General features: G+C 35.6%; 5 protein-coding genes across 5 annotated transcripts; 3 read left to right on the forward strand and 2 right to left on the reverse strand.

Moving 5' to 3' along the window:
* Positions 1-840: 840 nt before the first annotated feature.
* LOC144453136 (galactosylceramide sulfotransferase-like) lies at positions 841-3,410 on the reverse strand. Its single transcript, XM_078144415.1, has 2 exons — positions 3,298-3,410; positions 841-1,960 (listed from the first exon to the last, which is right to left on the reverse strand). Exons 1-2 carry the CDS (start codon positions 3,408-3,410, stop codon positions 841-843), a joined length of 1,233 nt encoding a protein of 410 aa, XP_078000541.1.
* A 10,797-nt stretch (positions 3,411-14,207) lies between these two features.
* On the forward strand, positions 14,208-16,358 carry LOC144453137 (galactosylceramide sulfotransferase-like). The gene is made up of 2 exons (XM_078144416.1): positions 14,208-14,320; positions 15,083-16,358. The coding sequence occupies exons 1-2, from the start codon at positions 14,208-14,210 to the stop codon at positions 16,356-16,358; spliced, it is 1,389 nt and encodes a 462-aa protein (XP_078000542.1).
* Positions 16,359-22,588: 6,230 nt separating this feature from the next.
* LOC144453139 (putative methyltransferase DDB_G0268948) lies at positions 22,589-28,410 on the forward strand. Its single transcript, XM_078144417.1, has 6 exons — positions 22,589-22,727; positions 23,175-23,322; positions 25,820-26,030; positions 26,313-26,413; positions 27,078-27,218; positions 28,296-28,410. The coding sequence occupies exons 1-6, from the start codon at positions 22,589-22,591 to the stop codon at positions 28,408-28,410; spliced, it is 855 nt and encodes a 284-aa protein (XP_078000543.1).
* A 3,689-nt stretch (positions 28,411-32,099) lies between these two features.
* On the reverse strand, positions 32,100-38,606 carry LOC144453140 (putative methyltransferase DDB_G0268948). Its single transcript, XM_078144418.1, has 6 exons — positions 38,468-38,606; positions 37,971-38,118; positions 35,400-35,610; positions 34,516-34,616; positions 33,161-33,292; positions 32,100-32,214 (listed from the first exon to the last, which is right to left on the reverse strand). The coding sequence occupies exons 1-6, from the start codon at positions 38,604-38,606 to the stop codon at positions 32,100-32,102; spliced, it is 846 nt and encodes a 281-aa protein (XP_078000544.1).
* A 1,996-nt stretch (positions 38,607-40,602) lies between these two features.
* Positions 40,603-52,111, forward strand: LOC144453070 (uncharacterized). Its single transcript, XM_078144343.1, has 3 exons — positions 40,603-40,643; positions 51,288-51,525; positions 51,759-52,111. Exons 2-3 carry the CDS (start codon positions 51,414-51,416, stop codon positions 52,100-52,102), a joined length of 456 nt encoding a protein of 151 aa, XP_078000469.1. The 5' UTR covers positions 40,603-40,643; positions 51,288-51,413; the 3' UTR covers positions 52,103-52,111.
* Positions 52,112-57,529: the final 5,418 nt, after the last annotated feature.

The following is a 57,529-nucleotide window of genomic DNA, read 5'->3' on the forward strand; positions in this document are numbered from 1 at the left end:
TAGTAAACTTTTTTTCCCATGAAGCTAGGAACTTAGTTACTAGCGCACAGGCTCATGCACACCATACTTTTTTTCTTCAAAACTAAAGAGGTGCTCTCTCCAATATATAATAATAAATTCCCATCTTGTAACTGCTACAATGTCACCAACCCGGAAATAAATATGATGAATATTGTGCTGAAGTATAGCTTTGTGTGTCTTATGAATTATATAAACAATATCATTACATTCACTCTGGACCAGCTTCGATACCTTCAAAATACACTGTCAAATGCTATGCTTAATGTCAGTACCAATATAAAGCGTCCCTGCTGAATTAACTCCAAGACTAAGCTAGACATGAACATATAATTTTGTGCCAATACATGCCTATATTTCAACTCGTAATTTCATTCAGATATTTTTCTTGTTCTGACATGCTTTTCAAACTATGGTTCAATCTTTCGTTCATTCATTCATTCATTTGTGCATTCGTTCATGTGTTCGTTTATTTATTTATTCATTCATTCATTCATTCATTCATTCATTCATTCATTCATTCATTCATTCATTCATTCATTCATTCATTCAATCTTGCATACATGGCCTTCAGAATTCATATACATGTTGCCAGGATATTGCTACATCCCGTAAATTACTATTTCCGTTCTATCCTTGATAGACAATTTCTAAAGTAACTGATGTTATGTGTACAACTATTCTCTACTCAGTCTGGTGTCCTGTGAAAACGAAGTAAACATCCAGGCAATTTTCATATACTTATGTCTTCGTTTTGTTGTGCTTAGTTTGCGTTTTTATAGGAAACCTTTCTTTAAATAATCAATTAACCTTGTCAATCTGTCAATGTACGGAGATATTCGTAGATGAGTCCACAAGAAACTTGGTTGGATACCGCTCTTGACCAGTGTAGATGTTCTGCAGCATGTTTCGAAAATCGTTAACTCTAAAGAAAGCGAGTTCACACTGTGCTGTCACGTTTTTTCTCATAACCAGAGCATCTTCACGATCTTTACGAAGTTCCGTTTTGGTTGAATCAACACAATCATTATAAAATGTATTTTGTAGTTCACGAAATTTCTTCAGATCTTTCTCAAAATTTGGACCATAATCTTCCACTTTTTCCCAAAACGTTTTATTAAAATGTTTATACAGTTGTACGTCAGCATTATTCCACTTGGAGATACGCTCAGCCAGAGACTTTGATACATTGTAGCGTCTGGTAGAATTTCGAAAACCTTTAGGAATATACAAAATATCTTCAAAATCCCAACACAATAATTTTTTCATCAGAAGTAGAGATTCATCGTAGTATTCGGTCAACATAACCAAATCCAATTCATCATCCAATGTCTGTATTGTTCTATCAATCATTCTCGTATCATTGTCATATTTGTGGTTGAATCCCAAATTGAACATCATGCCATTTCTTAGTTGGTTTCTCATCCCATGATTTCGATCGAGTGTCCCGATGTACGAGTCTGGATTCGTCATGAAGAGTTCAAGAGGATTCTGATTCTGATTCCTTCTGGGTTTGAGATTCAGTAATCCTGGAAGGTCATAGTATCCGAAAGTAGACTCGAACTTGCTTACTGGTTCTCGAATAATCGTTATGTATTTAGCATTAGGTACAATCTTTTCAAGTTCAGATCGTTTATATATTAAATGCATGGCTAAGATATTAAAGACGCTACCATTTTCCATTGGAGTTTTCTGGAATAACATGTCCCGTGTGAAGTATTTACCTTTTTTACTTTTAGTTTTATCGTGCAGGGCAAAGTTTAATTGGTGTCTTATTCCATATGCCTGTATCATAGTATTTGTAGTGGTACTTGCTGTCTTGTGGGTTTTAATAAATACAATTTGAGTAGAAGGCTTACAAGATGGTGAATCTGTAATTACTTTTGATTTTAGTGTTGGCGAAGTCTCCCTTTCTGTCATTTTTAGTTTTGAAATGGCATGTCTGAAATGAAAGCAATGATTTATAATCATTATTCATGTTATTCATGTGATTGAAAACAATGTACATACAGTGAGAAAATGAATAGACAAATAAACAGACGAAAAAGATAGACAACTGTGTAGTGGAATTTGTTAAATAACTACATTTCAGTCTGGAAATTCGAAAAGATCAGGTCGTTTGTCTGCTTTTTTCAGGTTCCAAGATGCATTGCACGAGAGTACGGCGCTTATGCTGTTAAATTTAGGCTTGCTATTTAAAAAAAAAATTTTTGTAGCTTTAATGCTTCTAATTTAAATTTGCCAGGGTACATCTGGGCTGTACCTACCCATCCGACTACCCACATCCCTGACTGCAACCTTTACACTATTTTATTATATTCATGTGTCAAGAAGCAACATTTTAGTAATTTGGAAATTACTGATATTTTAGACTCTCACATAACAGAATATTAAGTATATACCGATAAAAAATGTGAAAGGGCGCCCTCAAACAGCAGCCAACATAGCATTCTGATCAAGCCGATGAGGGCAGAAGTCGAAAGACAAACTCAAGTCTGGCACCAGCCCCCACCTCCCACGCAGATATTTTTTTTAAGTCTAACGTTTTCAGTTTAATATTTATTTTCTGCTTTGTAAAGGAAAACATTCATATTTTTATGATCCTTTAAAAAAGTACATCTCCCAAGTTACTACCGGTGTAGTTATCTCTCTCGTGTATTAACCTGAGTGTTCACAATAGCTCACGTCGGTCATTAATTCACACAAAATAGCACTCGTACCTAGGATATATTCAAATACAGAGTACAAACCCCCAGAAAATTCAAAAACTCTACAAAGAAGTAACATCTAACTTGTAGTAATAATACTATAATTTATATAGCGACTAAAGTCCACTGAATCAGTGATCAGAGCTGCTTATAAATATAAACCAAGCATAAAAAGTAGAAAAAATTAAAACTAAATTCCAGATCAAAGAAAACGCTAGATTAAAAAGATGCATTTTCAGCATACGTTTAAAAACATTGAAATTATCACAACGACGGATTTGGAGAGGGAGAGAATCCCATAAAACTGGGGAAGCAACACTGAAAGCCCTGTCACTATGTTTTTTGTCCTGGCTGTAATGGTACTAAGTTTAAAATGATCAGCGGAACGTAGACTATGCCCCGGGACATAGAGACTGACTAACTCACTATGATATGGAGGACCATGAAGACATTTAAAAGTGATGACTAAAATCTTATAAACAATTCCGAGTACTTATTGGATTGACCAAATACTTTTGTGACTTAGTAGTAACACTACCAAGAATTCTATACTTTGAATAACGATACTTGCCTTGCAACCAGAATCTTCATATCTAACTTTCCTGTTAGAAAGAACCCGTATAACATAATACAGAATATTGCCATAATCAGTATGATAGCCATCATCTTCTTGTTTAACGCCATCCCTACCAATGGTAATTGTCTTCAGATCTGTCATTTGCATAGAAAATAGCAAGATGAGTGCATCTATGGTTTTCTATCAAAGAAAGTACACACAGTTACGCTTAAGAATCGAGGGGGAGGTGAGATGGGGGATGGAGAATGTGAAAAGATATGCTCCTGACTCGACTGTGAATATGTGTGATCGTTAAGTGTTCATAGATAAAAAATCAATGTTGTATTGATATCACTTCGATCGAAGTACTGTACTTCGATTCTATAGAACTCGTTTACCGCAACATCCTTATGGTTTATGTAACTCTCAGTTGAAGAATTTCGCGATACATACCATCATGAAGTGAATTTCTATGGCTCTCAATTTCGTTTGCTTTCTCGAAATCTAAAAATCAGATCTGGGCAGAAACTTATCCATATATATTTCAATAAACGTGCCTTTTAATACAAGCAGCCCGAATACATTGAATGATCTAGAACGAAGCCAATCAATGTCGGATAATTGTGGAAAATTTGACACAATTAAACCACTTGTCCACTGCCTAACATTGCAATACAGTAACAACAAATATGATAATGCACTCTAACATATCACCTAGTCGAGAGTTGTAAATGTTTTTTTTTCTTTTGCTGGCACTACTGTCGGGTATTTCAACACTGTAACAAATTCTCAAATGTTTGAGTTAAATTTTAAAGTCAAATGCCTCCATCTTTATTTTAACAAAGAACAAGCAGCGGAGTTTGAGACAGTTTATTGGGGCAGTTACGTAATGTCCATCCATGGTTTATTTGTCAGCTCAGGATGCTACTTACTGGTATACACTGATTATGTCAATATAACAGTTGGGGTTCACTGAATGGATGAACAACTTTTTTATTGCTGATTGAGGGACTTTGACCAGACGTGGTTTATTTAGAAACTACATTGGCATCCAGACTAGTTGAAATACTCGCGTTGAATACTATACTATAGCGGTCACAATGGATCTATATCGGTCACAATGGCGATGGCATGTCACAATACATTGTCACTGAGCCACATAATTCAATGTACCACTTTGACGTGTACATTTTTACATCTGGCCGACAAAATGTCTCTGACCTTCTTTATGTGCACGTGCAACCCCTTATCACTGCTTTCTAAATTATGATCTTTCAAATGCCTGGAAATAACAGTGACTTCAGAGTGTAGACTGTCTGATTATGTCTGGTTATGTAGCAAATCATTTACAAAACAGTGCCGCCATACATCTAAAGCTAGTCTGGAATGCCAATGTGGTCTCTAAAGTGAGTGCAGGTGTAAATTGTAACGATACTGTATAGGAACTAGACTGTGAGTGGAGGTGTAAAAGGTAACGATACTGTATAGGAACTAGACTATGTGAGTGAAGGTGTAAATGGTAATGATACTGTATAGGAACTAGACTGTGAGTGGAGGTGTAAATGGTAACGATACTGTATTGGAACTAGACTGTGAGTGGAGGTGTAAATGGTAACGATACTGTATTGGAACTAGACTGTGAGTGGAGGTGTAAATGGTAATGATACTGTATAGGAACTAGACTGTGAGTGGAGGTGTAAATGGTAACGATACTGTATTGGAACTAGACTGTGAGTGGAGGTGTAAATGGTAACGATACTGTATAGGAACTAGACTGTGAGTGGAGGTGTAAATGGTAATGATACTGTATAGGAACTAGAGTAGTGAGTGGAGGTGTAAATGGTAACGATACTGTATTGGAACTAGACTGTGAGTGGAGGTGTAAATGGTAATGATACTGTATAGGAACTAGACTGTGAGTGGAGGTGTAAATGGTAATGATACTGTATAGGAACTAGAGTAGTGAGTGGAGGTGTAAATGGTAACGATACTGTATAGGAACTAGACTGTGAGTGGAGGTGTAAATGGTAATGATACTGTATAAGAAACAGACTACGAGGGATTGTGTATAAGGTGCATATATGGTACGTATGGAGCGTTTCTGGATATCATGGATATATTACACTAATGTGTAGTCTATCAGCTAGCCCTCGGATGTTCTTCCGATAAAATACGACACACAGCCGAACAACGCTATCGAGGATGGAACATCCGAGTGTTCGGGCAGGCCCTCACATGCGAACTTTTACGAGAGAGCAATTACGATACGTGTCCCTGTGAACCAAACTACAGCCTCAACACAAGTTTGAACTCAACCCATTACGATTAAAAAACACACATGAGTTAAAGCAACATGGTTTTAAAGTGATAAAAAGCTACTTACAAATGTACAGCTCACAGACACTGTAACACTTCTGTCCGCGGCCGCTGAACGAGTTACGTAAATGATACCTTTAGGGAGCCTTCAGTGTTTACAGGGGGAGGGCCGGAGGATATCACACATGGTCTGTTAAGAAAAACATGACCCTCCCCCATTCTCCATTCGTAAAAAGTTACCCTCCCCTTCGTCCCATTTTGTAAAACATGACCCTCCCCATGACATTTGCATATACTGAAGGTTAATCATTGAATATTCCCGTTATATGTATACATACAAATTAAATGACTTTGACTCTATATTTAATAGAAAGTAATATTTGTACATATACTATCATTACAGGAGTTATATAGAAACGCCTGTGATCAGAACGAATAAAGAGACTACTTCTTATCACGATCAAACTGACAAACATTGATACAAAAACAACACCGGGCCCCTCTGATGTAGGTTCATGCACATGTACTTGTCTGTGGTTCACGCGACTCTTTTATCAGTTTGTCTGTGTCTGTGAAAGTTTGTCATATTGTAACACTAATAAAACGACGTTCTGATCAAAGGCGTTTCTATATAACTCCTGCAATGGTTGTAAAGCGTAACAAACATTAAAAAATTGGCTAGTGACCTTTCTCTTACAATCATACACAATCTAGTTAGAATCTAAAACGTGCTTTCAATGTTGTGCATACTCTGGTCACTCGTAACAGTTCCCTGATAACACTGTCATCATCACCATCATCATCACCATCATCATCATTATTATCATCATCATCATCATCATCACTGTTACCATCACCATCACTGTTACCATCACCATCATATTTTAACAAAAACATTCACGGACAGTGTGGGTGATATGGTAAGATGGTACACTCAACAAAATGCATCATTTTATTAAACAATTTAATTTCTTACAATATGTGATGTGTACTTTTATTTTTGTATTTTGGTATGTAAAGTACACGTTGAGTGCTCATCTCGCGTTTACATCTCAAAACACACAAAACAAATTGACAATTGAATTTGGTCACAAAACTACGGATTGTAAAATGTGACCCTCCCCCAAATATTGTAATGCAAAATATGACCCTCCCCATAGAACAGGTTTGTGAAAAGTGACCCCCACCCCCGATTCCTCCACCCCCTGTAAATAATGAGGGCTCCCTTATGGTCGCTATATTGAATAACATAACGTAATTAACGACTTCTCTCTACTCGTTCAGCGGACTGAAGGCGTCGATCCACTGCAGGAAGGCTTGATTTCAACACAGATATTGACAGTAGAGGGCATAGACAGTAGTGTTACAGTGTCTGTGAGCTGTGTAAGTAGCTTTTTATCACTTTAAACCATGTTGCTTTAATTCATATGTGTTTTTTTATTCGTGATGGGTTGAGTTCAAACTTGTGTTGAGGCTGTGGTTTGGTTCACAGGGACACGTATCGTAATTGCTGATTGTTTTTACTAAGGACAATGTCACACGAATCTTGTTACTACATCAATAAACGCTCCATACGTACCATAAAGGTGGGAAGGGGGATTCTAGTCAAATTGTTCTTATTTAGCCTATAGCAGTGTGCGAAATTAAACGCTGGTCCGTTGGTCCGAGACCAACAGTTTTCAGCCAGGACCAAGAGTTTCTGAGCACTGCTTGTCCGTGTGATCAATAGCTCTATGGAATCATAGACAATAGAGAGGGACCGCTCTTTTGTCTAGTGATGGAATGTAGCAGTAGGGAGCTTTTTATGACACCAAAGGCATACAACTTGTCCTGTGGCAATAGACATGTTATCAACGTACAACTAACGTATACAAGCTGCAGAAATATGACTGAATGTTGCGATGCGTCGTGTAAGTCATCTTTTCCCAACAATTCTAAGGGCCGCTTTGTACTTAGTACCGACAATTTTAGACATTCTAATTTAATCACTCACGGCCAATCAGAGGGCCATAACGTCGCAGTTGAACACACACGGAACAGAAATCAACCTCCCGGACAGCAGAGGTATCGCTTCAGAAACTAAACGAATCTATGTTCACCATTTAAGGGGCGAAATCAAAATCATCGAAATTACGCGTCCTAACGAGTAGTGACGAGTAGCTACCAGTAGTTACTATGTACTACGGCCACGGTGAATATTCATGTCTCGACGCATATTCATGTACTTTTGGTTGTAGACAATAAAAATTAAACACCTATTGTCCGTTATTCATGACCCCAAACTGCGATCATTTACGCGTAGTCTTCATTGTGAAAAAAATCACGAAACAAAAAGATTTTCTTTCCTGTGCAAATCAGTTTCACGCTTACCTTTTTCATTGTTATTCATTCGATGCCTTCTATGGCATTCGTACAGTCGGGTAGTCAACTAAGTGTTTCAGATATATTCAGATGTTTACCTAATATGGCTTGCCTAAAATACCTTTGAGAAGAATTTTTATTCGAAACGTCGGATTTCACATCTATTTATTCGGACTGTCTCACAAGTTCCACATCATTTCTCAGCTTGTCAACAAACATGTCGACCATTTTCGTCTGGCTGGTGAACGGTGCAGTGCATTGATCGTATTAGATTGAAGTCGCAGGATTCGTCAGTCGAATTCGAACATTGTCCATAAAAACAAATTAAAAACTAAAGTTTATCTTGCATTAATATATAGTTTGATTTGACTGATTTAGAAGTCACCTAAAAACATTTTGTTTCATTAAAATTTTGAGGAAAATTTTTTTTCTGCCCTAATGTTGTATTTGAAAGTAGTTGCTGAAAAGATGTCACATTCAAAGTTAAAAAATGGATGGTGCTTTCTCAAATAAGTAACACAACAATATAATCATTTTCTTTATCCAACTCCCAAGACTGTTATGGCCTCGTTTATGTCGGAACCCAAGGTGAACTCAGTGAATTCTCCTTGTCATTATCATTATAATGGAAATTGAAGATTGGGTTTTGATGTCGAAGGTACAGCTCTGTTTACAAATTCAGGGCCATTCTTTCCATAGCATGTTGTCGCTTCAACACATGAATTGTGGAATAACGCTGGTGTCAGTGTGCAATGAGATGATTATATCAAACAACATTTTAACCAAAGACAACGTCGAACACAATTATTGAAAGTGGATCTTCAAAGAGTGGATCTTAAACTGCGTACCTAGTTTAATAGTTTTTCAGGGCCACCAAATATTCCAAAAAGAAATCTGCCGTTTTATCAGTATCAAATTTTTAATATAAGGAACAAGATGTAAATGAGATCGAGCGCATCTTCGGAGTCACTGCATACAGCATAACAGGCGACCTCACGTTGAACGACTTTTTCCGTCTTCAGTTTTTTGAGTTTCACTCGCTGACATTATAATTGCGACTTGCCATCTTCAAATGAAGGAGACTTTCAAGACGACTGTTACTCGCGGAAAATGCACAGTGCATGTGCGCACTTCTTTTGTACTTTCCCGTACAAAGACTTTTTAATTTGCTGCAAAAAGTTACAATTTTTAACTGGACACATTTTTATTCAAAGTTAAGCCAGCGTACAATAGAGATATAATAGTGCGGGGGCATATGGCAGATTTTGGGGTTTCGTGTGAAATTCAGGTTAATTTTTGCCAACGTATCTCATTGTGTTCCCCATCATCTGAGCAATTAAAAAATATATGTTGGCAATTTTTATTTCAATATTAAGGGTAATTTTTGCAGCAATTTCATAAATGATGTAAAATCATGATTTGTCTGTATATTGATGGCAAATTAAAATATGTGAACTGTACGATTGCTTTATATCTGTATAAATGTACTAATGGGCATCCTGTAGACTATAAACTTGTAGACAGTTGTATAATTTTGCATTTTAATCACAATATTATAAATTATGGTTTCTTTATTTGCATATCATTTGCATATTATGTATGATGCTTCCAGTGTATTTGATTTCCTGTATTGTTTGATGTTGCTGATTGCTATTCTTTCAAAAATGTACGCCAACCATGAATTATTTCAGTTACTATGAATACTCTGGTTGGTTTTCATCTTTTAAAGCACTAGTAAGTCCACACCTTGACTATGCTTCCCCAGTGTCTTCCCCACATATATACGAATAGGGATATTGCATTTTTGGAAAAAGTGCAGCGTCGGTTCACCAGGATGATTCCGCAGCTTGGTGGCTTGAATTATGAGGACAGTTACGCATATTGAAACTGACAACTTTAGAAACTAGATGAATTAGAGCTGATTTGCTTGAAGTGTATAAACTTTTCCATTTACATATTCGCCATGATCCAGTTGTATTTTTCAAAGTATCTACTTCGACAACAAGAGGATATAGATTGAAATGATTTAAAGACAGATCCAGATTGGATATACCAAAATATTTTTTCAGTCGACATGTTGTAAACATTTGGATGTTTACCAGAAAGGGTTATTGTTATTACTACACCAATTAAATCATTGTAATTACTTAGTAATTATTTTAATCCAGATTGGCTATACGTAAATATTTTTTCCAGTCAATATGTCGTAGACATTTGGAACAGTTTGCCAGAAAGGGTTATTGTGACTACAATAAAGGCATTCATTTATTGTATAGAACTACCCTTGCCAAATGATATGTCCTTTTGACCAATTTCGGCGTATTGATGTGACTTGTTATCAAGTGTACATACACACGTTAAAAATATTCCTTTTCAGATCTGGCATCTGGTTTTAATACGTATCTACACATGTAGTATTGAATCCTGGACAGGTACATTCTACACAGGATATAGAGTCCAAGTTTAGGTCTACGCAAAATTTGAAATTTTACCTCTCAATATTAGCATACAAGTTACATAAATTGGACGTCTTGCAAATATTAGATAGAAAAGAAACATCACTCAGTAAAACACCTTTAGAAACCTTTAGAATGTTTTACCCCCACTTTTGACCAATTGAGATACTGTCTAGAGCAATGAAAAAAGTCAATATGGCAGCTACTTTAGAACGTTTTTGTTATTTGTTCTGTATGTAGTTCTCCATCTACTTTCTGTAGAAATATAACATTAAAAAGTAAATGAATCGTTGTTAAAGGCATGAGTGCTTATTAATTTCCACTTTGCAATGGTGTCAAAATGAGATAGACTTAGTCATCAAGTTGGCATGTGACTACTTATTCCCAGCAATGAAGGTTATTTGTGTATGAGAATTACCAAAAGATGTAGAAGGGTATTTTCCATGTTGTTTACGTTGAGGATTTGAATGTCAGATTTTCTTTGAGTACTAAAACACGTGGAATGATAGCTAACAATGCAATAAAATTTGATTAAAGATGCTATTTTCTGGTGGGTTGGTGGTTGGGGTTGGGTGGTACATTAGAATGTGTCTCTGCTGTTACTTTCAACCTTTATTCATGACTGACCAAGAGGAATTTCGTTGCGTAATCGAATGTAAGAGTACCTTCACGCTGAATAACTAAACTAAATATGCATATATTCATATTGTTCCTTTGAAATATTATAAAAGATATTCTTCAGATACTGAATTTATCATCTTTATTTTGTACTACATTGTCCTTTATTCTGTTTTATTTTAGAATTTCGATGAAATAACGTAATCAAATGTAACAGCGGAGAACACGTCTATTCATGTTGTTCCTTTCACTTGACATGTTACGCCAACCAAATAGCTATACTGGTAGAAACGTAGACAATGCATACAACATAATGCCGTGAGAGACTAGACAATAGTTTTGAATACAAATGATTGGGTCTATTCAGTCGAATACATAACTTTGTATAGTAACGATTCAATTGATGCTACGCTATTGATCAAAAATATGTTTATACCAGGTGTAAACTGAATGCCTTCAGTAAAGGCCAAACTTTAGATTGCTGTTCCTTCACGCCTTGTCGAAAGAAAAATTCTGCGCTACCACAAATGATATTGCATATCCATTAGTTACTACATCAATAAATAAAACGTAGCTTTGGAAAACATTGTCCATTTTTGCATGTTTATCCACATACTGCCCTTAATTCTATGTTTGCCATTGTAAAACCTTTAAAATGATTGGTCTGTGAGTCTGTTAACAATTAAAAATAATTGTTTTTAAAAATAGTAAGTTTATGAGTACTTGTTGGTGATACTTTCAATTCATAATCATATTTTAATATTCTGAATGACAAGTAAAGTCAGAAGGAACATTTGAACTGTTTCTTTTATTGAATTTGCCCAAATTTCAGCGATAAACAATAATTTTCATTCAGATATGCACTCATGGGTTTCCTAACCCTGCCATAGAGGGCGTCAATTTAAAAAAAATTCATCTCATTGAAGACATTTAGGGTCGTTTGGGTCATGAGAAACAGAATTCAGACTGCCCTTACATATACCTACCAATTACTGTTATCTTTACAATATACATAATGTTCTGACTGTTGCTATGGACATGGTCTTGTTGATAGGCATATTTGCATACATGTTTTGATATTTTTTTTTGCCTGACTAACCCAAAATGTTGTTATCTTTGCAAAATATACTGGCATTGTTGGCTGTTGCTAAGGCCATATCAATGGAAGTTGACTATAATCATGGATTCATGGGTTTTCATTGCCTAACCAATTGTTAAGAATAGGGTCTTGGGGCCAAATTTTATTTTAGCCCCCTCAAACTAATTTTGAAGATAAAAATTGCCAACATGTATTTTTTTATATGTGGTCCTATAATGAACATAACCATATATGTTTCATAAAATTAACATGCATTTCACACGAAAACCCATATGCCCCTGCACTATAAGATACATATTAGCGAGGAGTCAGTGTACAGTCAATAACCATCAATTTAAATCACGCATGCTAGGAATCGTCACATAACGATTTTAATAACATCGCTATGTATTCAAAAAGTTGATTTTTTCTTTCTTTTTTCCCAAAATCTCAGGGGGTAGCTGTCCCCCCCCCCCCACAGACTACGCTACTGTATAAAAGTCAAACCTGCACTTCCGCAACCCGGAAGTTCAACTGCATTTCTTTGCCCATGGAAGTAGAACCCTACTTCTACTTCCATGCTTTGCCCTACCATGGCCGCCAAGCGTGAGCTTGTAAGTTGAAGTTGTAGTGTTAGTTTGTCGACCGTGCAAAAAACAAAGTCTAACCGCGATTGATGCGTTGAGACTCACTCAATTTTACGATATTCTTCCTCAAAGATTTACTGTCAACCCAGGACTGTTGACAATATTACGTTCATACGTCCATCGCAAATTTCGAATCGATGCAGTTTCTACATACCGTCATGTACGTTGTATATTGAAACTTTGATTTTGTGCATATCTAATTGTTTTTTGATGAATATGAACTTGCACTCATAATAACATGTACAATACTAGTATCATCAGTACATTATGATGTATTAGTGAGAATCACTATGTATTGCGTGTTGGCGATAAAATAATTACGTGTATCTACGCTCAAAGACGACGTGTGAAGGACCAACAGTTTTCCATCAGGACCAGCAGCTTAAATCTCTGTTGGTCCTTTTGACCAGGACCTTAATTTCACACATTGGCCTATAGACAAGGGAAAGACAATCTAGGAAATACTATAAGGTTTCATTTGCACGAACTGTACTAAGTGTACATGTATAGCGGCCTGCAACCTTGAATCATACACCAGACATTAGCATCAGCGATCACGTGACATTTTTTCTCACGAACGATACAAAGGAAAGGGATAATCCTTGAGTAAAGTGTTATGTAAGTAGTTTGGTTATTAAGTTGTTAGTCAAGTTACAGATTTATCTTGGATCAATGTAAAACGTTTTTTTATTTTTTATTATTGGGTTGAGTTCAAACTCGTCTTGTAGAATGGCAGCACGTGGAAAGCTGGTTAAAAAGCAACCCCCTTTGTTTGATTTTATTGTGAATGCATATTCCTTTCTTCGCCAAAAAATGACACACACTTGATGCTGTTGTATTCTAACTTAACAATTTATGCACCTTATATCACAATCTCATGTTTTCAATATAATCTAGTTCCTATACAGTATTGTTACCGTTTGCACCTCCACTCACATAGTATAGTTCCTATACAGTATCGTTACCATTAACACCGCCACTCACATAGTCTAGTTCCTATACAGTAACGTTACCATTTACACCTCCACTCACAGTCTAGTTCCTATACAGTATCGTTACCATTTACACCGCCACTCACATAGTCTAGTTCCTATACAGTATCATTACCATTTATACCTCCAATCACAGTCTAGTTCCTATACCATTTTTAAAATGTAGATACTCAGAGAATTTTCAAACATTTCTAAACTCAGTTCATTAAACCCAGATTAAGTGCCAAACAATGCAAGAATGATAAATTTACACATGCCAACTATTATAACATTGATTTTATATTCAGTCAAGTCAGGAGCATATCCTTTCGCATTCTCCATCCCATCTCACCCCCCCCCCCCCGATTCTTAATCGTAACTGTGTGTACTTTCTTTGATAGAAAACCATAGATAGATGCACTCATCTTGATATTTTCTATGCAAATGACAGATCTGAAGACAATTACCATTGGTAGGGATGGCGTTAAACAAGAAGATGATGGCTATCATACTGATTATGGCAATATTCTGTATTATGTTATACGGGTTCTTTCTAACAGGAAAGTTAGATATGAAGATTCTGGTTGCAAGGCAAGTATCGTTATTCAAAGTATAGAATTCTTGGTAGTGTTAGTACTAAGTCAAAAAATTATCTTGTAAAGGTTGCAGTGGGGTACTCGGTTGTGTACGTACAGGCCAGGTGTACCCCGACGGATTCAAATTACAAGCATAAGCATTTAAATGCTACCAAGAAAAAAAATTATCAAGTCTAAATTTAACAGAATAAGCGACGTCCTCTCGCGCAATGCATCTTGGAACCTGAAAATAGCGAAAAAAACACTATACGACAAGTCAAATTTACCCACCTTTACCCACCCTTTACCCTACCTGTGAGTCTGTGACCCACCTAACTACTATCTTTGTCAAGGGGTAGTACGAGACGGTGACACTTTTGACTACCTACAACCCCCAGGGGAGAGATCACCGGAGGTAAATTAAATCAAGGTGTCGCTTCGTCTCATACTCACCACATTTACACATCCTCTGCTAAAGATTTACCCCAGTGGAAAGACAAGGTCAAATATGACTTTTCGTATAGTGAAACGACCGAATATTTCGGATTTTTCAGACTAAAATGTATAGTTGTATAACAAATTCCAGTATACAGTTTCATAGATTTCCGTCTATTTGTTCACCTGTTCGTTTTCTGGCTATATAAAGGACGCCACCAACGTTACGCCTGTGTGATAATAATGCTTTTGGATGTTCAGAAGTAGAAGTAGGGGTATATCGATTCATTCCTATCACGTGATTAAAACGAATAATTATTTTAAATCTTTGCTTTCATTTCAGACAAGCCATTTCAAAACTAAATATGACAGAAATGGAGATGTCGCAAACTCATAGCCAAGACTTAAATGTGACGAAAATAGACCAAGGAGGCATCCTGTTTAATGTGACACTGTCAAATGTCAGAAAACGAAACGACGAAGAACTTCAACGAGAGGTTTTGCTAAACGAAACCGAACGAGAGGTTTTGCTAACTAACACAACAGTAATATCAAAAGTAGTTACAGATTCACCATCTTGTAAGCCTTCTACGCAAATTGTATTTATTAAAACCCACAAGACAGCAAGTACCACTACAAATACTATCATACAGGCATATGGTCTAAGACACCAATTAACTTTTGCCATGCCAATTAGACATCGGAAATTTAGAGATGTTAAATACTTCTCACGGGACATGTTATTCCAGAAAACTCCAAGCAAAAATGGTAGCGTCTTTAATATCTTAGCCATGCATTTCGTATATAATCGAGCTGAACTTGAAAGGGTTGTACCTGATGCTAAGTACATAACGATTATTCGAGAACCAGTAAGCAAGTTCGAGTCTACTTTCGGATACTATGATGTTCCAGGATCACTGAATCTCGCACGCACAAGGAATCAGAATCAGAATCCTCTTGAACTCTTCATGACGAATCCAGACTCATACTTAAGGAGACTCGACCGAGACACTATGATAAGAAACCAACTAAGAAATGGCATGATGTTCACTTTGGGATTCAACCACAAATATGACAATAGTACGAGAATGATTGATAGAACAATACAGAAATTGGATGACGAATTAAATTTGGTTTTGTTGACCGAATACTACGAAGAATCTCTACTTCTGATGAAAAAAATGTTGTGTTGGGATTTTGAAGATATTTTGTATATTCCTAAAGGTTTTCGAAATTCTACCAGACGTTACAATGTATCAAAGACTCTGGCTGAACGTATCTCTAAGTGGAATAATGCTGACGTACAACTGTATAAACATTTTAATAAAACGTTTTGGCAGAGAGTGAAAGAATATGGTCCAGATTTAGACAAAGATCTGAAGAAATTTCGTGAACTACAAAATAAGTTTTATAACGAATGTGTTGATTCAACCAAAACGGAACTTCGTAAAGATCGTGAAGATGCTCTGGTTATGAGAAAAAACGCGCCAGTACAGTGTGAACTCGCTTTCCTTCGAGTTTATAATTTTGAGAATATGCTACAGAAAGTCTACACTGGTCGAAAGCGGTATCCAACCAAGTTTCTTGTGGGCCCATCTACGAATACCGATGTACAGTGACTGATTGCCAATGGCAGTTAATTATGTAAAGAAAGAGTTCCTATAAAATGGAAAACAAAGGAAAACAAAAACAAAAACACGAAGACACAAGTATACTCGACCATCTTGTGCATGCATATAGCTAATCATCCCTGTCATCTTTTTCTACCTGGAAAAACAATGTGAAACAACATATACAAAGTTCCTGCCTGGAAACTATTGAAACACGTATTAAATGTTTGTTATTATACGAACAATATCAGACATTTAACATGTTCTATAGCTTTTTGCAATTTATTGAACAACAAAAATGTACTTGTATGTTTGTGATTCACATGGTGGGGGTACTTGTACACTATTTAACAGACGAAAAGAAAACCGTAAAGAAACAAAGGGTGCTGCCATTATTAACCCTAGGACGTAGAGTGGTTTGCTTCTCTAATTCAGCACAAATTTTCAATAATACTTAAATGTTGACTGAATGCTAGGATACACCAAAGTAACAAATGACAAAACAAGGTGAGAGAAAACTTTTTAAAAAGATAACCAAACTTTTGATGAAATTAAAAACAAGCAATCTATCGATCGAAACAGCATCGATTAAACAGAACTTAATGAAAATTTGCACATTTAGTTGAAATCCAGTAGGTGTTGTCTACTAAGCACATAGGAAGACATCTTACCCCTACCCCATTTACCTTCAGCAATCTTACGATATTTTCCTTATATATGATATCTTTGGTATGAATGCCAACATTACAACTCAATTATTCAAATAAAGTATATTTCCTGTAAAGACATATGTTCTAGCAATCAGAAAAATGTATTAGTATGCTCCTAAGATGCTAAATAAAAAGCACAGAAGACGATAGTTTACCCCTACCCCCTACTTTCGGTATTTCAAAATAATAGTGTATAGTATTGGTTTTAAAGGGGGAAATCATTAATAACCATCAAAATATATAATATGAACCTACTTTTTCTTATTCAGCTAATTCAACTGAATAAAATACCCACCACTTATGTGTATCAGATCATGTTATGTAAAAAAAAGAATGGAAAGTTTATATGTCATTTTGCGGAAAAATTATTGATTTTTTAAATCAGTGATTTAAAGTCTCCAGTTATTTTTGGCATTAATTTTTGCATAATGTGCTAGGTATTCAAATTAAACACATTTAATTTTTTATTAAACATATTCTAGCAACTGCAAAATCATACTACTGTATTGATTACATATGTAGGTGTTGTGTACTAAGCACATACTTACCGCTAACCTGTTCACTTTCTACAATTTTTGGATATTTTCCTGCAATCTGATATTTTTAGCATGAAAATCAACATTACAATCTATTTATTAAGATAAAGTATATTTTCTGTAAAGATATATGCTCTAGCAACCAGAAAAATGTCTTAGTATGCTCCTAAGATGCCGAATAAAAAGAACAGAAGAAGATAATTTACCCCTACCCCCTACCGTCGGTATTTCAAAATAATAGCTTATATTGGTTTCAATGGGGGAAAATCATTAATAACCCACAAATATTCAATGTTAACCTACTTTTTCTTGTTCAGCTCATTCAAATGAATAAACAAAAACCCTTTATGGGTATCAGATCATGTTATTTAAAAAAAGAATGGAAAATTTTTATGTAATTTTGCGGAAAACATTTCGATTTTTCAAAAATCGGCAACTTAAAGCCTCCAAAATTTTTATTTCTTGGCATATGTATGGCAAACATTATATCATTAGAAAGGAAATTTTCTAAGCTTTCCAAATATATTGGATAATACAGTCCGTGCTTGCATGTGTCGTATGGAAGACAATGTATTACCACTACCATCAACCTTTCGACGCCATTCTGTGACGCACATGTAATTTGAAATCGAGGCCAAACAGGTAGTGCATCCCAACATTTTCACTGTTAACATTTTGTTTCTCATTCAGTAGACTCCAATGAACAAAAAAATACCTATGTTGGAGGTTTGTGGGGGGGGGGGGGGTGCATGGTAACCCCCTCTGGCCCATGGACTAAGAGAGAGAGAGAGACCTGAGAAGCTTCTCAAGTGACCTCATTTGCCCTTCACCTTAGGGGTCCCCATGTGAAAGATTGATTGTCTGGTTTGAGTTTTTTCTTGATAGCTGCAAACAAAGAGCTTTTCACTTTCTAGTCACGTGATTCGTATGACCTTGGCTCGGAAAGAGTTCAATGGCCCGTACAACTAGCCTGCCTATGAGCTTTGACTGCGTTAGCTCTCGTCTATTCAGCACAGTAAGGTAAGGTTAGTATTTGATGACGTCTCAGAGTTTAGAATAGTTCAAAGCTGAGTTCAGTGATTTACATAGTGCAAAATTAAGCAATAAACCACCCCCTGGGGATGGTATGCCAAGAGGTTTTGACCAGTGAACGAAATATATGCACGAGCGATAGCGAGTGATTATATTGAGTTCACTGGTAAAAAACATGACCACACCTATAGCACTAGCCAAATGATCACATATACTTTGTATTGCATAGATAACAACAAGGTTGGACAGGCAACTGCATAATCATTCAGCAAATATCTAGCATGGATCAGCATGTGGGTAAATATTTTTAAAACCTGTACAGTTGCGCTAAAACCCCATTGGCGCTTTTTTTTATAATGTCCCCCCAAAATTTATGATGACCCAGAAAAATGAAAGTCTCGGGACACCATGTCCCACTCTTTCAAAAGGCTGGCTGCAACACTGATACTCTGGGACAGGATCCCAGACAAATTTCTATTTAGATTTAAAAAAAAAATGGTAAGTCGGCCAGTGTAAGCTCTTTCACTTGCTTCATTTTTATGACAGGACAGGACAGCTCACCATGTACCAATGTTTCCACTCCAGCTAGCCGCACCGAGGCTGGGACCGATTTCGTGCATGCCTTGACCTTAGTACATGTAGTAGGCGATGATTTGAACAAATACGCGATGACTTGGTTGCTTTCAAAATTTCCTTCAATAATTTCTCATAAAATATTGTCATTAAAAGCATACAGTGTACACGTAACTTGACTAATGTTGTGCCTAGCATGATACGCGTTACACCGTCCAGGTGCACCGCCGCGGCACCGATTGTCCATAGAAAATACAGGTAAAGATTTACGACCCTGCTGCTCACTGTCTCACATTTACAATTAATAAAACTACAGAAACATTTTTTCACGGTTACGAATTTATTTTCTCTCGAAAGCCTTGGTTTGTAACATCACGTCATTCACCGATTTTTGGGGATAAATGCTTTGTATAGAACATACCTGTTGACGATTTACGAACCTGCTGTCCATGGTTGTCATACATGGTGACATAACATTTTCGAAAATTCTATATGACTGCAATGACTACGTTCAAATCCTATCTTCGTCGAGGAATTCACTAGGTGCCTAAGCACCCAGTATATCATTCGATTCGTATTCACACGTACTACAATTCTTCGTTCATGGATTTTGAAAAACGTAGAGACAGACAACTTTAAAATGTGACAAAAATCCCAAAAATTGTGAATTTTCAGGAAAATTAGTCTAAAAATGACAATAAATGCACGAATACAAATGTGCAAACGTAGTTTGTTTACATTTCAGCTGATTGTCACATGTAGTGGCTTTTCCGACAACATCATAAGTTTATGAATTAAGAGAATCGAAAAAACACCTAAATTTGACCAAAAATGTCATTTCATTAATATTACTGTGGTATACGATATATATGCCGTAGGAAAAAAATTCAAAAAGTACTAAAAATAACAGAATTTCGATTTCTAGAAATAACTTGTTTTGAATGAGGATGGTGAACTTCCGCCCTCTGCTTAGTCTTGCTGCTAGACGTTCGGGCTTTCTTTCGATGCTATAACTATAAGCGAACGAAGTACGCATGTGAGGGCTTGCCCGATATTCCATCCTCGATAGCGTTGTTCGGTTGTGTGTCGTATTTTATCGGAAGAACATCCGAGGGCTAGCTGATAGACTACCCTCTGCTAGGCTTTAAAGCATTGCATGTAGTAGTATAGTGAAGATATGAGATTTAAGATGGCCTCCTCTGAAGGTATCTGCGAGCATACAAATCGCATTGCATGATGGTCTAGCTCACTTGTCGTGGGCCCTGGAATCAGTTCCCAGACACCATTTATACAACAATGAACGACAATATACCTTCAAAAATAAGTTCATCTAAACCAATGTACCATGGATAAATACTACCCCAAAAAGAAATATTAGGCAAAAACGCAAGCTGTATGGCAAAGCACGCAAGACTGTGAACTTTATGTTATGGGACAAGTTCAAAGAACTAAGAAGACAAAATGACAGACAGGTGAGAAAACCGCGACAAGAATATGCATGTAAATAGCATCTGTCAAAGTGTCCAAACAGATAACACCAAGCCATTCTGGAACTACATCAAAGCAATCCGCAGAGATGTCGTTTGGTGTTTCTTTATTGTCCAGTATGGGCCGCATAGCAACTAATGCAAGGGAAATGGCAGAAGTTATCAATAAGCTATTTTGTTCCATCTTTACCAACGAAGATCTCACTTCTATCCCAAACCTAGGAAACAGCAAGATCCCAAGAATGCCAGATATCACAATTACAACTACAGGACTGGAAAAATTACTTAATAATTTGAAAGTCAACAAAGCATCAGGACATGATAACATACCTGCAAGAATACTTAAAGAGTGTGTCACAAGTGTTGCACCAATATTACAAAAAAATTACCAGAAATCATTATCAACGGGAAATCTACCCAAAGACTGGTTGAATGCAAATGTTTGACCAATTTTTTTAAAAAAGGAGACAGATCTTTTCAAAGTAATTATAGACCTGCATCACTCACTTGTATTGCTTGTAAACAACTGGAACACATCATACATAGCAACATAATGAATCATTTTGAAAAGTACTCCCTTCTCTGCGATTGACAACATGGATTTAGAAGTGGGCGGTCATGTGAAACCCAACTCACAGACTTGATTGATAACCTAGTAAAAATGTTAGACAGACGTGGGAAAATAGATCTGTGTACCATGGACTTTAGCAAAGCCTTTGATATGGTTCCCCACCAACGTCTACTTGCTAAACTTAACCATCTTGGAGTAAGGACCAACATCAAGCTATGGATCGAAAACTGTCTTACCAATCGTCATCAAAAAAGTTTTTGTGGCAGGTATCTACCCTCAAATTTCTATATAGGTAATTGTGCCATCTCTGAATATACTGGCCACTGATGCAGCTTGTGTATGGTATGAACTAGTATTCATGTATGATTGTACCGATCGAGGAACTGTTGATAGAGTTGTAACATTAGTTGTTGGTCTGTTTGGTGTTGTGTTACTCAAAGTATCTGACATTTAAACATGTTGTTGGAGAAGCGACGGCTGTACTTGTTGTTGACGTTGTTGCAACTGCTATTCTTGTAGTTGCTGTTGTTGTTGCTGGAGCTGGAGCATATGCTCATCTCCATCTACTATTTCAGCAGGTCTAAACAGATCCTGAAGGCCATCATCGATAGCTGCCATTGCTGAACGTGAGATGTGACAACATTCTGTCGTGTGCATTTGGGGATTTTACTTGAATGTTTCATTAGTTTGGTGCACATATATTATTTTGAAATTGACACAAAGTAGAGCCACTGACCTTTATTAAAAAGCAAAGTAGTGTAGTTTTACCAACGTTTATTTACTGTATAAAGGCGGTCAAAACATTTTCAATATGGCGCCACTTGTGTCGTCTGCAAGCCTGACTTACACGGGGACTTTGCACAGCATATAGGTGGATCATTGTGGTACTATTGTACGCTGAAGCCAGGGAGGTGGGTGTACATGTAATGGAATGGAATACCAACAAAAATAAATACATACAAATGCTCATATTATACCCACACCGTAAATGACTGGAATAATCTCACAAATGGCATTGTCTGCTCTACATCTATTGAAGTATTCAAAGAACAAGTGTTAGCACACTTTTTCAGCATTACTAGTGATGTAGCCACACATACATATTCACAAACTTGGTGTGATACCTTTTAGTATTACTGAGTAAACGGAAACATGCACAGAAAAGAATACAACCAAGAAAATAAATGTATGTTATTCCTAAATTCAAATAGTGTATCGTATCCCTTTTTCAGGAAATACCGGGGGCTATATTGATAACTCAACATTAACAACTGTTCTCTTTTTATTTGACTTTTCATATACAAATGTAGCATACACAAACGTTCCAGGAATGGCATCAGTCGTGGTTGACATGGGTGGTTTATTTAAATCCACACAAAGGTCTCAAGAGTTTTCTCAGTATTTCCCTTCCTATCCAGATGAATTGATGGAGAAGATCTTAGCCTTTTGCAGAATAAACAACAAAAGAGGTAATGTAATTCATAATGACATGTTAAGAATTGTCGACAAGTTTCTCTGATCGTAAAAACCAAGTCATAACTTTATTCATTTCAACATATCTTTCTAAATATTTACAGCATTCACATAGCTCCAAACTCAAGAGCACTGCTAGACAACAACAACGTGTGCTTTGTTAAACGAACGTTTTTTTATTTTCATTTTGATAAAAATAGGCTAAAGGCCTGACCAATTTCAAGTGGAAGTGAGTTCCAAACGTTTTGAAAAAAATGCAGGAATGAGTGGTATCCATACATTTGTTTGTTTATAATGTGTTGGTGGGGGTAGCGTCTTGTCTGTACAATGGCGAATGTAATTATAAATGAGTGTATATATTGTTGTATGTGTTGATTTATTTTCAAATTAATAAGTGTAATTCAACGTCTGTCTTTTAAATCATTTATTGTGTTAATCATTAGGACGCATGGCTTTAGATGTTGCATGTGGAACCGGAATCAGTACAAGAATACTGAGTAATCACTTTGATGAGGTTATTGGTTGTGATATCAGTGAATCTCAAATCAACGAGGCAAAGAAAGTTGAGACAGCAACGAATGTTGTTTACAGGTATGATGTTTTTAAATCATGATTTTTTTTCTGTCAATCAAGACTGACAAAAATGTCGGTTCATTTGATAAATCATTGGTCTGTCATTCTGTACAGACATACATGTATATAGCTAGAAATCCCCATACTTGAGGCAGGACTGACCTTTCACAGGCAGGAAACAGGCTTGCTGTAACCCTGATGGAACAGGCCCACCACAGGCCTGATGGAACAGGCCTGCCACAAGCACATTGGACCAGGCCTGCCATAGCCCTGATAGAACGGGCCTCCTACAACCCTGACTGAATAGGTTTACCACAGGTATAATGGAACAGGTCTGCCACAAGCCTGATGGAACAGGCCTGCCACAAGCACATTGGACCAGGCCTGCCACAGCCCTGACTGAATAGGTTTACCACAGGTATAATAGAACAGGTCTGCCACAGCTGCATTGTAAACCTAATAAATGTTAGTGGTGTATATCTTACAACCAAGATCACTGAAACACATATATAAATAGAAACAAAACTGTCACAGTACAGTTTCTATCTCAACTCTAAATTCCAAATTCATCCAAGAAACACTGAAAGTATCCACATATTGAAGCAGTTGGTGTCGTTATGTAGAAACCTTGTATTATAATTATAAACATAGCTACAATGTTGAAAATATTTCGTTGTTTGCTTAGCTTTTATGACCACATAAATATCTGGTCACCATCATAGTTATTGTTTGGTTCAGCTTATAAAAAAGAAAGGCTTCAATCTGTTTCCAGAAAGGCTTTACCTTTTGCATTCAGTAAGCATGTGGGAAAGGGCGTTTTCAATAACACAAATACCGCATTTACTGTGTAATACTTCATCTACAAAAAATGATACCATGCGGTAAATAGCGTGTTTGAATCAAAACATAAAGTTTTGATAATTTTCTTTCCTTGGTGGCTATAGTGGTTATATCTAATCACAGTACTGACCAATGATAGGAAGCCTCTAGCTGCTGCCATTTTACAAAGATCCATGGTGATATAAAGGTTTTCAGGACAAGGCAATTAATACATCTTAGCGGAGATAATTTGAATTCATGAAACTTCCTCCGTTGTGTCATCCATAAGAAAAATGTAGATAAGTGGAAATAATTCATCGAAATTTAAGATTTTATTCATTTTAATGATACTAAGCAGACTGCACATTAGTACTCTACCAATCTTATAGTTTTACCTTTGGGCAACTCGTTCCTATTCTCCTATGTATATATCTGGTTGGGACAACGTACTGACATTTGATACTGATCGCTGCAATGACGTCTTTCATCACCCCGTATAGCAGATGAAAAAGAAAAACCATGGCGTAAAACCACGATAACAAAACAGAAAGTAAATTGACCTGAAATAAACCTTATGTCTCGTGCGTGTTTAGTTTCCTGGATGCCTCACAATGTCAGTATACAGCCTCTGTAGTATTTCATGATATGACAGGCATACAGAATATATACATACAGAATTGCTCATGTTCCTAAATCATAATTTAACGTTTTGAAATAAAGACAGTAGTGCTGATCGGCTCATAAATAAACGACTCGCTATTCATAATAAAAACTCGTTCAGAAGACAAGCCCAGACAGGAGTTACAGTGCTTTGCATACCGAATTGCACAAAGGTCTTGAAATAGCAGAATGCATATAATAAAGGCTACCCCTGTCTGGGATCTTTCTTTATGCAGTTACTAAACATTATGGATACCGTAGTACATAAATCAAATCCAACAGAATACATGGTAAGGTACAGATAATTTTAGAACACCCCCTTTTCAATTGTCTTTATTATGTGTCCTTTTGAATGACGTTAGACCAATGCCATAATACGAGTGACAGTGTTCATATAATTTACATTGTCGTTCAAAGTAGAGTAGAATACACATGAAGTAAGGCTTGGATGGTGAACCCCTATCTTTTTTACAGACGATCCAAGGGAAAAAAACGACAACATTGTAGACCGTGTAGTGGCTGAATTTAGAGCTACGTAGAACTTTATAACTCTAACCCCATACATTGATGACATACGTGTAACATAAGTCCATAGCTAACTATGGACTTCCATTTCAGATCCAATAGTAAATATACCGCTCAAGTACTCGGTGTATGCATATGTCACCTGTAGAAGTGGATTTTCTAGTTTGCATTTTTATCATGTGGACCTTTAAGATCATATGTGTAGAATTGTCAGTAATATCCTTTCATGCCTGCACATATGGAAACAGGTGTGCATGCATTTTAACTCTCATAGACCTAAAGACAGCCAGGGTTCAGACATGCGTTGTCCAACCAGGGCAAAATTTCAGTACACGCATTTGAAGAACACTGATCTTTATCCAGATCGGGGTGGGTGGGGGGTAAGGGGTGGGGTATTCCCGACTGTGGAACTTAACACTACCCATGGATCTGTATGGCATCTGGTCCTATGACATATCATTTATAACAGAACTTTCCCCCCTTTTTTTCCTTTTAAATTCCTGTCATGTAGGGTTGCTCCTGCTGAAGACCTACCGGTTGACAGTAGCAGTGTTGATCTTATAACTATAGCATCGTCCATACATCTGTTGCCTGATCGTCAGACATTTTTCTCTGAGGTTGACAGAGTGTTGAAACCTGGTGGATGCCTTGCAATGTACCAATCCCGACCCACTGTGTTGAGTTGCAGCGACAGGTCTGAAGACATGGCAAGTCTTTTACATGTGAGGAAACATCACAGCTATGGCATCTTTAGTGTATCTTGCTATCAATGGTTGACTTGTATTGATTATGACCCTTATAGCATTTAATTATCTGTATAACTCCTAACTACATTTTAATATAAGATTTTTCAAATTCATGTATACCGCCATACTGCCCACTTTTAACTGCCCTCTAGTGGCCATTCTGAAAATCCACGACGTCATACCATCCTATCCCCGATCCTATTCACACTATACAGTGACGTACCATTTAATACTCTATTTTAAATCTGTACTTTGCAGTATTACCTATTTCGAGAGCTTGCACAGTATCAGCAGCCTCACTTTCAGTTGGTAGAAAATGATTATCGAGACATTGAGTTACCTTACAGTGATGAAGAAAGGTAAGGAAATATAACTATTGTAATGAAACTCTAGTTAATTAGAACTAGAATCAACATACCATATATGTTACATAGCCACAGCCTGTTGCCAGTTATTATTCACTGGCTCTGTTAAAGAAACTATGACCATTCAAAACTTTCAGATATCTAAATTGCAAGTATACTGCAAGTAGAAACAGCCACACAGGCTCCAATGTTTTGATGTCTTCATTTGATATCTGCATGGTAGTGCGTCAGTCGACCGTTTAATGACTTATTCACAAATAAAGTTACCGCACAAAGCGTGTTTTTAATATTTTTCTATCAACTTTATTTCACAAGGAGCATAAGACAATATACGAACATAATTACAAACTAATCTGCTCAGGACATAGAGATAGTCCACTTTGAGCTAATCTTGCCATTGTTTTAGCAATCTAAGAAAAATGTATAAATGACATGGCGGACAAAGACTAATGAGGAGAAAAACAAAGATACATGTGCACATGTCTACATAAACTTTGTAGAATGAAAAACACAATATAACTTTTGCATTTATAATATCTCTGGAATAAACGACATCGAACTGGTTATTCCAGTTTATCAAGGTTTTAAATAAATTTCTTTTGTCATTTTTTGAGAATGAAATTAAATGATTAGTTGTTTGAATGTTATAATTTTATAGGAATTATAGATTGTCGATTGTGTACAACACAACAGTTCCTGACTTTATCCGATCTTGGGAAATTTTGTCTGTATACAGAAGCTATATGGAAAACAATCCTGCTAAGTGCAATACACGTATATCTGAGGAAATACAGGAGAAGTAAGTGCAATCACAATATTTAATTTGTCTAGTTATTCTTTAAGAGGTCATGACAAATCGTTCATTTTTATTTCAAATCGTGAACCAACTTTATACTTAAGTATGTGTTAATAAAGAAATGTTACGAAAAAGCATGAGCCAACTACGTGTTTGTAACTTAACAGATTACAAGAATCTTTGCTAAAATGTTTAAAATGTTTTTTCCGAATAAATGATAAATTACGTAATTAGAGTTACATCTTATCAGCCTTAAGTTCAGTATTTTGCAGGTGAAGATAAGGTATGCATAATTAATTCGGACACTACAAGTGTTTATTCATGTTGTACTATCTGGTAATGAACGTGTTTTTTAAGAAAGCTACTTGGTACAATAACTTACTCGTAATACTCGTGACATAGTACACCTTAAAAGTATTGCATTACTTAGTTGGTGGTAAAGTTATTTTTGTATAGCTGTACACACCATAAATCGATTATAAATGGTTGGTTCAGCCCTCAACAGCAATCGCAACCTGTTTCCATACTGCTTTTGGATAAATATCGACCACCGGTTAACATGTACAATGTCTAATTATTGGTAATTAAACAAATTTCATTGAATATATATTATGGTTGTCTGATCGACAAACGATACTCCAGTTACACTGGTGTCCAGTACAGGTTTATCATGTGACATATTCAAAACCAAGCTTTCACTCTAGATGTTTGCCACTACTCTACCTACAGATAATACTGACCACTAATTATCAGTAACAGTGTTTTTTTTAAACAAATGATTGACAGAATTTTAGTGAATACATCTTTGGATATTTCATGAATAAAATATCCTAGTTGCAGCTAGTGCAGGTTTAAATATTCAAAGCAAATAATGCTCTAAAAGGCATGAACACAGCTTTTAGCCCTTTAGGTAGCAACAAGAAATCAAATCCTTAGTCTAATAACAGTGATTTCTTTCCACACCATGTCTAACAGACCAATAAAAATAGCCAAAATTAAGTTTCTTCATTTTTTTAAAAATATGTAGATTTTTCTATTTCCAAAGTGTCTCTAATATTTTACTGTCTTTTATATTTACAGGATGATGTCTGTGTTAGGTGTTGACACAACACCTGAGGAGACTTCTATAACGACAAACTTTCCAATGGTACTTGCTATGTGTCGTAAACCAATGACAGACGTTCATTTAGATTGAGATAATATTTTCGTATTGAAATGTACACAACTCTTGTTTGATTAAACACGAGAGTTATTATAGTTATTTGTATGGTAATACTCAATAACAAACATTGAAATGTACACAACTATTTCTGGTTTTAATACAATAGTTATTATAGTTATTTGTATGGTAATACTCAATAACAAACATTGAAATGTACACAACTATTTCTGGTTTTAATACAATAGCTATTATAGTTATTTGTATGGTAATACTCAATAACAAACATTGAAATATACACAACTCTTCCTGGTTTTATTATGATAGTTATTATAGTTACTTGACTTGTAATACAAATTAAATGATTTTACAAACCTTGAAATGTACACAACTATTTCTGGTTTTAATACAATAGCTATTATAGTTATTTGATTGGTAATACCCAGTAACAAACATTGAAATGTACACAACTCTTCTTGGTTTAATACGATAGTTATTATAGACATTTCATTGGTAATACTCAGTAACAAACATTGAAATGTACACAACTCTTCTTGGTTTAATACGATAGTTGTTATACACATTTCATTGGTAATATTCAATAACAAATACTAATTACTAATTGTGTTCATTTGTGTGTTTACGAAAATGTAATCAGTTGTTACTATTACCATATGGAAAGTATGTATCGAATTTCATTTGAATTGATACTGTACATATTTTAGATATCGTGTCCAGAGACAGAGAGACAGACACACACACACGCACACACACACACATACATACATTACATACATACATACATACATACACACACACACACAGATGGACAGACAGACAGACAGACAGACAGACAGACAGACAGACAGACAGACAGACAGACAGACAGACAGACAGACAGACAGACGGACGGACGGACGAACGGACAGATGGCTGGACGAACATACAACATCACTACATTACCTTCCCTTGCAGGAGGTAAAAATGCATGACTTGTCTCAACCATGTATGTGTTGATAAAAAGGGACGGTCGAGTAAAGCTAAACTCAATATAACATTCTATTCTCAAATGACATGGCAGCCATCTTTCTTGTCCCATGGAGTCCTATCTGAGCCTGGATCGGCCAGAAGATGGGCTATTCTACACCGGGAGATCGAGTACATACACTGCTGCAGTTGCAAGTAGAATGGACACATTTATTTCTTGGACTGATTAAAATCACTACTGTTTCACAGTCTGTTTACTTACTCGATGGGCAACTTATGTTAAGCTTAAGCTTCTGGGTCCCAAGTAAGAAACGAGAGCCTCGGAAATCCATGTATACGCTCCATACTTTGTAATTTAGCACAAAAACAATGTAATAAAGGGAAAAAAATTGTGACCAACAAGTTGACCCACAAGATGACCCGCAAGCTAAAAGTTCTGTTTATCAGCAAAATATGCTGTAGGTCTCATGTAAGTAAACATAACCTCGTAAATTTGGACACGTGTTTCGAACACAAAGACAGTGTACACTATAATCATATCCCCGTACTTTGAACAAGTGAACCCAAAGTTGACCCGAAATATAACGCTACTGGAGATTATGACAATGTGTCAACATTTTCAGACATGATTTGACACATTCTTTGTCGCAACACATTTCAGTTCTAACTCTCAAGTGTCGATAATGTATTAATCTGCCAGTTTTTAACTTATTTTATCAAGACTAACGTGTATTGAATATAGATAACCCATAGTGATTTAAACATCCATATTAATTTGCTAGATGGGTCACAGGGTCATCCCGCCATATCTCTGAATCACATGATGGTATATGTTATGATGAAACACCATTTGCTTGCACACAGGGTATGAGCGCATAGAGTTGTTGCGTGTCTAAGAGGTAAGACTAATTGTATCCAAAATATTATATTCTCTTCGATACTGTGTAATTCAACTATGCATACATTGTATAGCTCTAATTTGTGAAATGGTAATTGCTTCTGTCAGACTTCATGGTATATCTTACAACCAAACAGTTCCTATGGAATGTATGACCTAGGCTCTCATGATCCTGGGAATTCTCTAATAGTAAGATAGGCAGCATTGGAAAGGGACCATGGTACAATTATAATGTTATTAAAGTCTCACCAAAGTACGTCAGAAATATTTGCCATATTAGTAAGAAAGTGGGCCACTTTGCTTTGGCGTGCGTGCTAACAGAGACTCTACAGGGGAGAAGACGAAAGGTCATACATATATATATATATATATATATATATATATATATATATATATATATATATATATATATATATATATATATATATATATAGAGAGAGAGAGAGAGAGAGAGAGTTTCATTCTTCTTTCGCCAAGTAGAGTGCTCGATCACCTTGGAGAGCTATCATACATTAAAATGAAAGAAGACGAGTCTGATATTACATTGTGGATTTACACTACGGACCGTTTCACCAGAAGGATCGTCGGGTGTAATATATATATATATAGTTTTGTTAACAAAACTATTACGCTCTGCCACTGCGGTATAGAGCACTGTCTTAGCAGATTGATACTCACCGAGTTATATATATATATATATATATATATATATATATATATATATATATATATATATATATATATATATATATCTTATGTCCAGTCACGTGACCTGAAAAAAAATGGTATAGTAAATGGCACTCATAAGTTTATATATATATATATATATATATATATATATATATATATATATATATATATTTACAGCCACGCCATATTTATAACCATATATATCATTGTAAGAGTATACTAACTAATGGCAATGAAGTTCACAAGTAACAGCCCCCTGTAGTGGACAACAATAACAGTTAATTGGACAACAATTGTGTTTCTATTATCTTATTCCTTTGCACGTCAGTGAATGTGGAATACTGTGTTTTATAGGTTATAGATTTATCGTTCCACACATTCGCTTTGAAATCTATAGAATGTAAAATAACCAAACATGTAACTATCAAGTTACATTTTCCAGTAGAGTGATTGAAAAGAAACAATCATGTTTTCATCCCTAAATGCATACATTTTGGTCAATGTTAAACAAAAAACATGACAATAAAATGTACATAAATATTACCAAATCTGAATATGTGCAATTTGGTGTAGCTATTATATTAATTACTGAGAACCATTCATTTTAAATTAAGTTATTGTTATCGCAGCTCCCACAAACCTGTATCTCGAGGCAAACGGAATTAAGATTGTTTATATGACAATGTAAACATAATTGTGAACTGTATAGAGAATATCATATAACATAAGCATTTGCACAAACCTGTGAAAGAGAACTAATAATAATGCTTCATAACTGTATGATCCACCAAATTACGATCATTAGACGTTTTAATAACAATTAGTACCAATCAAACAACTTTAATAACTATCATATTAAAACCAGGAAGATTTGTGTACATTTCAATGTTTATAATCGATTATTACCAATCAAACAATTATAATAACTATCGAATTAAAACCAGGAAGAGGTGTGTACATTTCAATGTTTTTAATTGATTATTACCAATCAAACAATTATAATAACTATCGTATTGAAATCAGGAAAACTAAATTTAATTGTACACTGCAATATTTTGTAACTTAGTACTACCATTCAAATAAACATAATAACCCCGTTTTAATTAAATCCAACAAGAATTGTGTACATTTCCAATACGAAGATGTTATCTTAATCTAAGTGAAGGTCTGTCATTGGTTTACGACACATTGCAATGACCACTGGAAAGTTTGTCGTTAGGGAAGTCTCTTCAGGTGTTGTGTCAACATCTAACACAGACATCATCCTATAAACACAGAAGACAACAAAATAATTTGGAATTAGAAAAAAATCGATATATTTAAAATGGAAAGTATTTTTCGCCGATTTTCTTGGTCTTTTAAACATGCTGTAAAAACCCTCCTCGACTGCAGATTTGATTTACATTTACAACTTTTGGTCAAGATTTGTTTTAGCTGCAAGTAGGATATTTTGTTCATCAAATTACCAAAGACGTATTCACTAAAATGTGATCGATTATTTACAAAAAATACATTAAATCTTTAATTACTGTTCAATATTTTCTGTAGGTAGCGCAGTGATAAGATTAAATATTAAGTGAAATCTTGGTATTCAATATGTCACTATATAAAACTGTACTGGTGTAAATAGACTTAGTCTATTATTAGTCTATCAGATAACAACAATATATTCACTTATTACCAATAATAATTGTACATGTTAACCACTTGCCGATATTATCCATAAACAGTTTCGGAAAAACTGAAATCATAATCGCCGTTGAGGGCTGAACCAAACATCATATTGATTAGATTTATCGTGTATACAGCTGAAAAAATACTTTTACCCACATGTGACGCAATACTGTTCTGTGTGTGCAATACTACGAGTAAGTCATTGTACCTAACAAAGTTCCAGTATCAGCTAATGCAGGTTTAAAGGGCAATTAAAGTATTCTACTAAATGAAGCATATTTTATCATTACTTGTAATCGTCTCAACTCAAAGCTGGTAATATTTATAGATTACATTATTTATCATACTTTTGATTTTTGTTTGATATTTTAAATCGGATTCTTGCAATTTTTAAAAACACGTACCTGGTCCATTATTTTTAAGTTGTTAAATCCTATCTAAGTATGAAGTTGGTTTATAATGTAAATTATTTGGAATCTGTATGGCCACATGAAGAACAAGTATAGGTAAATAAATGAACACCGTGACGTCACTTACTTCTCCTGTATTTCCTCAGATATACGTGTATCTGGATTGTTATCCACGTAGCTTTTGTATCCAGAAGAAGTTTTCCAAAGTCGGATGAAGTCAGAAACTGTTGTATTATAGACTATCGACAAAGTGTAGTCCCTATGAACATAATTAGAATGACCAAGAAAACAAATAACATACGTACAATTTAAAGAGATGAGTATAACATTTATGTAAGATTTTGGTAAACTAGAATAACCAGTCCGGCGTCCTCATCCCCGAGAAATTATAAATACCTGAATTCAAATATTAATATGTCTTTCATTGTCTAGAATTCAACAAAGTTCATATATACAGGTACACATATACCCACAGGATAAGCCTTCCATATACACCAAATAAGACCAAGACAATAACAAGAATCATTTGTTTCTTGTCAGGAGAGTTTGTCTAAAATTGAGCGACAACGCGATTTTTTAAAACTCTTAACAGACCTGTCACCCTTATTATGGCAGCTACTGTTCTTTGTATTTAGTACTTTATAGCAAGTGTGTATGTGGGGTAGATGTCATATGCTTATTCATGATTGACTCTGTAGTTGTCTTCACTGTAGTAGAGAGGGTTATTTTTGTGTTCCTCCACGGATCTGCAGACTACATTGATTGGACAAAACACACACAAAAGAAGACCGACGCGGCGATATGTAAGCGGTGCGCATGCTGACCAAAATTTTGATTTGGCCTAATTGGTGTAGTGTTCATAAATGCTATGCCCACTGAAAGAATAGCTCAAAGTAAAATATACCATTTCCATTTCGTGGCCAGATTGGTTCGTTATTATTTCCGTAACTCATTCGTATTGTGTCAGGTTCCAAGTTAATGAAAAACTTAAGAAAAATAATCAATTTTTCCATTCTGTTGGTAACTTTTTTTGTGATAATTCATCAAATGGTCGACTGGCGAATATACAGCCTATGGTTAGTTAGTGCACACTGGTTCTGTTAGATACAATCACGCAGAAATCAAACATAAATTTACACTAAGTAAGATACCAAGATTCATTGAATATAGTTTCTTGTGATATTTTGTCTAAATGAAATGTACTAATGTGACACTATGCAGACATCAACAGATTGGAGCCTGTGTACCTGCATCTAGGTGGAGTATGTTTAAATGGTTTATTACATTTGGACAAAATGTGACATGAAATTGCGATCTTGCTGTCTTAAAGTGTATGCATTTGCAATTTCCTATTGGTCTCTGTGTGGTTGTATCAAACAGAGCCAGTGATCCGTAACTTGCAATGTGCTGTAGGTATTTTATATATTAGGTATATTGATTCTAATTAACTTGATGCATAATGAGTTCTAGGGGTTCCCTTACCTTTCTTCATCATTGTAAGGTAGCACAATGTCACGATACTCATTTTGTGCCGTCAGAACACAAGGCAGCTGATACTCTACAAACTTTTCATATAGGTAATACTGTTGTGTATAGAATCAGAACAGGGTCATATATTGCATGTCAATGTAAAGTCTGTATAAGATCGGGAATAGGATGGTATGACGTCACGAATTCTTAGAATAGCCACTAGAGGACAAGCCAAATAGGCAATATGTTAATATAGATGAACTTGAACAATCTGGTAATTAATTTTAGTTAAAGGGTACACAGATTCTCCTTTAATCAAGAAACCACCTCTAAGGAGGGTATACCACATTGTTAGGTTTTGACCAGTTATTGAGTCCAACGATGGTTAAAGGATGTATAAAGATCAATTAGACTGATCACAAGTTTTCATGTTGAGATAGACACAATAAAGATAGCACACAAACATCCCTTACATAATGTGTGCTCTGTATTTGTTTTAATGATAACAAAAACAAATACAAATGTAACAAAATGCAGAGCAGACATTATTTAAGAGATATTTGTGTTATTGTTCCAGCCTTTAAATGCCTAATGTCTTCCGCCATCCTTTATATCTAGAGAATTGCGTGTTTCTAGTTCTACAATTATCGTTTTGATCCATTTGAATGTAGAATTGCGAAAAATTCCCTCACAGGCTAAACCCACAAATCATTTCAGATGATACAGACATTCAATAATTTGAGGTTTGTTGACTTTCACCGAATACAATACTGAACTAATAAAATCTAGTGTCTACATGTGTGTTAACTTTATTTTGTCTGTCTCAACATAAAACCTGGTGATCAGTCCCATAAAAATGCCATAATGGTACAGAGTGTAACTAAATGTTCACTCACATCTAAAAGGTCGGATAGTTCTTTCGACTTGTCTCCGCAACTCAATACAGAGGCTTTATATTGATACAAGGCAAGGCATCCACCAGGTTTCAATACTCTGTCAACCTCAGAGAAAAACTTCTGACGATCAGGTAAGAGATGTATGGCCCCTGCCATCGTTACCAGATCCACACTGTCACTGTCAACCGATAGTTCATCAGCAGGAACAGCCCTGCACGACAGAATTTCAGAAAACAAAAACGGGATAGTTCTGTTTAAGTAACAATATATATTTTAGTTATAATTAGAATTTGCATAATTAGTGATTTACAGTAATCAGGCTATATATACAAAGTGCAAGCTTCACGTTCTATTCAATTTGGTACATACATTTATGATGCCTGGGTGCACAAGTATTATATTATATATCGTGTATCGTATATTATATATTGCCATGACTAACATCAAAAGACAACGATTCATCATTGAAGCTATACTCCCAAAAATATAATACCGTAGGAGAGTATGGTCAAGTTCAATGGTACAGGATTTAAGACAAGCTGAGTCCTAAGATGCTGTCTTCTTGGCATCGTTATAATTGAACAACTCTTGAATTTCTTCAAATTACCACCAAATTACGTCTTTCTTATGGATGGCAGAGCTAAGAACCATATATGTATTCATTGTCTCATTTGTTTGTCTTTTACAAGTAAAAAGACTATACCACCGTGAGTCCTTGGACAGTGAAGGTCTTATAAAGAGACTTATGATTAGACACTATTATGGCTAGATAGAACCATCGGAGCTAGTAAGGAAAGAAAATTATGAACATTTACGTTTCGATTTATACATGATATTCCCTATGTTGCCAACCTGTGTATAGATGGAATAGTATACATAAGAATAAGTACAGAATATGTAATGTGGAAAACGACATATGCACATGACTTCTAATTGCTGTTTTTGCAAAATGGTAAAACGTTTTGTAAACAGATTGGTGTCATTCTATTTCATAAGTTAAACCAAACAATGCCGATCAGGATAACCAGACTTTTATGTTGTCTAGAAATACAAGTAGAGAAGTCAACTTCTTCATCAACTTTTTCATCATGTTGGACTTCTACAAAACACTTCCCAGTATTTTTTTGGCAGAAATTAGAATCAGAATAGAACTACAAACTGCAATACTGTAAGTATATGCGTTTTATTTACCATTATAAAACTAAATTGTATTTTTACACATATTTTCTTTCCGAATGTGTACAAATTCAAATTTCTCTTCTGTAAGATTATTTCGAACGAACCAGTTGCAATACTATAACATGTATAACTCCACAGAAGTTAATAAACATGCCTAAAAAACTTAAAAATGATGAAGACCAAACGTTTTGAATTTCTCCCTTTCAAATTACGGCATATATAAGTGATAATTCAAGAGTAGATTAGGCCAAACATCCATCAAATTTGTTGGTCCCATGGTGTGGAACAGTATTCCAGAACACATTAAAGATATCCATTCAAGAAACAGGTTTAAACTCGATTTCAAGGACTACTTGTTGTTAAATTCATAATTTGTCTTTACATTGATCACTATGTATATGTATATATTCTGTTGGTGTATTGGATTTATACTTTTGTATGCGTTTCTTTCTTTCGCTGTGTTTTTGTTTTCATTTTTCTTACTCAGTGTGTTTTTCATGAACTGCGTTTAAAATAGGAACACGTCAAATAACTGATTTTGTAAAAAAAATAATATAAATAGTGTAACGAGGCTGAACTCGATTAGTTGCTTGACCAACTATTTTTCAGTCTTTTTCTCTACAGTACAATGTATATAAAAAACTGCTATGTATTATTATCATTAATTTGAGAATAAATTATTATTATTATTATTGAGAATAAATTATTATTATTATTATTATTATTATTATTATTATTAGTATTATTATAATCAAACAGTGTTAGCAGACAAAACACTTGCAATTCTAGGATTAATTCGTTATTGACAACAATGTCTTCACCTAAAAACAAATGCCTGTGAGTGTTAATTTATAATTCTCTATCTATACCAAATACATTTATAATTAATACATTTTCAAAAGATTTCCAATGGCAACACTGCCACAAAAGCATCATAGTCAAAACAACAGAATTGATGATTGGTTGAGTAATATAATTATGAAGACTGGGTGTAGTGATCTTGATTGGAAGATTTACACCACTAACATTTATCAGGTTTACAACACAGCTGTGACATTCCTTTTTTATCATGCTTGCGATATACTTGTTTCATCATGTATGTGGTGTATCTATTTCATCAGGTCTGTGGCAGGCCTGTTCAGTCAGGCCTGTTGCAGAACTGTTCCATCAAATATATGCTAGGTCTGTTCCAATAGGCCTACGATACGTATGTTGCATTAGTTATATGACAGGCGTGCTGCAAACCGGTTACAAATCAGTCCTGTCACCGGTGGCATTACATTGATGTTACTACCAAGGGCATGCCATGTGAAATACTGTGAACAATGAATTAACAAGTGCACTGACATTTCTGATAATCGTGATTGATAATAAAATTGAGAAAAACGCTACCTGTAAACAATATTTGTTGCTGTCTCCACTTTCTTTGCCTCGTTGATTTGAGATTCACTGATATCACAACCAATAACTTCATCAAAGTAATTACTCAGTATTCTTGTACTGCTTCCAGTTCCACATGCAACATCTAAAGCCATGCATCCTAATGGTCAATATATTAAACGACTTAAATTGTCAACTGTTGAACTACAGTAATCAATTTAAAAAATGAATCAACACATAAAATAACACAAAAAAATGTCTTGAGCTACGTTCCTTGGTTGTGCAATTGAGTCGAATATGTAATTACAATGGTATTTTTGCATAATGTTAAATCATCACAATTTCTTCAATATGTAATATTCAAGGCCGTGATTCTGAATGAAGGGAGTACTGTACACTGTACCACGAAATTTGAATATGTTTCTCCAAAATATTGGTTTAGTGTTTCTTTATTCGTCGCCAGTCGACAATTTACATTTTGTTTAAGTAAACATTAGGAATTACATTACCCCTTTTGTTGTTTATTCTGCAAAAGGCTAAGATCTTCTCCACCAAACCATCCGGATAAGATGGACAATAAAGCGCATAATCTTGAGACATTTGTGTGGATTTAAAGAAACCACTCATATCAAGGTCAACCGATGCCATTCTTGGAGGAGCGTTTGTTGTCGTTAGCTACATTTGCAGACAGAAAGTATAAAAAATAGACAAATAAAGATGTTGAATTATCAACATAGCCCTGCTTGTATTTATCGCCTAAAAGGGGAAGGGTGCGAATACAATATGTGTATTTTTCTTTCCATCGATGTCCAGCCATATCTGTAGATGCCTGACAGATTTCTATAAAATTTGGTACAATGACGACATACTATAGCGACGACGGCCTTTTCATTTTCTTTTAGGGCAAATAACTTGATTTTATCATCTTATAACCAAATTTCATGCATAATTAAGTGTCTACTCCTATATTATAGGAAGCAATCTTTAAAACCACACTAGCTACAACTTGATTAACCAAATGATATATACTAATATTGGTCAATTACTTTTAAAAATACACTGTATCTGTTAACTAGTGGTCAATGTCATCTGTAGGTAGTGTAGTGACAAGTAGAAATCAAAGAACTAAAAACGATACCAACAGACTTTGTAGAATATGCCTGCCTTGTCATGGGTGATGTATTTGCCAAATTATCTGGAATTTGAAGTGTGCATTCTATAGATATAGCTTAATTACCCAGATATGTATTATGCAAATTACTCATTAAAAATAAACACTATGACAACAGCCTCTACGTAACATGTGTGCTTAAAATGGCTGATGTATGTACACAATGTTGTGGAATTTGAAATGTACATTCTTTAGATATGCCTTAATTACTGAAATAAATCATTTATGCAAATTAATCATTAAAACTATATACTACATCAGCATACTATATACGACATATGTGCTTTTGATGAACAATTGTGCCAAATTATTTTGAATCCTTGAGATATAGGCTAATTACTAAAACCCATCAATTAAGCAAATGACTGATTAATTTCCATTGGATGTGTACAAAATCTAATCATTTCTTGTGCTTAGCATTTGAAAGATGTGTAGCAAGTTTCATTATAATAAAGCAGTAGTTTTTTGATATCGTGATCACAGACAGAGAGAAACACATACACAGACAGACATACAGACAGACAGACACAAGCACACACCGACACAAGCACACATACTCATGGACACACACTGACACGCACATACATACGAAACATAGCAAAACCTCCCCTTACTAGAGGTAAAAATGATACCTTTGTCAACTATGTGAAAGCAACGGTCAGGTATACGTGCAGATAGCGAGGCAGTGGTTCTAATCAATATACCATGAAGACTGACATCAGCAACTACCTCGGCCACTTCACAAATTAGAGCTATACAGTGTCTGATTCATTGAAATACACAATATCGAATAGAATATAATAATTCGGATAAAGTTAGTCTTACCCCTTAGCTACACAATAACTGTATCTGCTCAAACCCTGTGTGCAAGAAAATGGTGTTTTGTCAGTGTTATCATCACGTGATTCAAAGATATGGCGTGATGACCATGTGACCGTTTTAGCAAATCAATATAGACCGTTTTAATCACAAAGCGTTACTTATATTGTAATATGCATTAGTGTCTATAAAATAAGTTGAAAATTGACAGATTATAAATACATTTTCGAAACTTGAGATTTTCCAGTCAGAATGTGTGATATCATGTCTGAAAACGTTGCCATATTGTCATACTCTCTACTAGTGTTATTTTGCTGCTCAACTTACAGATAAGGTTCAGTTGATCAAAGTGCGGGTCACGAGGTTAGGGTTGTTTGACAGACGAGCAAAATATGTTGATGATAAACAGTAGTTTTTGCAGGACAGTTTGCTGGTCACAAAATCTGATGTTTTTTTCGTATATTACATTGTATTTGTGCGAATCTATAAAGTGTGAAGTGTAGACACGAATTTCCGACGATCTTGTTACATTTTATAGAGACTAACGCATATTGCAGTGGTCCATATTGATTTTCTAAAACGGTCACATGGTCATCACGCCATATGTTTGAGTCACATGATGATAACACTGGTGACAAAACACCATTTGCTTGCACACAGGGTTTGAGCAGATACAGTTATTGTGTAGATAAGAGGTAAGACTAACTATATCCGAATTATTATATTCTTTTCGATATTGTGTATTTCAATGAACCAGACACGATATAGCTCTAATTTGTGCAATGTCCATGGTAGTTGCTTATTTAAGACTTCTTTGTATATTGACTAGAATCACTATCTCACTGTCTGCCATAGTCTGCCGTTGCTTTCGCATAGTTGACAAAGGCATCATATTTACGTCCAGTAAGGGAAGGTTTTGTTATATTTATGTATGTATGTGCATGTCAGTGTGTGTCCGTGTGTATATGTGCTTATGTGTGTGTGTGTGTGTGTGTGTGTGTGTGTGTGTGTGTGTATGTGTGTGCGTGTCTGTACCCTATAGCGTTATGTACACGACCGTGTATACTGATATGCCCCATCTAGAAATGGAGTGACAGGCGTACTTTGTTAGTCATACCATGAAGATATATCTGATAGTCCCTTTCTTTACACAATGCTAGGCAAGGGTAGTTATATATGGATAAACGGCTCCTCGATCACTGTGATTGGGGAATTTGAGCTTTTCTTTATACAGTTTAGCATATATCCTGCATTTTTACGATGTCACAAATGTGTTGTAAGTAGACAATAAAAACTCGAGGTCACAGACCTACAAGTAAGAATTAATAACGTGTCTGATTCTGTGTGTTTTCCCATCATGCGTGTCTTCTCAAGAAAAGTATTCGTCTCTATCGTTAGATTAGATAATTACGTGTATGATTAAAGTGCTTGAACTACATCCAACATTCTTCTTTAGTCAAGAATCTCAAAAAAGAAAACCGCAGCACTAAATAATTGTCTCAACTAGAACAAGTTTCAGATGAGGTAGGATTTACATTCTTGACATGTCAGTGGTCGTTATGTTCTTTATTTGATTTGGTGACATGCTGAGTAGCCCTATGTCATCAGACACATCTAGATATACAAGACTTCCATCAATTGCAATCCGGGCATGCTGTTAAACAAATGTGCTATCTATTTTAGAGTTTTGTCTGCAAACATCAGAGAAACAAGAAAGTTATTCATTCAAAAGTCAAGAAAACAATGCTGGACCAAAACACGCAATAAGCTTAGGTTTTATTACAATAATTAATAACACTGGTGGCTTAATGAACAACAAGTTAAAAGAGGAGCAACCTGGATGTCGATTGAAATAGCTAAACAATACTGTTTTGACGACTTGCGGGTGAATAGTCATAGTGCATTCAATGTCTGAATTAGTAAGTAGTGGTTGTATAATTGTTCATAATTTGAAGAAGACAGTAGTTTTATGGCCTCTTTGTGTGTACATGAAATGCCAGGGGAATTTGAGATTTGACAGATTGCATTCGTCAAAGCTTCAATGTCGTAGTTGCATTGCACACTGTATCTTAAAGTTGTAATATGGCATGACATATATAGATCGACTGGACAAATTAAGATTCTGAAGATTCTGACTGACGATAGAAGGTAAACTGGGAAAGTCGTCAGTATATTCAAATTTATATACTAATTTAATACACTTTTACTTTGTGTTTGTGTCTGTCTAACGTTTATTTTAATGTGACATTACACTAACGTTTGTTTTAATGTGACATTACACTAACGTTTGTTTTAATGTGACATTACACTAACGTTTGTTTTAATGTGACGTTACACTAACGTTTGTTTTAATGTGACGTTACACTAACGTTTGTTTTAATGTGACATTACACTAACGTTTGTTTTAATGTGACATTACACTAACGTTTGTTTTAATGTGACATTACACTAACGTTTGTTTTAATGTGACATTACACTAACGTTTGTTTTAATGTGACATTACACTAACGTTTGTTTTAATGTGACGTTACACTAACGTTTGTTTTAATGTGACGTTACACTAACGTTTGTTTTAATGTGATGTTACACTAACGTTTGTTTTAATGTGACGTTACACTAACGTTTGTTTTAATGTGACGTTACAGGAAGCATTATTGATATTAGGTCACACCCATAAATCAAAACTGAGTAAGCGACGGTATTTTTTTAATATATCCATCACGTATACATCAAACATGTACAGACTGTACATAATCAAAATATATTTAATTTGATTTCTATAATTTGAAACCAAGTAGAGCATACCAAACGTTCTAAACAGTAACTTGAGTTACAAAAACCGTTAGTTGTGACACTATTTTGTTGAGAAAGAACATATCAGGAAGTATTCATGTGTTTGACCAATGACGTGCGCGTGTATATATGGCACGCATACAATACTTGGAATCCGATCACTTGATCACTTGTTATTCGATCTTTGTTACACGCAAGCAAGTACATGTTCAAGAATTATATTCCAAGAGTCCCGAAGCCGCCCAACACCTTAAAACTAACCCTAACCCTAACCCCATCCCATCCCATCCCAAACTCTCCAGGATGTTTCCTTGAGATTTATAATTGAACTTTAATTCAGCATTGAATTTGTCGTTAAAAGGAAGCTATTTATGTAGTATCAGAGCATCATTCTACATGTGTTATAGGATAAACTTTGTTTAAGCCTGCACTTCTTCGTTATCAACCAGACATGCTTCCATATTTTCGGTAACTGTAGTATCCGAATAACTTGGTGGTGGAGAGATTTGTTTGTCCTCTGAACCACTGGCTCCTGCTTGTCCTTGGACAGTGGACTGGTGTTGTTGTCCTTGGGTTATGTTCCCTTGAACAGATTGTGGCCACGCTTGGGATTGCATCGATATCGGCTGTGGTGGTGGCTGAGTTACTGGTGACACTGTGATCGGATGTTGTTGTGGAACTATCTGTTGCTGTGGATACATCTGAGGACATGCAATTGGCTGCATCTGACCATGGAACTGATTGGTGACGAGTTGGTGTTGTCCTGGCTTCGTCTGCACCATCTGTCGTGGAAGGGATGGTAGACCACCTATGCCAAATAGATCGAGGGTGGTAAAAGATCAAATTGAATGAAATCAAAACGTTGTTCTCTCTTAAACTTGGTTAATGAAAAGAAATACTTTTATGCAAAACATGCAACATTGTATTATATCACATTCTTATTATAATTTTGGGTGTTAAGGTGTAATTAATATGTGATAAAAACTATGAACAGTGTCAATGATCTCTAAAACATTTTGTAGGTGATAAATGACATGTAACCGTACTTTGTCCTTGAGTTCCTAAAGCTACTCCTGGTGGTGGTATTGGCATGCTTGTTGGAACCATTTCAACAGATGCCATGGGGATCTGCTGTTGTTGCTGATTTGACACATAATATAAGTTGATGTCTCGTCTTTGTCCACAACAAACTGCTCGACAACAGAATGCCGACGTGATGATAGCAATAACAGTTTCAGCGAAGGCAGTTATTGCAAGCAGTGAGTTTACTGCGATTTGTCCATCCTGAAGACAAAATAAAGATAAAATTGATTGATGTTATGTATACTATTAGTGATTAGTTGATTACCCATCACACTCAATGGAATTCACGGATTACGCCTTGAGAGGTCTTCCTATGACAAGTTCAATCGATCACTTCTTCCATAACACATCTCAACATAGAATCAAAATTAACACCATAGAGAATATTATATGTCACGTATGTTGGACCACCCGTTATGTATTGTTTTCAATGGAGATAGTGATGATAACGTAGTGCTCCGTATATTATGGTATTGACCGAAATCAACCCGGAACCCTTTTTTCATATTGACTGAAATCAACCCGGAACTATTTTGACATGCAGAAACAAAATGCACATTTCTGTACATCAAATCAACATTCAATGTGAGGAATACACATTTATACATGTACATGAGTACACATACTCACGCTACTAAAATGGCGTGAAAATTACTACTTTGCGACAATGCCAGTTCTATATATTCGTATAAACTTTTGTAACACGTGTAATGTCATTGCTGGGGGTCGTCGCACTATGCGACAGTTCACGCTGCTTGAAGCACATGATTTTCGGAAGAACAGTAAACTTTTCAAAATAACTGCTCCCATGGCGAATACATCATTTCACATACAATATCATACAATCCATTTTGATGTCAACACTGCAATCGTTAACATGTGTTATCTACAAACTCGGCGTTCTGAAGTAATCCTGAATGATGGCGATCAAAATGACTAACGTGCAACTTTGTTTGGAACATTATGCAAATGAGTTGACCAAGCAACCATGAGTTCAAAAATAGTACTCTGGTGCTATTTAGCATTAAATGTAAAATCTTGACAAATCGCAGTTCTAGTACAAAATTCAGCTTTATTCTTCTTTAAAAGTTCCCGACATGAAATTCCTTGGATGAAAATGAATTCCCAGGTGACATATAATGAAAAAATTATCGCCTTGATATTGGATTATATGCCCTTCCGGGTGCAAGAATTCAATCAGCACTCTGCTACGCATCGTGATGATCACATCCTTACACCTCAGGCATATAATCCAATATCAAGGCAATAATATATAAAATCTTACCATATTTGGGCATATGTAACTATAGGCGTCATAGTAACAATCTAGACTATCATAATCGTACCAGTATTCTGAGTCAGTAATTGCAGCACCAATTGCCATACCTAGCAGTACAGTTCCACTTAATGATGCAGATATAATTGATAAAACCATAGACGTGATGATCTGAAAGAATAACAATTAAGAATTTGACATATATCTCATTATACCATGCATGAGCTAACCTTAACAATATATACTGTGGTAGTTCTACGTCACGACAACACGTGTCTACGTCATTCGTTCTGTTGTCAAAACGCTTTTAATTGCCATAACTTCCCTGATTTAAACAAATTACGGGCGATGGTATATAATTACATATTTCTCTAATATTCTTCTTTACTCAGCTGGACTCGAAGTGACAAGGGCCCCTTAGAGCACTCGCATTTTCCTTGGCTGAAGGAAGAAAATAATTGGGGAATAATATGTAATTGACAAACCAATATCAATACAGCAATCTTTAAATTGGAGACGTTAAAATAAATACAATAGACTACAGTATATTTGTAACTGCACCTTTGATGGTTGTTGGCCTTCTTCATATGCACACTGTATCACACTTGTAGAACAAATCTAATCTGACATTGTGATTCAAATTGTTTTTAAAACCAGTCAGGACATGGGAATACATCCATCGTATTTGTATAACAGCAACACAAAAAAACACAGTGAAAACCCTTCATTAGGGAGCCTTCAGTATTTACAAATTGGGAATGTCTGCGGGAATGGGGAGGGGGGCGTCATCGAGAATTGGTTCTTAGAAGAGGGCAATATTTTAGTTAAAATGGGATAAAGGGAGGGTCGCAAATTTACTTTGACTCATTATATTGTCTAATTTTGTATTTTGATGAATTTGGTATCCCACTGGTGCCACATTGGTTAGGGTTAAGGTTAAGTTTAGTGCTAGCGTTGGATACTGTAATATCAGATCGTTGCTGACAACCATGTGGTGAAATAATTGTCAGGTGTGATGTGATGGGAGAAGTTACAATGGGTCTCATAGGTGTACAATGGGAACAGTTGGCTAGTTATAAGGATTATATTTCGGAAATGTTCACCTTGGTGCTATCAATATTCAGAATGCCCATCTAGTGTTGGGGAGTTAATTTGTTGGCCTTCAGCTCAGCCAGTGAAATCTAAACACAGGTTGTAAGGCATCAATTCGTAAGACTTCATACAATTCATCACTCCAGTTCATAGGGATGGAAGTAAGGCTTTCAAACCATCCATTCAGTTATTAGTGTCCACTATCACGCATGACAATTTAAGCAATCTGTTTGAAATATTTAAACGACGGAGGTCATGTTTTAGATAAAGGAAATTCAAGGGTCTTATTTCAACAGGACGGAATCGGGAAGAGTCGCACTTTATATAACAGCCCGGACCTGATTTTCGCTGACCCTCCCCTTGTAATTACTGAATACTCTCGTGTTAATATACTTCCCAATGATTACAAAAAATAAACAAAAAGGACTTACGTAACAATTGGTTTTCTTAACAGATGACACAACTCCAAAGCATCCAGTCACAATGAACTGTTAAGACAATACAGGTGTGGAATATTTGATAAGAAACAATTCAGTTACTATGTATACATATTGTCTTTTAAAAACTATACATGCTAAACTGATGATATTGATAACTGACATCATATCAAAATAAATGTGAGAGATTTCTCTATGATAATAAGTGCCTTATAATAAGTGCCTTCATTTACTGCATTTATATCTGGTGCAAGTGATCATTAGATCATTATTGAAATTTAAGCATTTGGTTGTAGACTCTGCCGGCGCCTATGTTTGTAAAGAATTATTACGCCATCAGTAACTGCGCATGCTCCCTTTCCAAACCTAATCCACTTCCGGTAAGGACACATATACAAAAATGTAATTCTTACCAAGGCTCCACACCATAGTCCAGTCCCAGGATATGATAAAATTGATCTAAGTCCAATCGCAACTGATCCCAAAATTATGGCAAATACACCACATATCATTTGACAAATGCCAAGGGCAAGTGCTGTTTTATGAGCAAATCCCTGTCGTACAGCAGGTTTGGCATTAGACTGGTTGACAACTGGTTGCAGAATGACTTGCTGGTGTTGCATGTTGAAGCTGTTTAATGAAGACATAGGTACGTTAACATGGAAATATTTTTGATGTTGTGTATCAATTATATTGTTATTTATCAAACGGTTCCACAAACATAAAAAATAGTTCTTAAGTATCAGAACTTTTGACATTGAGGCCATTCCAAGTAAAAAATGTCATCTCAGTATCAATACTTCTGTAAAAGGTGTTACATGTATCAATTTTTAGGTGATTCCTTTGTGATGAGGCCTTTGGTTTACACGCACACACAAGTACACACTCTGAGCTAGTAGAGAGGTTTAGATGTTCGTAGTTACGTGTTATATTCGTGTAGCGTCATAATCACGTGATTTGAAGCAACCCACGCGTACGTTCTGTAACAGGCGATGCTATGTCAATGCATAAACAGATGTCGGGGATTAGAAACAAAAGCTAAGGTCCAATTAGGAAGGATACTCATATTTTGTGTGTGTTTAGTATGAGAATTAATTTTTTAAATTCTACATTGAACTATTGATCTCACGACTAAAGGTAGACATGAATCAGTGGTGGGAGTGGCAGAGAAGGTGGAAAGTGTCCTAGAGGTTGACATGACTAAATAACGCCCATAAATAAATGACACAAATGTAAATATGGGAAGGCCAAGAGGTCAGTTTTTTTACATTTGTTTTGAACATTTTGAATGCGATGTCTGCAGTTTATGATTGAATAATTGATAGTATATGTATATTGATATAGTGAACACTTCCATATCAAGGAGTCTGAACTTTTTTGTCTTCAGGTTTAAAAATGCTAGAACAACAAGTGCCGCCAATGACGCACCGACCAGTTACCGACCAGTTCAACCACCAATGTGAACCTAAAGCATCACTTTTGTCCACTGCTTTTCCGCAAATCACACTAGGTGTAATTTCCATAATTCTTGGATCAGTTGAAATTGAATCTCAGTTATATCCGTCTAAAGGTGAAATTGCTATATGGTGTGGAATCTTGGTAAGAATTTCATTTGCGTAGTATGGTTTTTTTTAAATACTAGAAGTCAATAAGATTCAGGAATGGCTCAGAGACATGTGGTGGAATATCTCTTTACAGAAAATAAACACAGCGAAGTATCTCGATCCTCAATGTTATAGTATGATTTGAGCTTATCACGTTTTCAAAAATGAATATGTTTATTTGCCTGCAAATTTATAAACATTTTCACAAATGTATCTTTGTAACAGTTCATTTTGACCGGTTCCGTTGGCGCTGTATCAGCTCTGAAGAAAACTAATTGTTATGTAAGTATTTTTGTTTCAAATTTGTTTTTTTTAGTGAAAAGTACTTTTATCATATATTTAAAATGGGTATCATAGTCTAATGTTCAAAGGTGAAGTTTATGAATATAAACTAATGTTACCATACCTATTTCAAATGAAGAATACACAATCCGATTTAGATTCACTGGTATAGGTTATACAAGTTTTTCAGTCATTCTAAGGGTTGGACGTACATATAGTTGTTGCCTGTTTATCGGTGGGTCGGTGTGAAAATCACTCCTGAAGGATTACATGTACTTTTGTGTCCATTTGAACAGTCATTTTTATTTAATATTTATAGCACTCTCCCACCATGTGCTCAAAGTGCTTTACCATATTACCCCTGGAATGGATCTGTAGCGGTACAACGGCCCTTTATACTTCTTCAACTCTCTGGGAAGCATACACACCATTGCAGCCTCTATAAACGCATACAATTAAAGCATGTACATTGTATCCTACCCGGCCCTAATCAAACAGTTGTGTTGAATGGGCCGGGGCACAATCGGGGTTCAAATCTTGATCAAGGACTTTAGCCGTTCAGAAACAAACAGCAGTGATGGGGCTCCGAACCTGTAAACTGTATTAGTTTTCATGTCTAGATCTGCCACTCTGACCATTCGACTATCATGACTCCGCTGTACTATATTATTGTGGCACAAGCTGTGTTTGTTAACTGTTTAAGGAAGTGAAAATATTTACAGACAACCTTGATTAAGCAATTTTAGTATAATATTAATGTTGATGAATACCTTCTATGAAATTAAAATTGTTTTATGGCATTGTTGACGGCATAGTAGGGATGTTCTCGATATTCTGTCTGCATATCTAGAAATTACGTTTGTGAGTTACATCTCATATCAGCTTTGAGTTTGCTCAATTGTATATGTTTCTTAAGTATATTTCAGTAAGTAGTACAGTAAGTACATTTTACATTTACAGCAAAAATCATTTCTCAAATGAATAAACTCAGCTTGTATCCTTCAAAATACTGCAGCATCAAGCAATGTGTAGAATCTGATTATCATATTTTTTCAAATATGTTTTTTGTTTTCTCTTCAGATTATAACATATATGCTATTATCAATATTATCTGCAACAATGAGTGGAACCATACTTCTGCGAATTGAAAACGATGCTGTAAGTTACAACTCCGACCCAACCCCAATTACGAATATGAAGACTCCTACACAAGCAGGGCACCCTACACTAGCTGGACACAATATTCTGTTCAGTCTCCAAACACAGCAAGATTGTAATATAATTTCACAAGAAACTGTATTCGTATTGGTTTCTATGTGGTTTTATCAAGCAGAGCCAGTGAAAACTTGAATGATATGGCAGTATATTGTTGTATTCACAACATCTACCTGCTAAAACCCATTATGCAATAATATGAAATGATTATAGTGTTTGACGGCAGCCAAGACTTTTGGGTTGCAGAAGGGTTGGCCGCAATTTGTCATGGATTATTTTGGTATACAACTGTACAGTAATACCACTCTTTAACTTTCTTTTGGTTTTTAGTATTTTTTCTTCCTTGAGGAAGAGATATATTTATGGGTGGAAGTCTGTGTGTCTGTGGGTCTGTGTGTATGTGTGTGTGTCTGTCTGTCTGTCTCTGTCTGTCTGTCTGTCTGTCTGTCTGTCTGTCTGTCTGTCTGTCTGTCTGTCTGTGTCATCGTTTTCGCCATAACGGCCTGCTCAATTCAAAGGAAATTTTGAAGACGTATTCCATAGGGTAATGGCAAGACATTGTTAGGTTTTGATAAAAATCCCGTGGAAATTAATGAGCCATTTACATAATTAATGATTTTCGGTAATTAGGCTATATCTCAAGAATGCACGCTTTAGATTCATTATAAGTTGGTACAACATTTGCGATACCAAAGCGCCCCTGTCCTGAAAATATTACTAATGTAGCTTTAATTTTAATAAGTTATTGGCATATTTTTGATTGGCCACAAAAAAGAAAAAAAATAGTTTCTCGTCAGAAAATGTCATCTAAAGTGGTGCGACTTTATCACCATTTTCTAAAACACGACTGGCTCAATTCAAACGAAATTTATTGCATGTGTTCTGTAGGGTAGTGACAAGAACTGATTAGGTTTCGGTAAACATCCCAAGAATATTAACGATAAATTTACATAATTAATGGTTTTCGGTAATTAGGCTATATCTCAAGAATGCACACTTAAAATTCAATATAATTTGATACATACATTTGCGATACCAAAGCACACTTGTCCTGAAAATATTATTGATGTAGCTTTTATTTAGTTTCAATAAATTATTCGCATATTTTTGTAGGCCACTAAAAGGAAGAAAATAGTTTCTCGTCAGGAAATGTTGTCTAAAGTGGTACAACGATGCGCTTTTTTTTGTACATTCTCAACAAATGTCACAGTACATGTTGTGGTTGGCCAGAAGATCACTAACAGCAATGAGAAAATAGCAATCAATGAGAAAAAATAACTTATTACATATGTTCTGTTGTATTCCAACAATTGTCTGTAGGAACGACAATCTTTGCCCTTACGGACGACATTCAGTTTACATCTGGTGCTTGATAGGTTACTTAGTTTCCTAATAATGTAGTATAAAGTAAAAGTTGATCCCCTTAAAAAGCTCACCTTTTAATAATGAAATGTCATTATATACGGGGAAGTTTTAGTTTTACTGTTCCTACAGGCCTGTATGGTGAATCGAAGAGACTGGACATAGTTTGATATATGTTTCGATTTTAATTTGTAGGATGGACCAATCGCAGTGGATACACTTCTTACAATAACTGCCTTTATTGAGACTGTTGTTGCTTTCATCACATCAGTACTATGTTGTAGAACAGTCTGTTGTGGACGAAGACATCAGGACGTCGCCATGTCTTATAGGCCAAATCAACAACAGCAGGTTTCCATAGCAACTATCGCAATGACGCGAAACAATATGCAACTGTCACCAGCAGGACTGTCCTTAGAAGCTCAAGGGCAAAGTACGTTTGTGTGTCATTTATCACCAAAAGGTGTTTTCGAGATAAGTGTTCATCGTTTTTATAAAATATTTATTACAAACATACTACTCTTGTGATCTATATATTGAAAGGGTCACATGATCTGTTGAATATCAATGCCATTTCATTTTCTTAACCCTTACTTTATTTAGTACAGAATTTTGCTTGGATTCATATTTGTTTTAATTTTACCATATTTGAACTATTTGATACAGATGATCTACCATATCCACCACGACAGATATTGAGACCAACACTTCAGCAAGTCACTGTCAATCAGTCACATGGTCAGATGCAACAAACTGCAGGTGCTCAGTTGTATCCACGGCAACTGTTGTCAAACATGGTGGTACCAGTAACTGAGCCAAATGCACCATCGCAACCAATGCCCCAAACCCAGCAACAACCTAACCAAGGGAACAGATTTCAGGGACATCCTGTCCAACTCACTATCCAAGGAGAAGGAGCCTATGGCTTAGATGACAATGGAATCTCCCCACCACCAAGCTATTCGGAGGCTATGGCTACTGTTCATACATACATGCATACAAATGTATGACAAAACCTCTCCTTATACTATGGCAGATAGTGAGACAGTGGTTATCGTCAATATACCATGAATTCTGTTCATAATCGACTACCATTTGACAAATAAGAGCTATGAAATGTCTGTACCGTTGAATTGTACAAGATTGATGATAATATAATAACTTGGATATGATTAGTCTTACCTCTTAGCTACACAACAATTCTACTTGCTCATACCCTGTGTGCAAGAATGGTATTTCGTCATCAGTGTTACCATCATGTGATTTAAAGTTATCACGTGGAGATCATATGACCATTTTGACAAATCAATATAGACTGTTCTAATCACTCTGCGCTACCTTTACTTCAAGATTTGTTAGTCTCTTTTAAATAAGTTAACATTTAGCAGAATTTAAACAAATTTTCTAAACTTTAGGCTTATTCAGTATTTGTTTTGTCAACAGAGTTAGAACTGAAATGTGTTGCGATAAGGAATGTGTCCAATCATACCTGAAAATGTTCGACACACGGTCATAATCTCTAGTAGCGTTACTCTACGTGTCTACTCGCGGTTAAGCTGAACAATAAACTACGCATTCTATGACTACACTGTACACTGTCTTTGTGTGTCTGTGTGTTTGAAAAAATGTATCAATATTTTCACTTAGGGTTACTTCCTTGAGACCTATTGACAAGCAAAAATTGTTGCTGATGAAACAGTAGTTTTAGCTTTAGGGTCTATTTTCTGGTCACTAGAATTACATTTTCATTGTTATATTACATTGTCTTTGTGCTACATTGCTAAAGTATGAATCGTATATATGGATTTTCGAGGGCCTCGTTACTTTCGTCGGACTTTGACGCTACTTGCGTCTCCAAGAATGTATGTGCATGATCTACTAGGATCGAATAACCCATCTTCTGGCAATGGTGCAAACTTCACATCCAGGCTTAAGATATAACTCCAGGGAACAAGCAAGATGGTTGCCGTATCAGCTTGGAATCGAATATTATGTAGAGTTTAGCTTTACTATATCGTCTCTTTTATCAACAATTATTGTCGAGGCAAGTCACGCATTTTTACCTCCGGTAACGGGAGGTAATGTAGTGATGTTGTCTGTCTGTCTGTCTGTCTGTCTGTCTGTCTGTCTGTCTCTGTCTGTCTGTCTGTCTGTCTGTCTGTGTGTATGTATGTATGTATGTATGTATGTATGTATGTATGTACATATATGTATAGATGGATGGATGGATGGATGGATGGATGGATGAGTGTCTATGTATGTGTATGTGTGTCTGTCTCTGTACACAATATATTAAAGTGTCGTGAGGTTTCAGTCTTTTATATAATATGTGTCAATAAAGTTACAACTGAAATGTGTTGCGATAAAGAATGTGTCAAGTCATGTCTGAAAATGTTGACACACTGTCATGATCTCCAATAGCGTCATTTTGCGTGTCTACTTGCGGTACAGCTTGTAAAAGTGCGGGTCCATAAATTATGCATTCTATGATTATATGATTTGTGTGTCTTTGTGTTTGAAAAATGTGTCAAAATGTTCTCACTTTGGTTACTTCCTTGAGACCTATTGACAAGTAAAAAATGAAACAGTAGTGTTTTAGCTTGAGGGTCTATTTGCACTAGAATTATATTTTCTTTGTTATAATACTTAATCTTTGTGCTACATAATAAATTATGAAGCGTACACACGGATTTTCGAGGGGTCTCCTTACTTTATGGAGTAATGTAGTTATGTTGTATGTCGGTCTATTTGTCTGGCTGGCTGTCTGGCTGTCTTCTATATAACTGTCTGTCTGTCACGTGATAACTTTGACTCATGGTAACACTCGTGACGAAACACCATTTCCTTGAACACATGGTATGAGCACATACAAATACTGTGCAGCTAAAAGGTAAGACTAATTGTATCTAAATGCGCATATTCTCTTCGAAATTATATGATTTAATGGAGCAGACACTTTATAGGTCTAATGTGTCAAATGATAGCATATTTCAGACCACATTGTATATTGATTAGAACCACTGTCTCTCACACTCAGGCATAGTATACCTGAAATATATCACAGAAGTATCATTTTCCTAGCTGAACAGCTGAGTGGCGTTACTTATATGGAGTTTTGTTGGGGATGGGGGGATTAGAAACAAAAGCTAAGGTCCAATTAGGATACTCATATTTTATATGTGTTTAGTATGAGAATTAATTTTTTTAATTCTACATTGAACTATTGATCTCGCACCTAAAGGTAGACACGAATCAGTGGTGGAGTGACAGATAACGTGGAAAGTGTCCTAGAGGTTCACTTATATCAAAGGAAAATGTAAATAGGTACTTGTTTAGTTTGATCAAAGTTGATTTCCAGCTTAAAGGAGAAGGTGTCAATCCCACTTTTTCAGATAAATTTTACGCATAATATGTATTAATTGTGCGTATATCATATCGTTTTGATAAATGTTAATTTTTGGACATGATTAAATAACACCTTTGAATGACTACGCCCATAAATAAATGACATATATAGTTAGTTGGTTTAAACAAATGTAAATATGAGTAGGCCAAGAGGTCAGTGTTTTTGACATGTTTTGAACATTTTGAATGCGACGTCTGCAGGTTTTGATTGATTGAATGATTGATATGATAATGTATATTGATATAGTAAACATTTCCATATCAAGGTGTCTGAAGTTTTTCGTCATCAGGTTTGTAAATGCTAGAAGACCAAGTCGTGATGCCGCCAACCGCGCACCAACCAGTTGCCAGCCACTTCAATAACACACCTACTGTGAGACAGGGATACAAAGCACCACTTTCCTTTGGTATTCTTCAAATCATACTAGGTGTAATTTCCATAATTCTTGGATCAGTTGAAATTGAATCTCAGTCATATCTATCTAAAGCTGGAATTGCAATATGGAGTGGAATCTTGGTAAGAATTTCATTTGTGTAGTATGTTTTTTTTTATACTGGAAGTTAATAAGATTCAGGAATGGCTCAGGGACATGTGGTGGAATATCTCTTTACAGAAAATAAACACAGCGGAGTATCTTGATCCTCAATGTTATAGTATGATTTGAGCTTATCACGTTTTCAAAACTAAATATGTTTATTTGTCTGCAATATGTACAAACATTTTCACAAATGTATCTTTGTAACAGTTCATTTTGACCGGATCCGTTGGAGTTGTATCATATGTGAAGAAAACTAATTGTTGTGTAAGTATTTTTGTTTAAAGTTTTTTTTTCATGACAAGTACTTTTTTCATGTCTTTAAAATAGGTAGCATAGTCTAATTAATTTTTCAAAGTTTTGAGTTTTTGAATATATTTAGTGTGAAGATACTTATTTCAAATGAAGAGCCAACAATCCAATCTAGATCCATTGGTATAGGGAACACACGTTTCACTCATGCTAAGGGATGTCGACATCGTGCATATAGTTGTTGCCTGTTTATTGATGGGTCGGTGGGCATGTGTGAAAAAACACTCCTGACGAAATATATGTGCTTTAGTGTATTATATTTACCAGTCTCCATTTAAACAGTCATTTATACATGATATATCTAGCACTCTCCCACTCTATGTTCAAAGCACTTTACCATATTACCCATGGAACTATAGCGGTAAAACGGCCATTTATACTTCTCTGGGAAGCATATACACCATTGCAGCCTCAAAGCGCAAACGATTAAAAAATTTACATTGTATCCTACCCGGCCCTAATAAAACACTTGGGTTGAATGGGGCACAATTGGGGTTCAAATCTTGTTCAAGGACTTTAGCCGTTCAGAAATAAACGACATTGACAAACCCCGAACCTGCAAACCGTATTAATTTCCATGTCTGTCTATCTAACCATTCGACCATCATGACTCCTCTGTACTGTAGTAATGTGGCACAAGCTGTGTTTGTAAACTGTTTACTCAAGTGCAAACAACCTTGATTAAACAACTTTAGTGTAATATTAATATCAATGAATACCTTCTATGGCATTACAGTTGTTTTCTGTCATTGTTAGAACAGCTGACGTAGGGATGGTAGTAGGGATTTCCTCTACATTTTGTATGAATGTCAAGAAATTATGTTTATGAGTAATATTTCATACCAGGTTTGAGGTCAGTCAATCATAAGTGTTTGTTAAGTATGTTTCAGTAAGTAGTTGAGCGAGTACATTTTATATCTACTACAAAAATCATTTCTCAAATGAATTAACCAAGCTTGTACCCTTCAAAATATTGCAGCATCAAGCAATGTGTAGAATCTGATTATCATATTTGTTCTAAATTATTTTTTGTTTCCTCTTCAGTTTATAACATTTATGGTATTCTCAATATTATCTGCAGCAGTGAGTGGAACCATACTTCTGGGAATTGAAATCGATGCTGTATTTTACGACTCCGACCCAACCCCCAATTACGACTATAATGACTCCTTCACTAGCTCGACACAATATTCTGTTCAGTCTCCAAACATGGTAAAGTTATATTATAGTGTCACAAGAATCTGTATTCATATTGGTTTCTGTGTGGTTGTATCAAACAGAGCCAGTGAACACTTGAATGATATGGCAGAATATTGTTGAATTCACAACATGTACCTGCTAAAACCAATTATGCAATAATATGAAAGAATTAAGGTGTTTGCGGCAGCCAAGACTTTTGGGTTGCAGAAGGGTTGGACGCAATTTGTCACGGATTATTTTGGTATAAAAATGTACAGTAATACCACTCTTTAACTTTCTTTTGGTTTTTAGTATTTTGCCTAATAAGTTATTTAGTTTCCCAATAAAGTAGTATAAAGTAAAAGTTGATCCCCTTAAAACCTCACCTTATGAAATGTCTTTATAGACTTGGAGAGTTTCAGTTTTACAGTTCCTATAAGCCTGTATGGTGAATCGAAGAGGTTGGACATAGTTTAATATATATGTTTCGATTTTAATTTGTAGGATTTTCCAATCGCAGTGGATTCGCTTCTTTCAATAATTGCCTCTCTTGAGGCGTTTGTTGCTTTTGTCACAACATTATTATGTTGTAGAGTAGTCTGTTGTGGACAAAGACGTCAGGACGTCGCCGTGTATTATAGGCCAAATCAACAACAGCCGGTTTCCATAGCAACTATCCCAGTGACGCCAACAAATATGCAAATGTCACCACCAGGACTATCCTTAGAAGCTCAAGGGCAAAGTAAGTTTGTGTGTTATTTATCACCAAAAGGTGTTTTCGAGAGAAGTGTTCATCTTTTTTATAAAATATTTATTACAAACATACTACTCTTGTAATCTTATATTGAAAAGGTCACATGATCTGTTGAATATCAATGCCATTTCATTTTCTTAACCCTTACCTTATTTAGAACAGGATTTTGCTTGAATTCATATATGTTTCAATATTACCAAATTTGAACTATGTGTTACAGATGATCTAACATATCCACCACGACAGATGCA

This window comes from Glandiceps talaboti, chromosome 23 (assembly GCF_964340395.1).
Source record: "Glandiceps talaboti chromosome 23, keGlaTala1.1, whole genome shotgun sequence".
Lineage (NCBI taxonomy): Eukaryota > Metazoa > Hemichordata > Enteropneusta > Spengelidae > Glandiceps > Glandiceps talaboti.

Bases quoted from the DNA above. Each gene is read 5' to 3' on its own strand.
- LOC144453139 (XM_078144417.1), top strand. From the start codon at position 22,589: ATGGCATCAGTCGTGGTTGACATGGGTGGTTTATTTAAATCCACACAA. The intron at 26,031-26,312 runs GTGAGGAAACAT...TGTACTTTGCAG, and splicing joins ACATGGCAAGTCTTTTACAT to TATTACCTATTTCGAGAGCT. The intron at 26,414-27,077 runs GTAAGGAAATAT...ATAATTTTATAG, and splicing joins CCTTACAGTGATGAAGAAAG to GAATTATAGATTGTCGATTG.
- LOC144453137 (XM_078144416.1), top strand. From the start codon at position 14,208: ATGGCGTTAAACAAGAAGATGATGGCTATCATACTGATTATGGCAATA. The intron at 14,321-15,082 runs GCAAGTATCGTT...CTTTCATTTCAG, and splicing joins ATGAAGATTCTGGTTGCAAG to ACAAGCCATTTCAAAACTAA.
- LOC144453140 (XM_078144418.1), bottom strand. From the start codon at position 38,606: ATGGCATCGGTTGACCTTGATATGAGTGGTTTCTTTAAATCCACACAA. The intron at 38,119-38,467 runs GTAATGTAATTC...ATTGACCATTAG, and splicing joins CAGAATAAACAACAAAAGGG to GATGCATGGCTTTAGATGTT. The intron at 35,611-37,970 runs GTAGCGTTTTTC...TCTGTCGTGCAG, and splicing joins GCAACAAATATTGTTTACAG to GGCTGTTCCTGCTGATGAAC.
- LOC144453070 (XM_078144343.1), top strand. From the start codon at position 51,414: ATGTCTTATAGGCCAAATCAACAACAGCAGGTTTCCATAGCAACTATC. The intron at 51,526-51,758 runs GTACGTTTGTGT...TATTTGATACAG, and splicing joins CTTAGAAGCTCAAGGGCAAA to ATGATCTACCATATCCACCA.
- LOC144453136 (XM_078144415.1), bottom strand. From the start codon at position 3,410: ATGGCGTTAAACAAGAAGATGATGGCTATCATACTGATTATGGCAATA. The intron at 1,961-3,297 runs GCAAGTATCGTT...CTTTCATTTCAG, and splicing joins ATGAAGATTCTGGTTGCAAG to ACATGCCATTTCAAAACTAA.